Genomic DNA, 60,948 nt, shown 5'->3' with positions numbered 1-60,948 from the left:
ACCGGCGGGAAAATCCATCTTTGTCCTTTGCTGGCTCTCCTGGGCATGCGTAAATGGACTTCCCAATTACCTAGGCTAAACTACCTAACAGTACCACCAAATGTCAAAGGAATACAATTGGAAGCATGCAAAATTGTTTAGGGGCTCTAAAAATTGGCTGCCTGCCTGTCCCTTTGAGGATATTGCATGTCCTATCTTGGCTCAATAAAAACAAAATTTTTATTAAATTTTATAAATTTCTCAGGTATAGACAAGCACTGGAAACTACATCTGGTAAGTCAATATTTCTACAGAAATAATGACAAAGTCAGTTCTAATGTAGCAAATCAGCAATCTTTGTCAGGAACAACTGGACTGCACCTTGCTTGGTCCTGGGTGGGTCTATATTGTTTTCGGACTCATCTGGAATCCTGTCCACTAGAGTTAATGTACAAGCCTTAGAAATCCTTATTCTCATATTGCCATGATTGTATATAATAAAATTTTAACTTAAAAGAAAAAAGAGTAGAGCAATCATCACTACAATCAAATTTAAAACATTTTCTGTGTCTGTGCTCACTGTTATTGACCGTCCATTTCCCCTGACCTCTCCTGCCACCATGCCTGTAGGAAACTAATCCTGTTCCTGTCTCCATAGCTTCATCTGCCCCAGATCCCCTATAAAGGAAAACATATCCCCCCAAAAAGCAAACCATAAAAGTACTCAACAACAATGAACAAATAAAACACAGACAAATTCTATCAAAAAGAATTAGGAAATATTTAAAACGGAAACAACTTTAAATGAGTCACACGGGAGATCGCATGATCAGGTGCTGCATTTGAACTAAGTGCATCTGCCACAATCCACTGGGCACTGTGCGCTGTCCAGCAGTACGGCTAGTCACAGCCTGGAATGTGGTCAGAGACCCCGTCATATGTTGACGCTGCAAATGGATTAGGGGCTTCCGCCCTCACCCATGGCTTTCTGCAAACCTGGTGTTCACAATTCAAGCTCTAATACTGTTCCCCCATCAGGATTTTGCTTTATTACTTACAATCCTGGATCACACAGGCTGGTGGGCTTCTTCATGTGAACTTGGCTGATGCCTCATTTAGAGGGCTCCTCTTCAAGTTTTATAGGCTTCCTGGTAAACCCGCCTCCAGAAACCCATCCAGTTATCAGAACACACCCACGAGCTCTAGAGCACTGTGTGATCCAACCTAGCATGAAGCATGCTCCCTCGTCCTCCAGGTCGCTGATAACCAGACACCCTGCCGCTGAGTCCATGCCAACTCACAGGGACCCTAGGGTTATGAAATTCTGCATCTTTATGGAAGCAGATTCCTTCCCGTCCTCCACCTCCCATCCCCCCACAGAGAAACTGGTGGGTTTGAACCCCAGGCCTCTTGGCTCAGGCTGATGCTTAACCCACTGCACAACCAGCGATCCTTACCACCAGGTGTAACTCACCAGCATCCAGTGTCTCCTGGAGGGCTGTGTTGGGAAGAGTATCAGTTCTTCCTAATGATCTTTCCCAAAATGTACAGCCCGCATTTAATCAGGGAATATCACTCAAACCCAAACTGAGGAATTCTTTTCAAACACCAGACTCAAGTTCTCTTCAGAGACTCACGGTGAGCAGCCCTTCTGAGAGGAAATACGAAGACAGCCAGAGGACGCCAACTAATGAGCTGGCATCAACTCCTAGAGGAGGGAAGATGGGGATTGGACAATGGATGGCATGCAATCGAGGCCCAAGGATACTAGGATTGCACATGTTCATGTCATGATTTAGGCCATTGCATTGTGGTAACAGATATTCTTTGCATTTGGGAAATATCAGTGAAGAAACACGTTGGTTATTGGAGGAATCAGCAACCTTCTTTGTAAGTTAGAAATGATGGAAAAGTGTGAGGCGACTTCTTAGGAAATATAATTCTAAGGGAGTTTTTCCTTCCGCGCCATACAAAAGCCCCTCATGCATGGTTTCCACTGCCTCATGCTTTCATGTGGTGTCTGCGAGGGACCTTCCGGCTCATATTCGATCTGACAGGAGCATGTAGTTGGCCTTGTTTTCCATCACGTTGCTCCTGTTGGCAAACATGTCCAACTTCAGCACCTGAAAAACCTCACTGAGCGTATTCGTGAGATGCTGGGCAGACAGAAGCCTAGGGGAAGGGCCAGGTGGGAGAGCCAGGCCCAAGGTGTGCTGGTGTCCTGAGAGCTCACAGTGGTCAGTGCTCAGTAGACAGAGAGGTCTGTGGGTGCCCCACCCCAGAGCAGCCCCATGGGAGACCTCAGCTCTGGTGAGTGAGACCCCAAAACTTCTTATTGGGCTTTGCTTCCTGCTCTAGATAAGACCTGTTGCGCTCAACCCACTGAGAGTCATCAGGTTCATGCCAGCTTGGAGAGTCTCTCTGGATCAGGATTCAAGGGGGGTGAGTTGCCTGTGAGTGTGATTTGCAGCAGTGCCCTGTGTGTCAGCAGGAGAGTGCCAGGCCTGCCTTCTTAGATGCCTCTGGACAGACTCCAGCCCCTCGCCTTGCTCCTAGCCGTCCCCTCCTTCACCCTCTCTGTCCTAGTCGTGTCGTGCTGCCCCAACAGAAACACCACAGTGGATGGCAAACCACACAACGTGTCTGTCTCACAGCTTAGGAGGTAGTCGTCCAGGTCCAGGGCAGGATGTCCAAGGAGGCCTGATTGTGTCCTTTGTGATTATGTGTTGAGCTGTGAACTGTAAGGTCACCATTTGAAACCCCCAGCCTCTGTGCAGGGGTGTGATACGTAGGGTTATTGTGCCAACATGGCCAATAGCAACATGTGGGATTAATAAGGTCGCAGTTCGATTGGAGGGCAAAGAGATAAATGGCTCATTAAGCACCACCTCTGTTTCTGTCTTGCTCTATCGTGATCAGACCAGCTTGCTGCTGCTAGTTCTCTGGCTCAGCTTGTGAGCTACACTACCTGTGGGAACTTTCCTAAGTGAACTCTGACATTTGCCTACAATGGAGTCAATTGGGCCCTGTGGTGGTAGAGACAGAACTGAAACAACAAGACAGGGTGGACGTGGTTAACATAATGGACAGCAAGGTTTCCGTAGTAATCAAAACAACCTGTCTCATGTGGACTTATGGCATTGGCTACTTAACCACAGTGTTCTTAGGAGTGAAATACATGAAACCTACTACATATTTACATGATCTATACAGGCAGAAGAACATTAGATCAGGTGACCAACACAATAGAGAGTCACAACCACTCAATCAATTCCCAGACCTGAGCCAGTTTCCAGATTCACAACCCCTTGAATGAGGGGGAGGATGCATCCCTTTGAAGAAGGACCCTGCTATGTCACTGAAGGTTTATACTGTTAGTCTTTCTTCTAGCCTTCCCCAAAGGGACCTGCGGCCTTTCACAAGAGTGTTCAATGGGGGAAAGGAAATCATCAAACTTTTCCGGGATTACTGGATACTGGCTCGGAACTGACCCTAGTTCCAGGAGACCCAAAGTGCTTCGAAGGCCCACCAGTCAGGGTGGGAGCATTTGGAGGTCACGTTATCGATCCAGTTTTAGCTCACGTATGCCTCACCGTGAGTCCAGTGTGCCCCTGGACCCATCCCGTGGTTATTTCCTTAGTTCCAGAATGCATCTTTGCGGTACACATACTTAGTAACTGGAAGAACCCCCATACTGGATCCCTGAAATGTGGAATAAGAGCTATCATGGTAGGAAAGGCCAAGTGGACACCATTGGAACTGACAGTGTCTAGGAAAACGGTAAACCAAAAGCAATACCACAATCCTGGAGGGATTGCAGAGATCAGTACCACCATCAAAGACATGAAAGATGCAGGAGTTGCGATTCCTACCACATCCTTGTTTAATGCACCTATTTGGCCTGTAAAGAAGACAGATGGATCCTGGAGAATGGCAGTGGATTATCGTAAACTTAACCAGGTGGTGACCCCAACTGCTGCTGCTGCCATTCCAGATGTGATTTCATTACTTAAGCAAATTAATACTTCTCCTGGTACTTGGTATGCAGCTATTGATCTGGCTAATGCCTTCTTCTCAATACCAGTCTCCAAGGACCACAAGAGCTAGTTTGTCTTCAGCTGGCATGGGCCAACAATACCCTTTCACAACTCTCCCCCAGGGGTACATCAACTCTTCTGCCCTGTGCCATAATTTAGCCTGAAGGAACCTTGATCACCTGTCTATTCCAGAAAATGTCACACTGGTCCATTATATTGATGACATGCTGATTGGAACCACTAAGGAGGATGTATCAAAGACTCTAGATTCATTGGTACATCTGCGTGGAAGAGGTTGGAAAATTAATCCAACAAAGATTCAGGTACTCTCCAACTCAGTAAGATCTCTAGTGGTCCAGTGGAGTGGGGCATATCGAGATATTGCTACTAAAGTGAAGAATAAGCTATTGCATCTGCCCCCCCCCCCAACTAAACAGGAGGCACAATTACTAATGGGTCTCTTCGGATTTTGGAGGCAACATATCCCTCATTTGAGTGTTCTACTTTGACCTTTTTAACAAGTGACATGAAAGGTCTCCAATTTTGAGTGGGGCCCAGAACAAGAAAAGGCTCTGCAACAGGTTCAGGTTACCGTGCAAGCTGCTCTGCCACTGGGCCATATGATCCAGCTGCATAAAGATGCAGTGTGGAGTCTTTGGCAGACCCCTATTGGTGAATCACAGTGGATACACTTGGGATTTTGAAGTAAACTCCTGCCGTCCTCTGCAGAGAACTACTCCCCTTCTGAAAAACAGCTGTTGGCCTGTTACTGGGCCTTAGTGGAGACTGAAGGCCTCGTCATGGGCCACCAAGTCACCATGAAGTCTAAGCTGCCCTTCATGAACTGGGTATCATCTGACCAACAGAGTCATCAAGTTTGACGTGAACAGCAACACTCCATTGTTAAATGGAAGTGGTATATACAAGATTGGGCCAAAGCAGGACCTGAAGGGACAAGTAAGCTGCATGAAGAAGTGGCCCAAATGCCCACAGTCTCCACTTCTGTCACATTGCCTCCTTTCTCCCAGTCTGCACCTATGGCCTCCTGGGGAGTTCCTTAACATACTTTAAGTGAAGAACAGAAAAGTCATGCTTGGTTTACGGATGGCTCTGCACGATATGCAGGTGCCACTCGTAAGTGGACAGCAGCAGCACTACAGCCCCTTTCTGGGATCTCCCTAAAGGACAGTGGTGAAGGGAAATCCTCCCAATGGGCAAAACTTTCAACAGTGCACCTGGCCATTCAATTTGCCTGGAAGGAGAAATGGCCAGATGTAAGACTGTAGCTAATGGCTTGGCTGGATGGTCAGGGAATTGGAAGGAACATAATTGGAAAATTGGTGACAAAGAGGTGTGGGGAAGAGGTATGTGGATAGACCTCTCTGAATGGGTCAAGAAAATAAAGGTAATTGTATCTCATGTGAGCGCTCACCAAAGGATTACCTCTGAAGAGGAGGACTTTAACAATCAAGTGGATAAGATGACACGCACTGTGGAGACTGGTCCTCCTCTTTCCTCTGCCACTCCTGTCATCACCAAATAGGCACTTGAACAAAGTGGACATGGTGGCAGGGATGGAGGCTGTGCATGGGCACGGCAACGTGGACTTCCACTCACCTAGGCTGACTTGGCCACTGCCACTGCTGAGTGCCCCATCTGCCAGCAGCAGAAGCCAACATTGAGTCCAAGAGATGGGACCAGTCCTTGGGGAGATCAACTGGCAACCTGGTGGCAGGTTGATTACATAGGACCACTTCCATCATGGAGGGGACAGCGTGTTGTTCTTACTGGAATAGACACCTACTCTGGAAATGAATTTGCCTTCCCTGCATGTGATGCTTCTACCAAAACTACTATTCGTGGACTTACAGAATGCCTCATCCACCGGCAGGGCATCCCACATAGCATTGCTGCAGATCAAGGAACTCACTACACAGCACAAGAAGTGGGGCAATGGGCCCATGCCCATGGACTCCACTGGTCGTATCATGTTCCTCATCGTCCTAAAGCAGCTGACTTGATAGAATGATGGAATGACCTCCTAAGGACACAATTACGGCTCCCGCTATGTGGCAACAAGTGCGGGGTTGGGGCAATGTTCTCCAGGAGGCTGTATATGCAATAAGGCAGTGGCCAATATATGGTGCAGTGTCTCCAATAGCCAGGATTCATGGGTCCAGGAACCAAGGGGTGGAAGCTGGAGTGGCACCACTCACTATTACTCCTAGTGATCCACTTGCAGCATTTTTGCTTCCTGTCCCAGCAACCCTGTGTTCCTCAGGCCTGGAGGACCTGGTTCCGAAGGAAGGAACTCTCCCACCTGGAAACACAGCACGGATTCCACTGAACTGGCAGCTGAAAATGCCCCCTGGCCACTTTGGGCTCCTCGTGCCTTTGGATTAACAGATCAGAAAGGGTGTCACTGTACTGAGTGGTGTGATTGATCCTGATTACCAAGGAGAAATTGGACTGGTGCTACATACTGGAGGTAAAGAAGAATATGTCTGGAATCCAGGAGATCCCATAGGCCGACTCTTAGTGTTACCATGACCTGTGATTAAAGTAAATGGTAAGTTACAGCAACCCAATCCTGACAGGACTTATAATGACCCAGACCCCTCAGGAATGAAGGTCTGCATCACCCCATCAGGCAAAAAAACCACAAGCAGCTGAGGTGCTTGCTGAGGGCAAAGGTAATACAGAATGTTTAGTAGTAGAAGGTAGTTCTACCTATCAGTTATGACCAGTGATCAATTGCAAAAGTGAGGTTTGTGATTGTTAGTTGATACTTTTTATATCTACTTATTAAATATATTTTCTTTGTTCATGTATAATGTACCATATACACTTAGATTCAGTGTTTTCATTTATATGAATAATAGATGTTTGATATTACACATAAGTGTGATTTCATTAATGTCTGGAAAATATATATGGCTTAAGAATTGTGTACAGGTGCCAGGTTGGCAAGGTGTGGACTGTGACAGGTAGGTTTATTGTGACAACTTGGCCAATGGGAACATGTGCGATTGATAAGGTCGCAGTTTCATTGGAGGGCAAGCAGATAAATGACTTGACAAGCACCGCCTCTCTCGTTCTTGCTCTCTGGTGATAGGACCAGCATGTGGCTGCTAGTTCTCTCCGTCAACTCATGAGCTACACTACCTGTGGGACTGCCAACCGTGAATTATGTCGCTAGAGCTTGAGGTTCCTTTGAGACCTACTTCGCCATGCTGCTGGTGTATACATCACTTGAGCTTGGGACTATTGAATCCTGTCATCTTGCTGTGACCTGCTGCTGTGACCTGCCCTGCTGTTTGCTGCCTGTGTCCAGACTGCATGCATTGCCCTATGGAAGGCTAAGCTGTCTGCTTCCTTGACCTTGGACTCAACAGCCGCGCAAGTTGAAGGGCTTAGAATATATTAACTGTTCCACAGAAGTGAGTTGAACTGAGTCCTCTGTACTGCTGTGTGGACTAATTGGCTGTTATATTCCTTCATGGTGTATCTATCTGTCTATCTATCTATAATCATAAGTGTCCTGGTTTTGTTTCTCTAAAGAACCCCAAGGAGAAAGGTGGGGATTTCTATCCCTGGGAACGGTTACAGAAGTGGTTCTCAACCGGTGGGTTGAGACCCCTGTGAGGGCTGAACGACCCAATGGTCTTAGGAACCGAGACACTGTTCCTCTCTCCATCTCCAGGCGGGTCCACTCACATGCAGATATAACCACATATGATTTATCAGTGTGAAAACTGTTACCCATGTTACACCATGCTTTAAGACAAAATTTCATGTATTTGTAATTAGAAATAAATATCTCACAATATATAGTTCTATATTATTTTGTGATTAATCAGTATGCTTTAATTATGTTCAATTTGTAACCATGAAAATACATCCTGCATATCAGATATTTACATTATGATTCATAATAGTAGCAAAATTACAGTGATGAAGTAGCATTGAAAATAATTTTATGTTTGGGGATCACCACAACATGAGGAACTGTATTGAAGGGTCATGGCATTAGGATGGTTGAGAGCCACTGTGTGGGTTACAGTCAGGGAAACGCACAGGGGCAGATCCACCCTGCCCTGCTGAGTCACTGTGAGTCAGAACTGACTCCATAGCAGTGTGAGTTTTGAGCTCTAGGGAAAGCAATTTCTCTCTCTCTCTCTCTCTCTCTCTCTCTCTCTCTCTCTCTCTCTCTCTCTCTCTCTTTCTCTCTCTCATCAGCTGTAAGGGTAGGCCTTGTAATCTTCCAACATCTGTGAGGCCCTGGTTCCTAAGGATCTCTGAATGTATCAGGACTTGTTCTCTCTTCATTTATCCATCCATCGTACAGATGCACCATGCCTTTTTTTTTTTTAGTATTGTTCATCTGCTGCCATCAGCATTGGTGACTGAAAAAGGAACAGTTCAGCAGGCTGATAAGTGAGACCTAAGAGGGGTCCAGCTACAGTCCAGATGAATCCTCGAGACTCGTCTGTGATGTTTCGATGCAATAAAGTCTGTGTAACAAAACAAACAAATGCTCGCAGTGTTGAAGAGCAAGGATGCCACGCTGAGGACTAGGTTTCCCTGACCCAGGAAATGGTAATTTCAGTGGACTCATATGCCTGTGAAAGTTGGCCATTAATAAATAATGATAACTAAATCAAGGAGAATCAATGCATTTGAATGATCATGCTTGTGCCAGGGGAGGGGACCAGGTACACCTGCTTGGTATGTGATGGACAGCTAGGTGGCCAATTCAAAAGAACCAGCTGCTCTGCAGGCTGGTGATGAGTCTATCTGTAGCCCAGTCACTTGTGGTACTGGCTTAACCCAAACCCGTCTCTTAGTGTAAAAAATCTTAGTGCTATTCCTTTAGTCCAAGTAAGCTAACTCATTGTGGGTTTCTAACAAGGCCAGGCACCAAAGTGTCCTACTCAACAACTAGGACGGATTTCAATTTCACCAGCAAATGATTCATTATTCATCCTTATCTCACACATTAAAGCTAAAATTTGGAAGGAAACGTTTGACAATGAGGCCACTGCCTGAGGTCCCCTGCTCCACTGTCTTACTTAAAGATCATGCTCATTAAAACACACTAGGTAAAATGTTCCCTTGAGCCTCAATGGAAGAGACCGTTTAATCTTGCTGACTAATCCTTGAATCTGAACCAACCAGGCGGCATTAGGTGGCAGAGGAACCAATTACATGGGTTAATTATTCCAACCACCGGCACAGTACATTCTCCTGTGTGGCCAAAAGTCAGCAGCACAAACCCACAGAACAGCAATCCGAGTTGGAAAGTACTGTCTGCACTGTGCTGCCATCTCCTGTGGAAACAGGAGCGTGCACTTGCCTTGAGCTGAATGCTGTGGGCGTTTCTTACCCACCTGCTGCTCCTGGGGTGAAAAGACAAGTGATCTGCTCCCCAGAAGATTTACCGCCCTGAGGGGCTTCTCTTCCCTGTTGCCTTGGAGGCCTTGGGTGGGAAGTGATTCAATGTTGCACAATTGATTGCTCAGTGTATTTTGAAGTTACTTACACAGAGATTATTTTCAGTAATATTTGTTTTCATAATAAAGATGATTCTATATTCATGATAAAATTTGATAGAGAACTGACAAGTCACACATTGTCCCATTACTCCGACAGCCAAGGTGAACAAGTAGACATTTATCTTCCCTTCTTTACATGACAGTTGCTGGAAAACACAAGAATCAACGCACTGTGTGGCCATTACAAATTGCTCTCTAGTGATTGGAGCACGCTGGTGCGTGCTGCGGCTTTAGCTATTTCTCGGCTTCAACCTGTAAGCTACACTACCTGTTGGTCAAGCCAAAGTGTGGATCATGTCACTAGAGCTTGATGCTCCTTAAAGACCTGCTTCACCACACTACTGGCTTGTACATCGCTTGAGCTTGGGGTTGGTGAATTCTGGCACCTTGCAGTGCTCATGTTAGATATTCCATCGGGCCTGATTCGCAAAGTGCCCATGCTACTGATGGTTGATGACCCACCTTGCAGTTTGCTGCCTCTGGGCAGACGCCAGTTGCCTTGCCCCAGGGCAGGCTCTGCTGTCTGTATCCTTGATGTTGGACTTGGCAGCCCACATAAGTTGAAGGAATTCCAGTATATTGACTGTTCCATGGATGGCAGTGGAACTGAACCCTCCGTGCTGTTGTGCAGCCTAAGTAGCTGTTATATTCCTTCTCACAGCAACAACCACTCGATCTCGATCTCGATCTCTATCTCGATCTCGATATCCATATCTCTCTCTATCTATCTATCTATATTCATAAATTCCATGATTTTGTTGCTTTAGAGAACATTGGCTTACACAATTGGTCACCACTGGCTGTCATTGGTGAAAACCACAGGTTCTGGGATGTGCCACTGAGTGATCTGTAGTAATGGGGGATGGGAAACGTAAGCCCAGTAAGAGTGAGCTGCACTTACTTCACATGACAGAACAAGCACTGCCAACATAACCAAAAACATACGTTCAAAGTCGGGAAACACGTGGTAGAATGAGGTCGTACGCCAGGTAGAATGTGGCAAAGACCTCATGACTATGGAGACAGGTACAGGCTCCTTAGAGGCAAAACCAACTGGACCCTCAATGACACACACCTGAATGACCAGACTCCCCACCACGCGTGGATGTAAAATGTTGAATTTACAAATGTTGACACAGAAATATATAAAACTGCTATTATAAATGCACACAGTGTATTCTGTAGATGTCAGGTTTATTTTATTTATTTATAAGGAAGCTGTAAGTTGCACTGTGGTTAAGACATAAGTCTCTTAACCCTTGAAAGGCCCACATTCGATGACAGTGATGTATGGTCAGACTTAACAGCCCAGATTATGAAAAAGCTTGATAAAGTATTAGCCAGTTTGATAGCAAAAGGACCCTGTCGCATTCATTATGGATTCTAGTACCCTGAAGCTTCCCAACAAGTCCTCCCCATACAGAAACACGCCTCCTGAGAAGCAGCAAGTGGCGCCCATTCCTTCTGCTGGACAGCAAGGCCTCCCTCCTGAGCAGCAGGGCCCACCCCCATGCGGGCTCTGAGCTTCCTGCCTTCATCCTGAGGGAAAGAGGGAAAGACTGAAGCACACACACAACGTCTTACAAACTACGTGCTACCAAAAAGGCCACGCGTGAAATCAAAGCATCATACAGCATTTACTACTAAACACCCGAAAAGGGGGCTTCGGCTTAAGAAGGCCCGCCCCGTATGCGGCGAGCCAACTGCATGTCTTTGGCCATAATGGTGACTCTCTTGGCGTGGATGGCACACAGATTGGTGTCTTCAAACAAGCCCACAAGGTAGGCTTCGCTGGCCTCCTGCAGGGCGCCGATGGCCGCGCTCTGGAACCTCAAGCCCATCTTCAGGTCTTGAGCGATCTCCTTCACCAGCCTCTGGAAGGGCAGCTTTCTGATGAGCAGCTCGGTAGACTTCTGGTAGCGGCGGATCTCGCGCAGTGCCACCGTGCCTGGCCGGTACCGGCGAGGCTTCTTCACCCCACCGCGCTTGGAGGGGGCGCGCTTGCGGACTGCATTGCGGACCGACTTGCGGGGAGACTTCCTCCTAGGAGACCTGCGCAGGGTGGGCTTGGTTCGGGCCATGAGACACCAGACACTGACCTCAGGGACCCCCGCGTAGCTTCTGCTGCCCCCGAGAGAGGTCCAACGCGGACTGGGTTGAATTCTGCCAATGGAACAGCAGCAGAGATGTAAACACGGGGGCCTGGCAAGGAGTCAGATCATACCCAAATTTCTCTCCCTGCCCGCATCGTGCCCCTTTCGTGCATTAGTAAAAATGAACTGTCTCTGTGCAGCTAGAGATTCGATTACAATTAATACGAGGAAGAAAATAACGCCAGAACTGACTGTTTCGAATCCATCACCAATTTTAAAAGTATTAAGTCTGATTTCTGTCATCACCTGAGGATTATTTACGCAAATAAATGGTATGACAATCAAACAGCCCACCAAGCAAATTTACAAGACCTCTTGTTAATATTTTTTTCCTTACTCTGGGCGTAAGGCCAATTCTCTAGCAAGCGATGTAACTTCTGATAAGAGACCCTGCTTTGTCCCTGTGGCAAACAATCTGTAGCTTAGAAGCTTTAAAAAACCAATCTCTTTAAATTTTTCCACCAAAATATTGGTTTTAAAACCGCTATTCAAAAATAAATAAAACGGCTATTCATGAAAGGTCAATAAACTCTCAGGAGTATCCACCTTAGGGAAGATTTTTATATTGCATCTTAACTTTTCAAAAATATTTTATTAATTTATTACCGAAGCACGTGTAATTTCATCTTCCCATTTTCTTTGCTCCTGTGTAGAGCAGCCGTGAGACTGCTTCAAATAGTCCTTACAAAAACAAAACCTCACAGCATACGTGCCTTTTCCTACAAGCGTACAGTCTATTTTCAAGCTGCTCTCGGCATGGACGATTCAAGCAAACAATAAAAAGAACAGATCTACCACAGTGATTCAGACACGCGGCACCTGCTCCATAAGCTTCCTCTGCCACACACTGATCATAGCCAGGGACTACATCTACCATTTGCTACCCTGGGAACAACGAACCTCTCTTTAAAGTTTCTTCACTGTACCTGTCCCTTCTAACAAGGACTAATTATTTTATCACTTAACCCTGAAAGGAAAAAACAGCAAGGTTTTATCTGCGTATTACATGACCTTTTTCTAGTCCAGAGAGAGAGAAAGTGGCTTTACACCTTTAGGCACTACTGCCCCACCTCCAATACCCCTCAAAATGCCCTAAAATTTCCACAAACCCTTAAACCCTGAGCTCCTTCCGGTGGGTTGGCAGACCTGACAGGTGTATCTACTGCACGCGTTTCTTATTCGTTTCAGCTTAGCAATTATATTTTCCTGTAAACTTACCAGATCTACCTTCCACACCCCCTTCTCCCCCAGCGACCAGGAGCCAAGATAGAGACTCTTATCTCAGGAATGGATCTGGTTCCAGGGGTTTACTAACTGCAAGAGGAAACATATACAAATGAGCTGGACAAAAAATTAGGGCGCCGGGCAGGAAGCAACAGAGTCCAGAGCTTTCTTAGAGGAGAGCCTCTATACTCCTGGGATCCCGTAGCCAGCGTGCCCCTGCCAGCATTTCCACAAAGGCAGTGCCCTTCTCAGCCATACAAAGAAACATTGACACTTCAAGTTATTCATAGGCAGGAGGGAGGATGAGAGTGGGAACAAGAAGAAACTGATAAACTTGCTGTGGCTGCTTTCTGCACACTTTCCCAGGGAACGAGGGGCAAAATGTCCATTTTATCTCAGACAGAAAGACAGACCAACAGTGTTTCAATCAGCCCCTCTCTGGATGAGCTGTGGTCCTCCTTCCACGACCTTGGGCCATGACATGTGTTGGTCCTGTCCCCTTGCCTAAAGAGCAAACCCCTCTTCCTCACCCCTTCCCAGCCTCTCCTGTCTTGTCTTCCTCCAGGAATTTCCAATGGGGCTCCTGCAGGGCAGCAACCAGCACCCTGGGTTGTGCTTAGAGCCTGCTAGAAAACTCCAAGGGCTCGAAGTGCCGCCAGAGTATTAGGGTCCCCATCTGGCCCAACAAGGGGGGGACCATCTTTCTATTCTCCAAAACTCTTTCTGTTCTCTTCCCACCCGCCTGTTCCTCTGCGCTTCCGTGTACACCTCCCTAGCTTCCTCTTAGACAATTTACCTGCGCATCCATCAGGAAATCCTACTGCAACGTTCCACAGCATACAGCAGAAGGGTGTCTACGCTTGACTGGTATAATTCCCCATGGTCTTTGGCATTTTTCTGTTCTTTTTGTATCCTAAATATTTTCAATACCTCCATGTGTCCAAAGAATGTAATTGGAAAACTACAAAATCTGCTAGGGGAAATTAAAGGTGTCTGCCTGCCTGTGCCTTCAAGGATATTGGATATTGCATCATGGTATAATAAAAACAAAATTTTTATAAATTTCTGAGGTATAGGCAAGCGTTCAAATTCCATCGTGAAAGTCATTATTTCTACAGAAAAAAAAGACCAAGTCAGTATTGAATGCAGCAAATCAGAAATCTTCAGGAACAACTCCACTGCACCTTTCTTGCTCCTGGTGGGGCCATACAATATGCAACTGATCTGCAATCTTTTCACCTAAGGATAATGCACAAGCCTTATAAATCCTTTTTCTCATATTGCTATTTATGTATCTAATAAAACTCCAAGTTAAAATACAAGGAAAAAAGAGTATAGCAATCATCACCACAATCAAGTTTAAAACTTTTTTTCCATTTTTGTGCTCACTGTTATTGACCGTCCATTTCCCTTGACCTCTCCTGCCACCATGCCTTTAGAAAACTAAACCTGTTCCTGTTTCCATAGCTTCACCTGCCCCAGATCCCCTATAAACAAAGAAAAACAACAACAAAAAACTCAACAACAATGAACAAATAAAACACAGACAAATTTCTATCAAAAAGAATTAGAAAATATTAAAAACGGAAACAACTTTAAATGAGTCACATGGGAGATCGCATGATCAGGTGCTGCATTTGAACTAAGTGCATCTGCCACAATCCACTGGGCACTGTGCGCTGTCCAGCAGTACGGCTAGTCACAGCCTGGAATGTGGTCAGAGAGCTAATGCACATGTGGACACTGCAAATGGATTAGGGGCTTCCGCTATCGCCCATGGCTTTCTGAAAACCGGGTGTTCACAATTCAAGCCTGTTCCCCCATCAGGATTTGGCTTTATTACTTAAATCCTGGATCACACAGGCTGGTGGGCTTCTTCATGTGAACTTGGCTGACGTCTCATTTAGAGGGCTCCTCTTCAAGCTTTATAGGCATCCTGGTAAACCTGCCTCTAGAAACCCATCCAGTTATCAGAACATACCCACGAGCTCTAGAGCACCGTGTGCTCCAGTCTAGCACGAAGCATGCTCCCTCGTCCTCCAGGTCGCTGATAACCAGACACCCTGCCGCTGAGTCCATGCCGACTTACAGGGACCCTAGGATCCCTGAATCTGGGCATCTTTATGGAAGCAGATTGCTTCCATACCCCATCTTCCATCCCCCAATGAGAGGCTGGTGGGTTTGAATCCCAGGTCTCTTGGCTCAGTCTGATGTTTAACCCAAGCACAGCCAGGGATGCTTATAACCAGGTGTAACTCACCAGCATCCTGTGTCTCCTGGAGGGGTGTGCTGAGCACCGGTTCTTCCTGGTGATCTTTCCCAAAATGTGCAACCTGCATTTCATCATGAAACATTACTCAGGCCTAAACTGAGGAATAGTCTTCAATCAAGAAAAAGCAGTTCTCTTCAAAGAGCTCAGGGTGATCAATAACAAGGTGAGGCGCTGTGGGAACCTGTGGGTCCGTCTGCTATTCCCTGCGTCCTCATTGGCTTTGCTGACTTTGGTGGGCTCCCGAGAGCAATTCCCGCCTGTCCCTTGGGGGTCAGGCACACAGCAGTGCCCGGCTACCTGGACACTGTCACCGCATGGGTTTTGTCCCTGCTTCAGAGGTATTTGAGTGTGGAGCATTTCTGAGAGGAAATTAGAAGACAACCAGAGGACAGTTAATGAGCTGGGATCAAATTCTAGAGGAGGGAAGACGGGGATTGGACAATGGATGGCAGGCAGTCGAGGCCCAAGGACAACAGGATTTCACATGTTCATTTCAAGATTTGCACCATTGCATGTGGGTAACAGTAGTTCTCTGCATTTGGGAAATCTGTATGTGGTTATTGGTGGTATCAGCAACCTTCTTTCTGAGTTAGAAATGATGGAAAAGTGTGAGGCTACTTCTTAGGAAATGTTATTTTAAGGGAGTTTTTCCTTCAGCACCATACAAATGCCCTCATGCTTGGTTTCACCTGCCTCACACTTTCATGTGCTGTCTGTGAGGGGTCTTCAGGCTCATGTTCTATCACGGACAGGAGGAGCATGTAGTCGGCCTGGTTTTCCATCACGTGGCTCCTGTTGACACACATGTCCAACTACAGCACCTGGAATGCCTCACTGAGCTGTTAGTGACTTAAGAGTCTTGCCCATTAAACCCAAAGCCCCTGAAGGAGCAGGGGGCTTACTTTGTGTCTGTCTGACCCCAAACTGGTACAGAGCGGACAATTAATTGACTAATAAAAGTGATCACTAGGCTGAGTAAATAGATCTAGCAGCAAGGGAAAGAAGAAACAAAGACTCAAAGAAGAAGCTAGTCTGCAGCCCATCGTTCTCTGTGGACCCCAAGGACCCTGGTGCCGAGGGTCACGGCGTGGGCTGCTGACTGCAAGACCAGCAGTGGAAAACCAGCAGCCACTGCACGGGGGAAAGGGGACGCTTTCTATTCCTCAAAGAACTGCAGTCTCGGGGACCCATGGGGCGGCTGTTCCCTTTCCTATCAGGACTCAGTGAGTCCGAATCCACTCGATGGCAGTGGATTTTTTCGAATGATGCATAGGTGATGTGGGTAGACACCATGGCACGGGTCAAGAGGGGTCATTATTAGGAGACAGGGCTGGATCCTCAGGGTAATCAGTGAAATGCATAGGGATGGATCCCCTTGACTGCCGACTCATGTCAGCACCAACTCCAAACCCCATTTTCTGCCTCCCATGGACTCAGTGTGACTCACAGTGACCCCCTGTGGGTTCTGAGACTGTACCTGCCTAGACTTTATCCCGCAGGGCTACTCCTGGATCCAGGCACCATCAACGGAAAGGTTGTCTGATCCTGTGCTTGGGAAACACAGTTCCCTTGCTCATCAGCCCCTTCCCTCCCACCCCACTCCCTGCCAACAGGAAAACGCTGGCAGAGGCCAACAGGTCACCATGAGAAACCAGTGGTCGCTGTCATGGAGACCCAGACAGCCAAACAGAAATTTGGGATGAAATTCTGTGCAGACAGAAGCTGGGGGAAGGGCCAGGTGGGATCCAGGCCCACGGTGTGCTGTTGTCCTAAGCCAGTGCTCAGTAGCAGAGAGACCTGTGGGTACTCCACCCCAGAGCAGTCCCATGGGAGACCTCAGTTCTAGTAATTGTGATCCCCAAACATCTTACTGGGCTTGGCTTCCTGGTCTAGACAAGGCTTGTTGCGCTCACCCCACTGAGACCCATCAGGTTCATGCCAGCTTGGAGAGTCTCTGGATAGGGATTCAAGGGGGATGAGTTGCCTGTGAGTGTGATTTGCAGCAGTGCCCTGTGTGTCAGCAGGAGAGTGCCAGGCCTGCCTTCTTAGATGCCTCTGGACAGACTCCAGCCTCTCGCCTTGCTCCTAGCCGTCCCCTCCGTCACCCTCTCTGTCGTAGTCGTGTTGTGCTGCCCCAACAGAAACACCACAGTGGATGGCAAACCACACAACGTTTCTGTCTCAGGGCTTAGGAGGTAGTCCTCCAGGTCCAGGGCAGGAGGTCCAAGGAGGCCTGGTCGTGTCTTTGTGATTATGTGTTTAACTGGGAACTGCAAGGTACTCTCTCACCCCTGGCAGTGTTAGGTCAGTCCCCACTCCCCAGCCCCCCTATCCACCTCCTCTGCCTCCCCTCCCTATGGCCGCCCACCTGCTTGACAGCGACACCTGCTGAGATTCCCGAAGGGTCAGGACTGGGAATCCCCTTTGGCAGAGTCCCTGCGCAGGTTGCTTTTCTGGTGCCTGCCATCCGGCCTGGCCTTCGGGACTAAGGGAGGGCCTGTGGATCGGAGCCGCCTTCCTGAGGAGTCCTCAGTTCTCTCCTGTGACAATGCCGCTGGGTGGGGATGGTGTTCCTGACAGGCTCCTCTTGGTCGCCTCTCTCTTCCCATCCTGTCCTGACCTGTCCAGGGCGTCTCCCATGCACAACCTCTATTTCATTTCTCCAAGTCTAGTCAAAGTCCAAAATCAGATCAACAAAACCCAAACCTGTTGTCCTGACAAGGGGGCTCTAGCCAGAGATCAGGATATTAGCAGGCTTCCTATGTTAATCAAACCTAGGTCTTCCTCAGGTGCCTTTTCAGGTGCAAAGGACCCATGGAGTTGGGTGATGTGGTGGGTTGGTGGCTGGGTGGCTGGGTGAAGGGAGCTAGGCAGCCTGAGGGTCTTAGGTTTCCCCTCAGCGAATTCCCCCTGGATGTTAGCATTTAGAAGACTCAACTCCAATGAAGGCTCCCAAGTGAAGTACCGTATATACTCAAATATAAGCCAACCGGTGTATAAGCCGAGGTACCTAATTATTACCTGGGAAACCAGAAAAACTGATTGACTCCAGTATAAGCCTAGGGTGGGAAATGCAGGATGTGAATTAATACAGAGACCAGAGGGGAGAGACGGAGCGCAGCCACAGACACATCCTTACCAGTTCAGCTGCCCGCATAAGTGGATCACTGCGGGTGCTTCTGTGAATTGGAGCCGTCCACGTCATAGGATGGCTCTGATTGGTTAGATGTGAGTAAACAAATATTCAATGCCCTGCAGTGTCAGCGGGGCTTTGAATGAACAGCAGAGGAACGGCAATCACCCGCAAGATGCTATCTCGCTGGGGTACCACTTACCCGTGTATAAACTGAACCCCAGTTTTTCAGCACATTTTTTGTGCTGAAAAACTGGGCTTATACACGAGTATATATGGTAATTCCTTCCCAGATGTTGAATATTGTCAGCGAACATCCAACAGTGAACCCTGTGACCCCTGCAAAACGGTGGTGACTGTGGGGGGAGTGTTCGGGGTTTGGCTGGGGGTGGGATTGTGGGTCCATCTGTCAATAAATCCTGTCATGTCTTTGTGCTCAAGTTGGAGTGGTTGTTGATTGGGCCCACCTGTTGGAGGCAGCACTAGGGCAGAAAGACACCCCAAATGAAACAAATTCAAATCTAATTCATAGATAACCATTCATAAAGTGTTTGACAGGCTATGGCCTCGGGGAGAGGGGACGGGGATGCAGGCCGGCGAAGAAAGGAAACAACCCCTGACAAAGTGACATGGAGAATCAGAAGACAACCCCAAAGACCTCACTTGTCATTTCTGATTGCTGAAGTTAACCAGAACACCCAGAAGAGCTCGCAGACTCATGAGAATGGCAATTGCTGCCATTCCAATACTCGTGCTCACTTCCAACATTGCCGCCGGTACCAGAAAGACACTCGAACACAGTCATAGGTCAACATTTTCACGCATAAATGATGGGACTACTGCAACAGACTGTTAATTTACTAGACAATCAGAAGGTGGACTTTCAATATCATTTCATGTCAAAATGTACTAATGATGCAGATTTTTTGTAACCCCTTTTCTGTATAATGTAATCCTACAGGACTGGGCTTTAATAATAAACTATTGGCAAGGAATTTAAGGGATACATCTCATTAGATGTCAATCATCTAAAATAGGAATTTTTTTCCATCAAAGTTTTTCTTATAGCTTAGGTAAAGGGAAAATCCCTTTAGAAATCAGACAGCTAAAAATGGAGATTCTCAATGTATTTAGATTTTCAATCATCTCCTAGTGTTGGCACAATTAAACAATTGGTGGATGGCATAGAGAGGCTGGATCCCATGTGCTTAGGTTCAATGTATTTTACATGGCTTACGTTCTAGTCTAATTGGGGTTCCTTATCATAATTTTAATACTCAGCAATCACATGCTGCTTCTGAAGAAAGCTACTGTATATGAAAGAAAATCTTGTAGCCTCAATGGCTCTTTGAATTTTATACATAAAACAAAAGGGGGATTTTTTGTGAGGGGCAGAGGGTGTATCTGGATGAATCCTTTATTCTCATATATTAAGGAGCCTGACAGGCTGGGTTTCTGGGGGTGAAGGGAGTCCTTCACCCTTGTGAGTGGGAAGTGAGTCCCAATCACATTTTCCTAATGAATATTATTCCCCACTATGACCTCCCATAATAGTACTGCCTTAAAGTTATCTCATACAAGAACATGGCTGATTGTCATGTGGCCGGCAGCTTTAACTATTGAAGCTGACATTGGTTGCTCTATCTTCCTGTCATGTCACCCAACTCCCTTGATACCTTCCCCCAATAATGAATGGGCCCTGGTTGGGGGCGCTTTATCCCAGAGACTGGATTCAAATTATTTGCCAGAGTTCCAGTTTTTTGTTTGGCTGCATTACTTGTTGTCATTAAATGTGACTTGGCACCACTACTTTTGTCCCCACCTCCCCCTCTCCCATGTCCCCCAGAATTGTCGATCCCGATGTTTTCTCCTCCAGATTGTTCATCCAGCCTATCTTGATGTGTATATGGATTGTGATTAGAGTTGTATGAGCCCCTAATAAAACGTTTAAAAACAAAACAAAAAATTTTTGCCTTGGCAGCTCAATGTACAGAAAGTTACTATGTTGCTTTTGTAGCTCTTTTGAATTCAGTATATAAAACAAAAGGGGAGATTTGTGGGGAACAGAAAGGTTATTCCCCAGGTTGTCCTCCCATATTAGATGCCAAACCTAAGGGGCTGCTTTTTTTTTCCTTTTATTAGGGGCTCATGCAACTCTTATCACAATCCATACATATACATACATCAATTGTATAAAGCACATCCGTACATTCTTTGCCCTAATCATTTTCAAAGCATTTGCTCTTCACTTAAGCCCTTTTCGTCAGGTCCCCTTTTTTTCTCCCTCCCTCCCCGCTCCCCCCTCCCTCATGAGACCTTGATAATTTATAGATTGTTATTTTGTCATATCTTGCCCTATCCGGTGTTCCCCTTGCCCCCTTTCTCTGCCATCGGTCTCCCAGGGAGGAGGTCACGTGTGGATCCTTGTAATCAGTTCTAATACATGATCAATGACCATTCACTTGGAGGTCAACTGCTTAATGGTTACTTCCCTGAAGGATATAAGGCATCTAGAGCAATCAGACCCTATAGTTTCTCCCACCCTAGTAGAGCCCACTCCCTTCTGATAAGGGGAGTGGATGGTTCCCCTGGAGAGTCCAAAGACACTAAGGTCAAGTCAGCTCTGGCAGGACCAAGGGTAGACTGCTGTCTTGGCTCTAGTGTCCACCCATCTCCTTACCTGCATGGCTTCCTGTCACATGTGTGCCCCTAGTGCCTCCACTTCCATTTGCATTTGTATCCCTACCAAGACCCATCCTGTCGCATGCATGCCTACTGTACAAGCCCTTCCTGTGACACATTCGATTACCTGTAATTAGGGGGGGTGCACGCCCCCTGAGTGGATATAAGTCTTGGTTGGCAATGTGTTCTCGCTCTCTGTGTGGATCTGGCTGCTGAGATCATGGCTGTCCTAGAGGGGAGCGCTTGCATGCTTTATCGAGGCGATGTCTCATTAATTTTACCCCTCGATCACACAACCGTCCCTGGGACCTGTTCCATTGCGGAGGCTGGTCCCCACACTGGCTTAATTAAAGCACTTATGTTAATGTAAATAGTCGTAGGGCTATTCCTTTAGTTCAAATAAGCTAACATGTTGTGGGAGTATAACCAAACCACACATACTGTGTCCCACTCAACAACTAGTGCTGATGTGAACTTCACCAGCAAAATGATTCATCAATAATCCTTACCTCACAACATTAATGCTAACATTTTGAAGGAAACTTTTACACTAAGGGCACTGCCTGAGGTCCCCTGCTCCACTGTCTTACCTAAAGATCATGCTCCTTAAAACACACTAGGTAACAGGCCCCTTGAACCTCAATAGAAGATACCTATGTCATCTTTCTGAATATCGAATGAATCGGAAGCAACTTAGGCAGCATTCGATGGCAGAGGAACCAAGGTCATGGGTTAATTATTCTGAGCACCAGCACGATGCAATTCCGGTGTGTCCACAAGTCGGCAGCACAAGCACACAGAACAGCAAACACAGAAAGTACCTGAGGCACTGTGTTGTCATCTCCTGTGGAAACAGGAGCAAGCATTTGCCTTGAGCTGAATGCTGTGGGGTTCTTACCCACCTGCTGCTCCTGGGGTGAAACCACAAGTGATCTGCTCCCCAGAAGATTTACCGCCCTAAGCGCTTCTCCTCCCTGTTGCCTTGGAGGGCTAGGGCTGGAATTGATTCAATGTTGCACAATTGATTGCTCGGTGTATTTTGAAGTTACTTACAGACATTATTCTCTTGAATAGTGTCTTTCCTAATGAAGACGATTCTATATTCATGACAAAAGTTGATAGAGAAGAAAAGACAAGTCACATATTGTCACATTATTGGGACAGCGAAGGTCAGCAAATGGACACGTCTCTTCTTTACGTGACAGAAGATGGAAAGCGCAGGAATCCACACCAGGAACCCTGTGGCCATTACAAATTGCTCTCTGGTGATTGGAGTGTGTGCTAGTGTGCTGCTGCTGTAACTCTTTCTCCGTGACCTGCCCTACCTGTGGGACAAGCCAAGCCCTGGATCATGGCCCTAGAACCAGAGGCTGATGGATTCTCTCTTTCTAGTGCACGTGTTAGATTTCCCATCAGAGCCTGCTTCCCTGAGCTCCTGGGCTACTGACTGTTGGTGAGCCACCCTGCCTGTGGGCAGACTCCACTTGCCTTGGCCCAGGGAAGACTCTGCTGTCCGTTTCCTTGACCTTGGTCCCAGCAGCTTACTTGGGTTGAAGGACTTCCAGTTTATTAACTGATCCACAGAAGTGAGTTGATCTGAACTCTCTGTAATGATGTGAGGACCTATTAGCTGTTAAATGCCCTCTCACTGTATAAACCAATCCATAGATACATATAAAATCATAAATGCCCTGGGTTTGCTGGTCTAGAGAACACTGCCTAACACCATTGGTCACCACTGGCTGTCATTGGTGAAAACCACAGGTTCTGGGAAGTGCCACTGAGCGATCTGTAGTAATGGGGGATGGCGAACGTAAGCTCAATAAGAGTGAACTGCACTTACTTCACATGACAGAACAAGCATGATCAACATGGCCAGCAACATACGTTCAGGGTCAGGAAACACATGGTACAATGAGGTCGTACGCCAGTTAGAATGTGGCAGAGACCTCATGACTACGGAAACAGGTACAGGCTCCTTAGAGGCAAAACCAACTGGACCCTCAATGACACACACCTGAATGACCAGACTCCCCACCATGTGTGGGTGTAAAATTAATTTTAAAATGTTGAGAGTGAAATATGTAAAACCACGATTATTAATGCATATAGTGTATTCTATAGATGCCAGTTTTATTTTCTTTCTTTCTTTGTTTTATTCTTTCTTTCTGGAAACTGTAAGTTGCATGGTGCTTAAGATCTGTGTCTTGTCACCCTTGAAAAGACCCACATTCGATGAAAGTGATGTATGGTCAGACTTAGCAGCCCTGATTGTGAAAAAGCTTGATAAAATATTAAGTAGTTTGACTGCAAAAGGACCCTGTCGCATTCATTATGGATTCTAGTACCCTGAAGCTTCCCAACACGTCCTCCCCATACAAAAACACGCCTCCTGAGAAGCAGCAAGTAGCGCCCATCCCTTCTGCTGGACAGCAAGGCCTCCCTCCTGAGCAGCAGGACCCACCCCCCTGCGGGCTCTGAGCTTCCTGCCTTCATCCTGAGGGAAAGAGGGAAAGACTGAAGCCCACAAACAAGGTCTTATAAATGACGTCCTACCAAAAAGGCCACGTGTGAAATCAAAGCATCATACAGAATTTATTTTAAAACACCTCAAAAGTGGGCTTCGGCTTAGGATGGCCCGCCCCGTATGCGGCGAGCCAACTGCATGTCTTTGGGCATAATTGTGACTCTCTTGGCATGCATGGCGCACAGATTGGTGTCTTCAAACAAGCCCACCAGGTAGGCTTCGCTGGCCTCCTGCAGGGCGCCGATGGCCGCGCTCTGGAACCTCAAGCCCATCTTCAGATCTTGAGCGATCTCCTTCACCAGCCTCTGGAAGGGCAGCTTTCTGATGAGCAGCTCGGTGGACTTCTGGAAGCTGCGGATCTCACGCAGCGCCACCGTGCCGGGCCGGTACCGGTGAGGTTTCCTGATCCCACCCTTGTAGAAGGTGCTCATCCAGATCGTTTCAGTGAATGGCTGCTTGGGCGGAACCTGCCCAGCAGTGAACTTGCGAGCGGTAGGCTTGGTTCTGGCCATCTTACACCTGCCCCAGGGAGATCTCTGACCCAGGCTGGGTTTAATTCTGCCAACGGAACAGCATAAAGCAAATGAACACAAAAATGTAAGGAAGAAAAAAATTGAAAAGAATTGAACACAGGTGACTGGCAATTAGTCAAATCAGACCCGAGTTTCTCTCCCTGTCCGCACCATGGCCCCTCCTTTCCTGCTATTAGTAAAAATGAACTATCTCTCCTCAGCTAAAGATTCCATCACAAGTTACTCAAGGAAGAAAATAATATCATGACAGACTACTACCTGTTTCAAAACCACCACAGACTTAAAAGAAAAAGACTTAAGTCTGATTACTCTCACTACTTGTGCATGATTTACCGCAAATAAATGGTTTTCAACGTCAAACGACACACAAGGCATGTTTCCAAGTCCTCTTGATAATATTTTTTTTCTCTCTAGTCCGGGCGTCAGGCCAATTCTCTAGCATGCAATGGAACTACTGATAACAGGGACCCTGGTTTATCCCTGTGGCAAACACACCCTAGCTTGGAAGCTTTTTAAATCAATCTCTTTAATTCCCACCCTCACAAATTGGTTTGAAACAGCTATCAATGAAAGCATAAATGCTCAGGAGCATCTGGGATGATCTTTATATTTCATCTCAGCTTTTCAACGTATTTTTTAAAATTTTTTCACTGACTTATGCATAACTTTATCTTCAGACTTCTTTGCTCCTGTGTAGAGCAGCCGTGAACCTACTTTAACTAGCGCTTACAAAAACACCCAAACATCACAACCTACGTGCCTTTTCCTACAAGTACACAGTCTAGTTTGAATCTGCTCTCCGCATGGATAATTCAAACAAACTTAATAAAAAGGACAGATCTATCACTATGATTCACATGCGCGGCTCCTGCTCCATTAGCTTCATCTGTCACACACCCCTGTGTTGCTGCTCTCGGGCCGCTGAGCAAGTCTTACAACTTCTTACTGATCATAGCCAGGGACTGAATCTACAGTTCCCTATGCTGGCCAGTAAAAAATGCTTCTCAACGATTCTTCACTGTACCACTTCCTTCTAACTAAGACTGATTGATTATTATACCCCTTACCCATGAAAGGAAAAAAAGAGGAAGGTTTTAAACTTGGCACTGCCTAGCCCTTTTCCTCTTCAAGAGAGGGAGAGAGAAGGTGGCTTTATACTTCTAGTCTGCTCTGCTCCGCCCCCATCATCTAGCAGGGTGCCCCAAATCCTTGCCCTCTGAACTCCTTTCTGGGGGCTTGCAAGCCATGAATATTTATGTACGTTTCTCCTACGTGTGTCTTGTACTCGTTTCCCCAGAACCATTATATTTTCCCTTAAACTTATCAGATATACCTTTCGCCGGGGGACCAGGAGCTAAGATAAAGACTAGCTCTTATCTCAGGAATTGATCCGGTTCCACAGGGATCCTGACTGCAAGAGGAAACATATAGGGCCAAAATTTAGGTCACGGGGCAGAGATGCTCCAGAGTGAGCCTCTATACTCCTGGGATCCCGTAGCCAGCGTGCCCCTGCCAGCATTTCCACAAAGGCAGTGCCCTTCTCAGGCATACAAAGAAACATTGACACTTCAAGTTATTCATAGGCAGGAGGGAGGAAGACAGTGGGAACACGAAGAAACTGATAAACTTGCTGTGGCTGCTTTCTGCACACTTTGCCTGGGAACAAGGGGCAAAATGTCCATTTTATCTCAGACCGAAAGACAGACCAACAGTGTTTCAATCAGCCCCCCTCTAGAGGAGCTGTGGTCCTCCTTCCAAGACCTTGGCCCATGACATGTGTTGGTCCTGTCCCCTTGCCTAAGAACAAACCCCTCTTCCCCACCCTTTCCCAGCCTCTCCTGTCTTGTCTTCCTTCAGGAATTTCCAATGGGACTCCTGCAGGGCAGCAGCCAGCACCCTGGTTTGTGCTTAGAGCCTGCTAGAAAACTCCAAGGGCTCGAAGTGCCGCCAGAGTATTAGGGTCCCCATCTGGCCCAACAAGGGGGGATCATGTTTCTATTCTCCAAAACTCTTTCTGTTCTCTTCCCACCCGCCTGTTCCTCTCTACTTCCATGTACACCTCGCTAGCTTCCTCTTAGACAATTTCCCTGCACATTCATCAGAAATTCTACTGCAACGTTTCACAGCCTACAGCAGAAGGGTGTATGCGCTTGACTGGTAGAATTTCTCATGGTCTTTGGCATTTTTCTGTTCTTGCTTTTGTATCCTAAATATTTACAATACCATGAAATATCAAAAGAACATAATTGGAAAACTGAAAAATCTGCTAGGGGCAATCAAAGTTGTGTGCCTGTCTGTGCCTTCAAGGATATTGGATTTCGCATCATGGTTTAATAAAAACAAAATTTTATAAATTGTTATAATTTATATAATTTATAATTTAAATTCATAATTTTATAAATTTCTGAGGTATAGGCAAGCATTCAAATTCCATCGTGAAAGTCAGTATTTCTACAGGAAAAAAAGTGACCAAGTCAGTATTGAATGCAGCAAATCAGAAATCTTCAGGAACAACTCCACTGCACCTTTCTTGCTCCTGTTGGGGCCGTACAATATGCAACTGACCTACAATCTTTTCACCTAAGGATAATGTACAAGCCTTAGAAATCCCTTTTCTCATATTGCTATTTATGTATCTAATAAAACTCCAAGTTAAAAGGCAAGGCAAAAGGTGTAAAGCAATCCTCACCACAGTCAAATTTAAAATATTTTCTCACTTTTTGTACTCAGTTATTGACCGTCCATTTCCCTTGACCTCCCTGCCACCATGCCTGTAGGAAACTAATCCTGTTCCTGTCTCCAAGGATTCACCTTCCCCAGATTACCTATAAACAAAGAAAAACAACAACAAAACAATAAAAAACTCAACAACAATGAATAAAACAAAAACTTCTATCAAAAAGAATTAGAAAATATTAAAAATGGAAACAAATTTAAATGAGTCGCACGGTAGATCACATGATAAGGTGCTACAATTAAACTAAGACGCTTTCTATTCCTCAAAGAACTGAAGTCTCGGGGACCCATGGGGCGGCTGTTCCCTTTCCTATTGGGACTCAGTGAGGCCGAATCCACTCGATGGCAGTGGATTTTTTTGAGTGACGCATAGGTGTTGTAGGTAGATACCATGGCACGGGTCAAGAGCGGTCTTTATTAGGAGACAGGGCTGGATCTTCAGGGAAATCAGGGAAAGGGATAGGGATGGATCCCCTTGACTGCCGACTCATGTCAGCACCAACTCCAAACCCCATTAGCTGCCTCCCATAGACTCAGTGTGACCCACAGTGACCCCCTGTGGGTTCTGAGACTGTACCTGCTCAGCCGTTCTCACGTGGGGTTGCTCCTCGATCCAGACACCATCAACGGAATGGCCTCTGCTTGGGAAACACAGTTCCCTTGCTCTTCAGCCCCTGCTTCACACCCCACTCTCCGCCAACAGGAAAAATGCTGGCAGAGGCCAACCGGGCACCTGAGCAACCAGTGGTCGCTGTCATGGAGACCCAGCAGCCAAATAGAATGTTGGGGTGAAATTCTGTGCAGACAGAAGACCGGGGGAAGGGCCAGGTGGGAGCCAGGCCCATGGTGTGCTGATGTCCTGAGCACTCACAATGGCCAGTGCTTAGGAGACAGGGAAGCTCATGGGTGCCTCACCCCAGACCAGCCCCATGGGAGACCTCAGCTCTACTAAGTGGGACCCGAACACTTTTTACTGGGTTTGGCTTCCTGGTCTAGACAAGGCCTGTTGCGCTCACCCACTGCAACCCAACAAGCTCCTGCCAGCATCCTGCATCTCTCTGGGTCAGGAATCAAGGGGGGTGAGTTGCCTGTGAGTGTGATTTGCAGCAGTGCCCTGTGTGTCAGCAGGAGAGTGCCAGGCCTGCCTTCTTAGATGCCTCTGGACAGGCTCCAGCCTCTCGCCTTGCTCCTAGTCGTCCCCTCCGTCACCCTCTCTGTCCTAGTCGTGTTGTGCTGCCCCAACAGAAACACCACAGTGGATGGCAAACCACACAACGTGTCTGTCTCAGGGCTTAGGATGTAGTCGTCCAGGTCCAGGGCAGGAGTTCCAAGGAGGCCTGCTTGTGTCCTTTGTGATTATGTGTTGGGCTGCGAACTGCAAGGTCGCCATTTGAAACCCCCAGCCTCTGTGCAGGAGAAAGGCGGGGCTTTCTACCCCAGTGAAGAGTTACAGTCCGGGAAACGCACAGGGGCAGCTCCACCCTGCCCTGCTGAGTCCCACTGATCCAGGTGAAAGGGGAGGAGCAACAAGCTCCGGGTAAAAAGGCTCAACAAGGGGAAGAAGATGCCACCTACTAGGTTCCTCATTGGACACTTTTAGCCTAATTTCTATGCAGCCCTTGGTGACCCAGGTTGTGTGCTATGGACTCCTGGGATTGTACATTCCCACCCTCCTCCACCCTTCCAGTATCGCCACTCTCAACACTTGTCCTCAAGGGATCATTGCTCCTGGATTCCCTGTGCTTCCAGTTCCTATCTGTACCAGTGTCCATCCTCTGATCAATCCAGCTTTGTAAGGGAGAATAGGGATCATGATAGTGGGTGGGGAGGAAGCATTGAGGAACTAGAGGAAAGTTGTATGTTTTATTGTTGCTACACTGCACCCTGACTGGCTCGTCTCCTCCCTGCAACCCTTCCGTAAGGGGATGCCCAGTTGCCTTCAGATGGGCTTGGGTCCCCAACCCGCACCCCCCTAGTGCACAATGATATGATTTTTTTGTTCTTTGGTGCTTGATAACTTATCCCTTCAACACCTTGTGATCACACAGGCTGGTGTGCTTCTTCCTGGTGGGCTTTGTTGCTTCTGAGCTAGATGGCCACTTGTTTACCTTCAAGCCTTTAAAACACTAGACCATATATCTTTTGATAGCCAGGATCCATCAGCTTTCTTCTCCAAGATTGCTTTTGCACCCGCTTTGTGTTCAGAAATCATGTTGGGAAGGTGAGCACCAGGGAATGCCAGTTTAATAGAACAAAATGTTCTTGCATTGAGGGAGTACTTGAGCAGACACCAAATGCCCATCTGCTACCTTAATACTAAACCTATAAATACATGCACATATATCGATTTCCCCATCTTCATATAAAATATATTTACATATGTACATGCCTTTATTTAAACCTCTATAAATGTCTCTTGCCTCCTAGCACTTTCCACTATTTCCTTTTCCTTTCCTCTTGTCCCACTACAATGCTCAGCCTTCATTTGGGTTATAGTAATTCCTCTCAGTTACATTACCCTTGATCATGCCCTACCAGGCTGCCTACACCCTCCTCACCAATGATTTGGATCTTGTTTCCTTATCCCAGTGTTTGTTAACACCACTTCCTTTCCCCCCACCTCCCCCTCCCATGTCCCCCTGGAACAGTCAGTCCCATGGTTTTCTCCTCCAGATTGTTCATCCAGCCTATCTTATTTAGACAGACTTGCAGAGATAGTAACATGCACAAAAACAAGACAGAGCAAAACCAAGCAACAAAAGAACAACAAAAAGCCAATGACAAAACAAAAACAACGGAAAAAACACAACACAACAACAACAAAAAGAAAGGTTGTAGTCAGTTCAAAGACTGTTTGTTGGCCTTTAGGAGGGTTTTCTGGTAGAGTCTGATGGGGTGCCAAGACCTGGCCCCAAAGTCTATGTTTGTTATTCCCCCGGGGACTTTGGTGTTCGGTTCCCCTTGCTGTCCATTTGCATGCCCTTCGTTTTTTGCCTCAGTATGGCGGGATCAGATCAGGGGCAATTCCCACACTGTGTCTCCAGTGTTGTTCCCTGTGGGGCTATGGATCAGTGAGGGATGTAGCGTCTCATAGTGGGGCCAGCCATGTGGTCTTCACTATGGATTGGCTGCTCTGAGCGGGAATATTGTCGTCAAGGCTTGGTGGGCCAGGAAGTGATCCACTCTCTCTTCCTTTCCCTTCATTTGCTCCTGTGTGCTCTGATCAAACATGTTCCTCTCCCTGAGCTGCAGCTTCAGTGCTGTCCTCTGGAATAAATTCTTTTGGGGGAAGGGGCAGCTGTCCACATATTTGGGATTGGGGTCGGCCCCTCAGACCTCTCCACTGGTTCCCTACTCCATACCGGCATGTTGCATTCACTTCTTGGAGCACCGGGTTGAAGTCTGGTCTCTCTTTCCCTGAGGAGATATAAACAGTATCCTCCCCTTGGGTGGGTTAGTGCCCTGTGCCCCCGCTACCCATTTCTTTTTCATCCCCCCCTCCTTTTTAATAGGCTACCATAAGTATCCCTGGATTTGGTCTGGCCCCTACGATACTACCTGGGTCTTGCCCCAGGAATGTTTGTATACAGTAGCTTTCCCGCTATGTCCCTTTTGTATATTTTAAGCCTACCTCAGTGGACCCATATTGTACTTGTCCTTTTGTGCTTGGCTTATTTCGCTTAGCTTGATTTCTTCCAGTTCTTCCCATGCGGCAATGTGCTTCACATGTTCATCCCTGCTTTGTAGCAATGCGTAGTACAACATTGTATGTATGCACCAGTTTTTTAATCCACTCATCAGTTGCTGGAAATTTGGGTTGTGTACAACTCCTTGCAATTGTGAACTGTGCTGGGATGAACATAGGTGCACAGACGTCTGGCCATTGTTTGTTTCTTGCCTCTTCTGGGTATATGCCCAGTGGGGGGGTGGGGGCGGTTGCTGGGTCGTAAGGTAGCTCAATTTTCATCTGTTTTAGATATCACCAGATCGATTTCCATAGTGGCTGCACATACCTACGGGTCCACAAGCAGGGCGTGAGAGATCCTGTCTCCCCACAGCCCCTCCAACACTTGTTGCTTTCTGATATTTTGAATCAGGCTACCTTTGAAGGTGGTAGGTAGTATCTCATTGTTGTTTTAATTTGCATTTCTCTTATGGCAAAAGATAGGGAACATTTTCTCAAATGTTTATTGGACATTTGGATTTCTGCCACTGTGAAACTTCTGTTCAGGTCCTTTGCCCAACTCCTCAGTTGGAAAATAGATATTTTCTCTGTGGAAGCTAGAAGAGTATTTTAGCTATTAGTAATAAGGCCTTTGTCTGATGTGTCATTGCTAAAGATGTTTTCCTAGTCCGTGGACTCTCTTATACTCTCTTGGTTAATTCTTTCGATGTACACAGGTGTTTTATCTTCAGTATATCCCATTTGTCAATTTGTGCCCCCTCTGTGTTTGTGTCCTTCCCTGTTTCTGATAGCCTATGTATTCCCTGTGCCAACGTTCTCTAGTTGGTCCCAATTCCCTCATTGACGCCCTCATAGTTTGGGGTTGGAATTTCCATTCTTATAAAGGTTATTCATAATTTGTTATGATCCACACAATCGAAAACTTTTGCATAGTCAACAAAACCCTAGGAAACCTCTTTCTGGTAATCTCTGCTTAGAGTCCAGTTCCTTCTGACATCAGCAATGATATCCCTTGTTCCACATCATCTTCTGAATCCAGCATGAACCTCTGGCTGCTCCCTGTCAATGTACTGCTGCCACCATTGTTGGATGATCTTCAACAAACTTTGACTTACCTGTGATGTCCCTATTGTTGCTCTGTAAGTAGAGTGTTGTGATGGGTCCCATTTATTTGGACTGGACACAAAAATGGATGTCTTCCAGCCAGCATGCCTTGTCACTCTCTTCCAAACTTCCTGGCATAGACTAGGTGCCTCCAATGTTTCCTCAGTTATTGAAGCTTTCCATTGCTTTCCCATCGTTCCTGGAGCCTTGTTATTGGCGCATGCAAGTTATCGGCAACAACAGTGCAGTGTGAACTTCTGCCTTCAGCACCATTGGTGCTTGTTCACATGCTGCCTCTCGTGTTGACGCGATGCTTTAGGTACCTTGAGAGTTTTTGTGTCGACATGGCACCTGTAAGAAGAAATGGGTGTTGTTTCGCCTCTTGATGACCTGCTCTGGGGGTCCGACCAAGAGAAATAGGCTCTCTGGAGGCCAGCCCATCTCTCTCTGAGTTCACCATCATGCCAGAGGGGCACTGTGGGACCTGAGAGAGACCTTTGATGTTTCCACTGCAATTGCATGTGCACTCTGCACCCACCGGCCTGGGATCAGCCTCCTGCATCCTTGCATGAGCATGTGTGCATCTGAAGAGGGACTGACAGATTAGTATTTGACATATGGACTTGATCCGGACTGTGCTGGGGTGTCTTACTGATGCATACTGACTTCTGGATGTAAAGCTCCTTGTACACATGTAGGAGTGTCACTGAATTTGCTTCTCTAGTTACCGGCCAAACCCAGGCACAGAGACTATGTATTCTTTCCACCTTTTTTTCCTTGTCCCTGCATCTTTGGATATTTTGCCCACAGAGACTTTCAACATCATAACTCAAGGCTTGCATTCTTTTCATGATTCCTTTCAGTTTAAGGTGTGCTGTGAGTGCTCCTCCTGTTTGGTTTTCAAACATTAGGCCTTTGCACATCTCGTTATACTATTTCACCTTGTGTTCCTCGGCGACCCCACTGAAGTTTTCCTCACCAGTTCTTCCATTCGCTTTAGCTACTGTCCAATGAAGGCTAAGTTTCCGAGTCTCTTCTCACAACCCGGATGTGTTAGACAGGGTTCTCTAGGGAGACAAAACCAGATTGCTAGTAATTATATATAACTATATTTATAAAGATAGATATAAAACCCAAGAAATGAACCGTTAAATTATATACAGATAGATAGTACAAGAAAGTAACAGTTAAATTATAAAGCAGTGAGACACTAGCAGTCCTTTAAGTCTTGAGAGCCGCCAGTTCCTTTATCTGTAGAAAGAGCTGGGCTATATATACCCAGGCAGCAAACACCAATGCTGGTCACCCACTGTCACCAACTGTCAGTCCCCAGCTCCAGAGATGAACATTCCACTCGTGTGGGCTTAAAGGGACCTTAACTTACAGCGATATAGTCCACAGACTAGGTGTCCCACAGGTTGTGTACCCTGTAAATTGAGGCACAGAACTAGCAAGGCGAGACTCACCGAGCCATTTATTTCTCCGCCCTTCAATTAATCCTACTTATGTTTATCGGCCAGGCTGGCACAATAAACTATCGCACTGGAGGACTTGAATGCCTTGCAGATGAAAGTTGAGGTCTATGGCCTCCGGTATGGTTCACAACGCACTGTTAACCGACCAGAAACAAACCCAAAGCCATCGAGTCGATTGCAACTCAAAGCGACCCTATAGGACAGGGGAGAACTGCCGTGAACGTGGCTGAGACGGTCACTCTTCACAGGAGTCCTAAAGGGCAAGCCCCTCATGGCTGCATCAATAGAGAACATCCAGAAAAACACAGACAGTAGGGAGGGCGCGCGGGGGAGGAGGCGATAGAAATGGGGAGCTGATATCATGGGCTCAAGTGGGTAGAGAATGCTTTGAAAATGGTGATGATGGCAGCATATGTGCAAATGTGCTTGACACTTTGGAGGAACGTATGAATTGTGATAAGAGATGTAAAAGCCCCCAATATAAGTATTTTTAAAACTTTAATTTATTCAAATATTAATTAGTTTATATATAAATGACATGGATTAAATGTGGGTAATGATATTAGAGAAATTATTAACATGAAGCAAAATATATTAAATGATGAGTCACCAAACTATAAATCACGTGAAGGATAAGGAGAGACATTTACATTGAAATCAAGAAATAAAAGAAAAGGAATTGTGGGTATTGTAGGGGGAAGTTAGAAACAGGAACAAGGTGTGACTGCTACTTAAATATAATTAATTTCTGATTATTTGGTTAAGTGATTACTTAAATATTAGGGAAAATATATTTACAAATTCTCCCAGATTTCTGGAAAACAAGGGAATGTGGGTGTTGTAGTCAGTTAATCAGGAAATGGGATAATTAAAAATAAAATGTTAATGGGAAAAATTGTTGGTAGAAAGGTGCACAGATAGCAACGGCAACAAAAGCATGGGTCCGCATCTCATAACTGCAAGTCGTTTTTTAAGGAAATTGTAAGCATTGCTATGGCAACAAACCTAGAATAAAAATAATGTCACACACACACAAAGAAAAACACAGACAGGTGTGAAGTTGTCAAGGATTTCATCTTCCTTGGAAACACAGTCAGTGATCAGGGGAGCAGGATCTGAGATCAAATGACCCTGCACTGGGCAAATCTGTTGCAGGAGGGCTCTTCAGTGGGGAAGAGCAAGGATGCCACTAGAGGGCTGAGGTCCCCAGGACTCAGCTCCTGGTTGTCTCAGTGTGTTCCTGTGCATGTGAGAGGTCGACATTGATGGAGGAAGACCAAGGGAGAATCCATGCAAAGGCACGGTGGTGCTTGTGAAGCCTGTGGGCAGTAGCCCAGGACAGCTGCTCTGCAGGAGGAAGATGAGGCTGTCTGCATTTCTTAGGAGACTGACTGAACTACAAGTCCTTATGCAAACACGCATCATCTTAATGCCTCTCCTTTAGTCAGAGTAAGTTAACTGCTTATGGGATGAAAGTACACCACCCCTAAATATGCCCTACTCCACAACCATGACAGATACAGACTAAACACAAGCAAGAACTGCTTATTGATCCTCATCTCGCTACATCACTGCGAACATTTGGAAGGAAACTTGTAAAGCTATGGACACTCACTGGGTGCCCCTGCTCCATTCTCTTCCTTAAAGAGCACGTTCATTAAAACACGGCAGACAAAAGGCTCCACTGACCCTCAGTGGAAGAGAGCTAGCTAATGTACTGAGTAATTCATGCATGTGAACTCACTGGATGCGATTAGAAGGCATCCTAGCCAATTGAATGGTTCAGTATCTGAGACAACCACCATGATGCATTCCCCGTGTGTTCCCAAGACAGCGGCACAAGCACATAGTACAGCAACGTGGTTGGTATTTCCTCTGTCTGTGCTCTGCTGCCATTCGTGGGAACCCAGGAGCATGCACATGCCTTGAGCTGCATGCTGCTACTTTGTTCACCAGTTTGGTCATTGGCATTGGTTTGTTTGTTTGTTTGTTTGTTGAGTGTGCGGGTCATTGATTGCAGGGGAGAAACTGCTCAGAGCAGCAGTCATGGTGGAGAGTCAACAGGTCAGGCAGGTATCATACTAAGGGCTTCAGCTTGGTCTTCAGGTTCCCCAGCAACTGGATGGGATGGGGTGACAAGTGTCCCTCTCTGTTGAGGAGTCGGGCTCCCAAGACACTGGGGCAGGGCCTGATGAGGCAGACCAGCAGGGCTCACCCTACGGATCACATCTCTGTCTTCTGGGTCATGTCCAGGACGAACTGGTTGTTCCCGGGCAGGGCCTGGAGGATCTCCATGCCTTTCTGCTCAGTCTCCATGGGGACCATCTTGTTCTTGGGTAGCCACGGGCAGACCGTGTTCTCCTGGGGGTGTTGCTGTTCTCATTGCAGAGGACGAGGGCGTTTCAGGTCAGTGTCCTTCACAAACATCTTGTTCTGATACAGGCAGCTGATTTGCAACTCAGCGGGGTTCTGGGTTTTCTGGGCAGGGACCTTCCACACCCACTTGTATTTCTCCCTCTTGGTCAGGATGAGATCCAGGGGCACCTTGGGGGTGGGCTGCACCTCATTGATGAGCACTCTCAGGGGGCGTCTTCTTCCCCAGGAAGACTGGTTGTTGGTGGCCATTATCACGGTCTCCCAGGTCCCTGCCAGCTCCTGCAGCTCCAGGGCATTTTCAGTGTGGGAAGTAAAGATGTTCTGGGCACTGCTGATGAGGGCCAGGCTTAGGGTGATCAGGAGGCGCTTCCTGGTGGAGGCAGAGGTGCACTTGAGCTGCAGAGCAGGTGAAGGCTGAGGCAGTGCTCCCCGCACCCAACAATTTTATTGACGTGGCACTTATGTATCACGTAATTGAGGAGTTCAATAATCTCAAGGGGAATTGTACAATCACCACCAAATGTGTCCCACGCCATTCCTTACCCCGATTGCCGAATCTCCTTTAAATGCATTCTAGTGCAGCCAAGACCCGTCCTAGTGCTCCCTACCCGCTCTGCTTCTTTCTTCACTCCCCAAGGCCCCTTTCCCTCTTTGTCACCCCTACCTCCCCCCTGCATTCCCTGTAACACTTTGTGCCCATTATTATCATTAGATACCCCCGCCTCATCTGTTTCACAGAGGGGGAAATCCCACAGAAAACAATGAAAAACAACTGCTGTTTCGTGTTCAAGGAGTTTGGTGCCTCAAGGCTTAGGTGGGAATTTCTTACCCACCAGCAGCTCCTGAGGGGAAAACACCTGAGATCTCCCTGGAAAACTCCAGCCTGCAGGGGCATCTCTGCCCTATTACCTTGAGTGCTCTGAGTTGGAATTAAATTGAAGTCACACAATATCAATGATCTGTTTCGTTTCTTTTGAAGTTACATGTATAACCAAAATGCTCTTTGGAATATGTATCTTTACCATAAAGATTATTCTATGTTTATGATAAAGATGGGTGTAGAGGGGACACCAGACAAATCGCATATTGTGGCGTTACTGGGACAGTGGAGGTGATGGAGAAGGCATTTCATCCCCTTCGCTCCCTGACAGATGGTGGAAAGAAGGGGAACCGACACAAGAAGAAGCTGAGTCTCCATTTTGAATCGTTGACTAATCTGACTTTTACAGCAATGTTATCCTGAGCATTGTCCGGTGCCTCTAGATACTCCTTGATATGGGGAGGTTTAAAGGCTTTGCGCCGTCTCACCTGTGAACACAGAACAGCTTATTCAACAGACAGGAACGGGCCCTTCTGGCTGCTTTTCCCATCTTTACATGATAAAAGTGGAGGGAGAGCTCCCTCATGGAGAAACACCCCCCAAACAAAGTAAACAATGGTATGAACGCATATCTAGTTGCTGGAGCAAAGTAAACTTTTGTAATGAGGGCATAACGCAGGGGAAAGTGGCTTACGCGGAGAGCAAATGACTTGAGAATGATGAGGACAACGAATGTACAAATGTGCTTTACACATTTGATGTATGTATGGAATGTTAAAAGAATTGTATGCGCCCCCAATAAAATGATTTTAAAAAGAACGAGATTCTAAACAAAAAGCATTGTATAGTTTTACTTGACACAAATGCTCTATGGGAAGAAAGTTTCAGGTTTTACATTCTCCAAGAGTTTCACAACGGGGCACCAGCAATCTCCTGGAAAAAAAGGACCCACACATGCTGAACTTGGCAGACGGGGACAGACGCTGGGGGGCCAGAAGCCCAAGAACCCAAGAGGCTAAGAGGCTAAGAGGATGTGGGCACTAAGTATGTCCCAAGGTGGGCTCGTGTCGGCCCACATAGGGGACAGAGACCCTCATCCTCCCCTGCCACTAGAAGCCAAGTAAAAGAGAGAGGCCTTCCACAGCCAGGCTATTTCAAGCCTCTGTCTTGGAGTATTGGTTGATGCTATTGGTTGACCACATTGCATGGGTTGGGTCTCCTTGTGTGATATCATAAGCCTGGGTCTAATTTGGACCGCCTGGCTAAGGGGCTTGAGTTAGAGCATGCTCAGGGTGGGGGTTTCACAGGTGTCTAATCACTGCCTGATTTCTTCCCAACCAACTCCTCAGGGGCCTTTGCAGGACTGGGAGGGACAAACCTCTGTCCCTAAATCTAGTCTCCTCTCACTTTTCCCCACTGAAGGAGTATGGACCCAAATCTTTGGTGTCGTGGGCGATGACATCTCTGGCTGCTTCCTGCTGACCAAGAAACACGACTTGGTCCTTTTTACTGAGGTGGGATGGGTTGTTGCCCACTTAGAGGCCCGCAGTGGATGATGTTGGGGGATCCAAGCATTTCATCATGAATGGCCGGAAGGTTTACAGAGAAGATCATCTGTGTTACATTCCACAAGACAGGTCATTGTAGGAAACATCACGACAAGTGGAGAGAAGAGTGAAGTTGGCAAAGACCGTGTCCTGCTGGGAGCCACAACCAATGCTCTTGGAGGCCGCAGAGATCAAGGGACACATCCTCGCCGCTGTCCACTCGATGCCGACTCATAGCAACCCTATAGGACAGCGGTCACTGTGAGCTTCTGAGACTGTAAGTGATTAGGACAAAGGGACGTCCAGTCTTCTCACTCAGAGCCGCTGGTGGGTTTAAACCGCTGAATTTTTGGATTGCAGTCCAATTCATAAGCACTCTGCCACCAAAGCACTGGGTCAGCCTGTGAACAGTTTTGCCCTTAGGCGTAGTGCATTAGAAAAGTCCGTTATCCTCACCTCTGAGCCAGCTCAAGGAGGGGTAGTCTCCCTTTGAGAAGTACCTGGGTGGGACTTTGAGGGACACTGGGGTCCTGGGGTGGCTCAGGCATGAGGCATGCCCTCGATGCTTTGGTTGGAAGTCTCTGGGCCAGTCCTGTAAGCTCTTCTGCCCAGCACCATGTGTGTGTCCCAATCCCAGCCCAATCCCATGTCTATGAGGCAGACTAGCAAGAGAATCTCCATTTCTGTTGGCTGCTAGTTGACCGGCCCACTACCCCTCCCCTTATCAGAAAGTGCGTGCTACTGATTAGGTTTAGAATGTGTGCCCATGTTCCCAGATTCGGGACATTATAATTACTTTCCATTAGTCTTCAATATATTGTTCCTTTTTATTCTTTTTCCTTTTCTTAAAATCATTTTATTTTGATTAATTTTCAATATTGTTTCCTTTGATGTAATGTGAATGGTGTAATTAAGCTCTTCGGCTAACCACGATATAACAAACAGTTTTAGAATTGTTTCTTTTTCATCAGAGGTGTAGCTTGCGATGCTCACTTGCTCCTTTTGAAGTTACAATTCACCCATTAATGTTGCTTTCTGCTTCTGGTGACACTTGCTTGAGTCCTAGACAGGTGAGACGTGGGTTTTGGGCCTTTGAGGATGGACTGAGAAGTCCACTCAGGGCTGCTCTGCGGGTTTGGCTTGTGGTGGGGTTCGGATGTGACCCTAACTCTCCTTAGCACCCTCTTGGGAGGACTCCACTGGAGAAGTCTGCTCCCTTGTCAAGGGGCTGCGTGTATTTAGATACCGCTAATTAACCACTCTGCTAAATCTGGGCATCTGGTTAGCCATGGCCATCTGTCTGTTTCTGTAAATTGTCTGTCTGTCTTTTTGTGTTGTCTGTCTGGTTGTCTGTGTTTTTGTGTATGTGCATCTTCATGTGTCCCCAGCTCTCTGTCATTTGCTCCTTGTCTTCCTCTTCTCCCTCCCAGGGACTGGGCTGCTGGCGAGTAGCCTCACTGTCAGACCTGACTCACGGGACGTCTGGACCAAAAGGATTCTTTGGCCATTGTTGTCTCTCTGTGTGCTGTTAGCATGTTTACATTGTTTGCTAAACGTTAATCAGGAACATTTAGTCAGGAAGAAAAAAACTGAGCTCCGTTTTCAAATTTTATTTGCTACATGTTATATAGAAAAATGGTAATGTAAACTAACTTTAATTCTGACAAGGTAATTGGAAAATGTATTCAGACGTACCCTAAAAATATAAGAAAGATCTAACCCGAAAAACAAAACAAAACAGGTTAATCAGGATAAGGCAGTTTTGTTTCTACACATATAAAATCTTCGTGTGGTATTTTTAAAAAGAACATTGAGTGGTTTTACCCGAAAAGCTGAGATTTGGAAGGACTGTGTGAATAAATCATTAATCTAAGCTGCCTGGGCACTTGGCAGAGTTTTAATCCTTGAGAGGTAGATTTCTTAGTGTTTGTGATTTTGTGTGTGTGTGTGTGATTTTGTTTTTATTGTGAAAGTGAGTAACAATTTAAATAGCACATACAGAAAAAGTTTGGTTTGGTTTTCTATTCTCCTGGTTTAATTTTTCATACTTTGCTTTTTCATGTTACCTCTGAAGATCTTTTGCCTTTTAAATGCTTCCCTGTATCTGTTTGCAGCGTTGTTTCAAATGGATGACACATGGAGCTCTGTCTTTTTTTATGCTGTGTCTTTGTTGCAGGACCCTGAGTAGTCTCACCCAGAGGTTTGGGAACCAAAATGTGTTTTTAAATCGGAAATTTATCTTTGCCTGCATGAAGCACTATGTACGTTCAATTTCAAAAAGGAATTTTCTTTACCAATTTCTTCTTATTTTTCTGTTGTGTTTATATTTACTTTTCTTTTTTCCTTTGGAAGGAAATTAGTGATTCTTAACTCAGAAAGAATATGTAGGTGTTTGTTTGCATCCAATGGCAGGTCTAACCTGCAGGTCAGGGAGCACCTGACTGGTGTCCCTGTAAGCGGAACTCCCCTCCTATTGTTCTGCAGGTACTGAGAGGGTTAAAAAATCAGCTCTAGTATCCACCCTGTGAATTGTTGGTCTCCTTCTTCCCCTTGGAATGCAATCTCATTCAACTGTGGTTATTTCACTGGGTAGATTTGGGGTCACACTTTAGGCTTCTCCGTGTCTGATTTTATGTACAGGAGCAGTCTGCCCCTGCCAAGGGCTCTCTCCAAGTCAGCAGCTCAGGGTGATCTCTGTAACACACCTGGTTCCACCTTTACTGCAGGATCGTTTTGTAAAATAAAATATTCTCTTTGCTGGCTCCAAGCCCAGCCCATCTACTGAAGCTTCTTGGGCAAAGCCCTCCTGCCTTGTGTCCCTCTGTCTGCTGTGGTCTCTGTCTCTGAAGTCCTGCAGATAGGAGCTTCTACCCACCACCTCCACCCCCATCCGTGGAGAGCAAAGAGGGGTCCCAGATGCTGACTGCCTGCTCTCACCTATAGCGAGCAGAAAGGGTCAGCAGACGCTGGCTCCCTGCTCTGCAGAGCTGTGGTCAAATCCCTGCCTTTTCTTTTTTGTTGTTTTTCTTAAACTCATGGCCCCACATGAAAAGACTGCCAGCAAATAATGCTTGTGCTTTTCACGTCCAAGGAGTTGTGTTGTGTTTCAGCAGGGAGGGGTCGTGAACGGAAATTGAAATGAAAATAAATAAATAACGTTTATTATCCCCCCCCCAGAATTAATAGAAATTGTTAAAGGACTTTATTTTCCCTGGGGAAACTAGCGACAGGGCTGTCGTGTGAACTGTAGTGGAGGCCTTAAAAGAAGCAGGTGAGACCCCTCAGAAGTCTATGAACCCCAAGACAATTGGGTTCAGATTCTGAACAGGCCACCCTTAGGAAGGAACCAATGGGCATGGAGTAATAAGGAGAAAACCAGTGAAGAATCATCATGGTCAGATATTAAAACCTTTGCTCAATCAAGGGCAACGTTTTGTCCAACTTTCAACACACAATGGAAAGCATGTGTGACTTTCTCTTTGGTGTGTCTACCTTAAGCGGGTTTTCTCCAGAGGTTCCTGCAGGGCCCTCTCAGTCAGAGGCCTAAGATTTCTCCTCAGGCTCCTGAAAGTCTGCTTCCAGCTGTGCTGGCACTGCTTGTTAATCCATCTAAGCTGAGAGCACCTCCCTCTTGTGAGGCCTACATTCCTTACCCACTGGTACCACAAATGGCAAATAGCATTTGCCAGGGCCTGTGGTTTTCACCAATGACACTCAATGAACCCCAGGACCATGGAAGATGGGGGGAAATCGCGTTCTCAACAAGAAGGGACGTGCCTTGAACTTTACTTGGGTTACAAGTCTTAACCATTCTGTGTGATATCTGCAAAACGTTGTCTTAAATGTCGTGATTATCTGTTAATGTCTTGGTTATCTGATAATCAAACTAATCATTGATTATTCTCCTTAGCAGGATACAGGTCCTCACAAGATGGTCTTCTGATCTCTTGCATATCAAGCATCTCCTGATAATTTGTTAATTATCCCCCGATATTCTCTGATAGGAGGATTGTTAAAAGAAACACAGTGTTTCCCCATGTACATCCATTAGCACTTATTTCATGGCTACAGTCTGGTCCAGGCAGGCTGTGTTACCTGGCTTTAAATTATAAATGATCTCACATATAGAAACTCTACAGTAAAAAAACGTTCAAACTGAAAGCAAAACAAAACCAAAATCGTCAGTGCCATCAAGGTGATTGGAATGCCTCTGGACCGCCTTGGATTGGGAGACCTGGCCCTGTGGGTTGCCCTGTCGGTAACTCTTCCCTGGAGTAGAAAGTCTCATTTTCCTCTGACACTCACAGCCGGGCTTTGATGGATGTCAGCTGTTGGCCGTCTTTGCTCCACTTGCGGTGCACTCACTCTCCAAGCCTGGGCTTCCTCGTCAGTTCAGTTCAGCTGCTATCTAGTGAGAACCCAGGACCTGCCAGGAAATGGGGACAGGACACAGAGTCAGAGTGAGGAGTCCAGGGCTCTTGGAGCTGGGGTCTTGAAGATGGAGTAGGAGTTCACCATGAGGAAAGGGAGGAGGCTGAAAGATCAGCCTGGGGAAATGCCTGCAGAAGGGCTGCTATTCCTGTGTTGCAGGCCCTCAGCAAGTTCCCTTGGCAGGAGACCAGGTAGGGGGTGGGAGAGAGGCAGAGGCGCCTGGGAAGAGGAGGCAGATCTGATTCTCCAGAGCCCGCACTGCCAGGCTGGGACTTTGTGTATCACTTTGAGAGAAGAAAAAAGAGCAAACGCAATTGTTTGATAGGAATATGACACATTTGTTCACTTGATATTCTCAGAAACAAGCTCGCTGCCACCAGTCAGTTCTGACTCATAGAAACCCTCTAGGCCAGGCTAGAGCTGCCTCTGTGCGTTTCTGAGCCTGCAACCCTTTCCAGGAGCAGAAGCCCTGTCCTTCTCCGGGGGAGCTAGCTGGCTGGTGCTTTTGAACCGCTGACCTTGTGGGGAGCAGCCAATAAGTAACGCTTATCAAATTCAGACTGGCTCCCTGTGCTCTAGTCTCCATGCTGCCCTAATTGTTTCCCGTTCCCCCTCCCCAGCCCCACTTTCTCACGGTGATGGAAAGAGCAGGAACTTTCTCATGAAGAAACTGCTTCTCCAGTATAAATTATTTCCCAATCCCACCTTTCTTTGCAAATGTGTACTGAGCGTTTTTATGTTATCTCTAATTCTTCCCTGATATGATGAGTTTGAAAGGTTGTGTGGTGTTTTATCCGCAGAACACATAATTTGTTGAACAGTAGAAACTGGCCAGACGGTTTTTCCCTCTTTAAGGTATAAACGATCAAGGAGAGATTCACCGTGCAGAAATGCAGCTCAAAGAAATAAACAGGGCTGTTGACACATGACTGATGGCTGGAGAAAAATGCACTTTTACAATGAAAGAGGAAAAAGCGGTCACAATCACTAAAAGTGGAATGTGATACAAATATGAATAAAACAGTCATGTGTTGTTTCAGAATTTATGGTCTTACTAAATGAAGCTATGACTACAAAGAATACTTCATAAAATGTGAAACAGGGAATCAATGACAAGTTATGTACAAACTTAAGAAAGGGAGTCATTATTGGCTACAGTTTCATAGAGGTTCTAAGAAGTGTGAGTCTCCCTTCAGGGTCGTAGTTCTACAGAGGATTCTGGGTTCGGAGGGAGAGAGCAGTGTAGTAAAAGGAGAGACAACAGTGCATTTGAATTGTGATGCTGCAGAGGAGTATGGAAAGTACCGTGCACTGCCCAAAAGAACAAGAAACCTGTCCCGGAAGAAGCACGGCCAGAGTGCTCCTTAGAGGCAAGGGTGGCAAGACTTCTTGCAAACTTTGGACATGTTGTCGGGAGAGACCAGCCTCTGGGGAAGGACATCGTGCTTGGTAGCATGGAGGGGCAGTGACAAAGAGGCAGGCTGTCAAGGAGATGGAAGGAATCCATGGCTGTCACCGTGGGCTCAGGCACAGGGACCACAGAGCATGGTGCAGCACCAGGCAGTGTATGGTGTGGTTATGCGTCAGGCGGTTTTGAACTGCGGACCTTGCGGGTCACAGCTCAACTCGTGACTTCTACGCTACCCGAGCTCCTTCTTTCACGACAAGCCATTTGCAAAAACGGAGGTTGTGTTTCAGATCATGTTTGCAACCTGCTTTTCTCTTATTATTTCACCCATTTCTTTCTCTGCCCCAAACCCACCCTTGGTGTAAACGCAGGAGGCCTGGTACCTTCCTGGGTGACGTACCTGGAAGCTAACCAGCTGCTGGAACCCCCCAGGTGCAGCTCTGCGGGAGAGGGATGTGGCTTCCTGCTCCCTCTCACAGTGACAGTCAGACACCCCAGGGGCAGTGCCTTTCTCACTTGAGGGTCTGCTAGGAGTCGGAACCCATGGGGAGGCAGTGAGTTTGGATTTGAGTTTTGCGTGTGGAAGTACATAATTGAGTAAAACTCGCCTTGCTTTTGAGACTAACTTAGCTACTGGGCTTCTGTAAATGTGTATAATCTCAGTGGCGTTGCTTTATTCCAAAGAAACTGTCATTGTGGGAATGTACAATGACCACACGTGAATGTGCCCGCCTCAATAACTATTAGTGGTGCAGCTTTAACACAGGTAAAAAATATACATCACATATATATATATATATATATGTAATATTGTATAATCAATTTTCAAGACTCCTAGCCATCGAGGATGAGAGAAAAGTTGGGTTGTGGAACACTTCCATTCTTTCACACACGGAAAGAGAGAGAGGACCACAGGGATTAGCAAATATCAACTTAGGTTTCCTTCCATTTCCCAGAGAGCCACTGTCACAATAAAAACACTTCAAGAAATAGATGGCAGTAGACCTGGCACGTCAAATTCCAATGTCAAATTGTCACGTACAGGAAGAGCTGTACCAAATGGTCTGTCCATGAAACAGGTCCCCTGAAAAGCCCATTTGTTTATCCGGGTCTTTAAGTGTTTCAGGAACAGAGAAGCAAGGTCAAGAAGGGTCAGATGTTGGCGAGAGCTGTCTCCAGAGCCATCCCACTCTGTAGTTTCCTGTCCAAGGACAAGGTCTCTGGCCACAGTCTCCTGCTCTCACTTTCCTGAAACAAAGAAGAGGGGCTTTGCCTCCTCCTCCTCCCCCTCCCCCTCCTTCTTCTTAGACACCTCTCCTGCCTCCTCTTCTTCCTCCATTTTCATCTGCTCTGAGCAGCAGGGGAGGAGCATGCCAAGTGTCATATTGGGTATTCAGTAATCCGAAATGGCACCCCTTTCCACCCCAGCACTCTGCCTGAAAGGACAATCATACACTCAAATTCTCATTTTATTCTCCTGGCACATTGTGCACGATCCATTAAAAAACCCACTGGGAACACAAAGGTCAAGGTTTGATCAAGTTTATGGAAGGAGCCAAAGCATGAAAATAAACTATGTGACAACATTTTGGGGAAACTCATGATTTGATTGATTTTTGTACGTGACGGGTTGCTAGGACATGATGTAGAAACTTAGAAATCATCAGCACTTTGTGCTACGAATATTGAAACATTCTGCAGGGAAACTGGGCAAATTCGCTTTCTCGCTCAGTAGCTGATCTTAAGGGAAAGAAAATATCTCGACATACTCGTACTACTCAGTCAGAAGACACTTCCATGGACAAGCAGACCCGCCCCCCCCCCCCCCCATTTATGAACAAGCAACAGTTACAGTGACGTCGAATCACAAGAAAAAGAAAATGCAAATAAAGAGCCACCTTGCTGTGAAGACAGTGCTTTGAACATGTCATGACCTGAGTGTATATTTTCTCCAGATCCATTTCCCAACCTTTCTGACCGATTTTACTGGTCTTATTTTCCTATACAATCAAAATGCTCCATATAGTTTCATCTGTGTTCTCTCTGTGAAAGTAGTATCGTACTGATGACTGTGTGTTCTTATCTAATAAAGAAAAACCTTTACAGAGGCCAGAAACCTAGTTTTACACATTTGCCTCCATATTTCGCCCGATCAGCATTTTGTGGGTTTACAAAAGGCAGAAACTGGACATCCGGCTGGCTGATAAACACATTTCTTTGGAAGAAGAAGGAAGGGAGACAGACAGTGTACACTGCGTGTTTCCATTGGCCCTGGAAGTGCTCACTTCTCAAAGGAATACTTCAAAAACACCCATATTTTCAGTGATTGCTTCATGAGGGTGAATATAGAGTAGGCCCATGTCATAAGAACCAATTGGTGTTACATTGGGACTAGAATTAAGTGCAAGCTCCATATCCTATTATGGTGTATATAAGTCTCTGGTTCACGTTAGGGGTATCCTTTTCATTTTATGAAAGAGAACATTATCACACATCCCCCTGGTGCTTAAGATAATTCTATTAATAATGTCATTAATTTAGCCAAGGATCTAGAATATCAAAAACTGTTGAGAAAAGGAAATTTTACAAGTATAGGCCTCTTTCAGGCTGAAATATATGAATTGTTGACTTGTACAGATTGAACTCTTAAGCGATTGCACACTATTTACACTGAAAATGGGGGAGATGATAGGGCAAAACTTTCAAAAACACTCATTCACAAATGCAAACTCCTGCCTACAAGATTAATACATATCATAATAAAGCATGGTGGGCATTATAATAGTAAATATATGGTTGTCCTACACCACCAATTCACTGGGCACCCTCAAACTGAGTGATTTGAACCTAGGTCTAACGACCGGCAATTCCATCTCTCAGGACTAGCCATCCTCTGCTGCCTCTCACAGTAGGTGTTTCAGTCTTACATCTAGTGGAGTACATGTCAGTCAGGCCCTTAAATCTGCTACAGGTGAGTTTGAGGAGACAGAGCCCAGTTCACTTAGTGGGGTTTCTACATCGAGTCCTTCTGGTGTGGCCGATGCAGGATGCTGTGTGCCTCCAAGTGGCAACGTCTAAAGTCCTAGTACTGCATAGCACACGTCACGGCCTGAGTCACCAAAGGCTGAATAGAAACGAAGCCAGAAGTGTGAGACTGTTTTGTGAGGGATAAAAAGAAGCCTCAGAGACTAATGGGAAATAATACATATGGAGTGTTTCTTTTCAGGTAAAAAGTACATACACATTCTGGCATTAGAGAACGATGGTTGTTGTGTGTTGTGTGGATATTCTAAAACCACCGGGTTGTTCCTCCTCCCAGAGGTGACAATCCTGTGATGGGGGTGAGTCATGTGGCGTGTCATTCATGACCGGCCCTATCGGGCAGAGTAGACCATTCCTTAGGGTTTCTGAAACAGCAAACCTTTCCGGGCACAGACGCAAAACTCACTGCCAGCGAGTCCGTTTTGGCTCATCGGGACCTCGAGGACAGGGTGGCAGTGCCGTGTGGGTTTCTGAGCCCGTGACTCTCGATGAGTGCAGCATAGCGCCCTCTTTCTACCTAGGAGTGGCTGGTGGGCTTGAACCACCCGCCCAGCAGTTAGCAGCCCAGCGCTCAACATGCCATGCCACCAGCACTCCTGGAGTCTAAACCAGCTCCATGGCTGTGGGGTGGTTGTTGTTCACTGAAACCAAAGTTGGTGGGGCCCTCACTGCTGCCATGCAGACCATAGGCGCTAGCTGTGATAGACATCGGAAGCCACTTGTACCATAGAGACGGTGCCGGGGAGGCTGAGGACACTGAGTGAGCTAGGGAAGCACTTCATGAGATGTTGCCATTCTGAATCCCAGGAGGAGGAGTATCCCTGGTCCCAGGGTATGTACAGCACCCTGCAATAGGGCGGTTGGAGGCACAGCGTTCTAGGGAGGAATGGGTCATATTCTTCCCAGTGTTCACCAGTGTTCCCTGGTGGGAACCGAGAAGTAACTGTAACTTTCTGGGAAACCATGATCGTCAAGGGGCTTGCTGACAGCAGAGATGGGTCAGAGCCCGCTGACCCACAGCAGCGGAGGGGCGGGGCATATGACTGCATAACCAGCACAGGTCTGAGAGCAAACCAGACCCTGGGCCCTGTGTTCCTGCAGGTCGGAGCGCAAAGGACCTGGGCCCTGTGTTCCTGCAGGTCTGAGCACAAAGGGCCTGGGCCCTGTGTTCCTGCAGGTCTGAGCACAAAGGGCCTGGGCCCTGTGTTCCTTTTCCTTCTGTTGCTTCAGAAGATGTGCACAAGGCCCTGGAGGGACTCATACTTACCTACGACTATGATCAACATGTTTGGTTCCAAGAAAGCTCTAGCTGACAGTTACACAAGTGATAAGGATGTTTCAAGGAGGCTGACCCGGGGTGGGGCAGTATGTGTACGCAGTTTGCTTGTGCAGAAAAATAAAGGAACTTGTGTCTTATGTGTGACCCACAGTCTTCTTGTCATAAATCTCTCTCCGAGCTTTTTTTTTTTTTATGATTCAACTTAGATTCCACATTTAAATCTTTTTTCCCTGGCATTTTTATTGGCACGTAGATGACAGATCATACATTTCAATAGTTCAATCGTTCAATCATATGAAGTAGAATTGAAGAATCATTACCACATCAATTGTAGAGCACCCCCCGCTATGATTCAATCGCCTTTCAAATGGCTTATGCAATCACGATCCTTTCCAGTGCTCCCTGCCCCCTCTCCCCGCTCTTTGGAACTTTGCAGTACTTGGTATTTTACCATGTGTTGGCCCAGCTCTGGCTGTTGTGAAGCCAGCGATACAGTTATCTTGGAGATAACTGGCCCTGAAGTCTGCTGCTGAGTCACCTGTTACAGGTCACAAGGGGACCGTTTCTTTCAGTGGTGACTAAAGAGCCCAGCAGGAACACCAGGGTTCTCAGCCACAGCCAGAGATTCTGACCCCTTCTCCATCCCCCCACCTAGCACAAAGTGACACCTCACCTTCTCAAGACTTCTCACAGACACCTCCCCCTCTAGTCACCAGTCTGCTGGTGCCACAGCCAACCATTGCGGGGGGGCGAGGGGGAGGTGGGCTCCTTTTAGACATAATAATGTATTTCTGTCCCAAAAGTTTATGAACACACGATCCCTCTGTTCGCTCTCTCTGACTTTCTTAACCTTCTCATGTGGCCGCAGGTCTGTCCCTCCCTCTGTCTCTTCCTGTCTCTAGCTCTCCCTTTCTTACTTTCCGCTGTTCTCTCTGTACGCTGTCTTCCAACCTCCCCTCCCCCTGCCCCCTTCACTCTCATTCCATTCTCTCTGGCAGGTCATTAGCTCTAATAAAACCTGTTCATTCAAACCCACACTCTGGGTCTGCTTTGCTTTTGTTCCCGTTCTAACAGTGGCCATTTTGCCTCTGAGCACTGGGGAGCCGCCTCTAGAGGAGGAATCAAGTTATAACACAGCAGAACCCGTGCACGCTTCACTCCCACTCTAAGGAGAGAGCGTTTGCTTCCGCACCATAAACTAGGAGCCCTCCCTGGTAGGGGGAAGGGTACAAACTGGGCTGCTCACCACAAGGCCAGCAGTTCGAAACTCCTCGGGAGAAAGATGGGACTTTCTACTCCCGTAAAGAGTTTCAGTCACAGGAACACATGGAAGGAGTTTTACCCTGTCCGACAAGGTCCCTGGGAGTCGGCATCGACACCGTGGCAGGGAGGGAGACCACAGAAAATAAATTCAGTCAGTGGCTTTTAGTAGGTAAGTAGAGAAACAGGTGAAGCGTTACTGTACACAGGGACTCTTGTTTCTGTGCAGGAGACTTGTAAACCCACAGCCCTTGAGTCTCATTGGCTCCTAGCGAGCCAGCCCCTAGCACAGAGCAGTGTTTCTGCACACGGTTTTCTGAGGCTGCTAGAGTCCAGAGGAGCAGGCCGCCGTCAGCTGTGTCCTTCAGAGCAGCTGGTGGTTTCAGACCACTGACCTTTGCTTTGCAACCCAGTGCTTAGCCCACTGCTCCACCAGTGTCCTCAGACCAAACTGATAGCACTGTTTATTTATGTTAGCGAACCCATAATTACATTCCAGGTCTACTTAGACCGATTGGTGTTATAAAAGGAAAGGCTAATTAAGTTATTTAATTCAATCAACCAATGAATGCACTAAGTCCAGACACAGAAAATAACCAGAGGGTTTATTTGGCACTTTCTTCCTAAAGCGATTTTGCCCTAGATCACTTAGCCCAGGAAGGCCCTGGTTGCCATGGACTACAAAGCCACACAGGCACTTCCTGCTGTGGCTTAAGCGTGCACCTGGCTGTCCCAGGACACGTTGGAAGAGAGGAAAATGAGGCCACTGGCCGCATCAGCAGAGAGCCCAGAGCCGCCATCCGAGAGGCCGTTCCCACCTCCTGAGTGTCGGGCAGGAAGGGCAGGGAGACAGAGCATGGGAAGCCAGACCTTTGCTCGCTGAGCATGGAGAAGAAATTCCAGGCCACCAAGACTGCGGTGCAGGAGCTGGCAGTCAGGTACAGAACCCTGAGACCACGAATGGACTTCAGGTGGCCGCCCTATGAAGACGCCCCAAGTACACACTCTTAATCGCCAAGGTGATGGAAGCTTTCCCACACGGTCCCAGGATGGTGGCCACCAGCAGGAGGTTTGGGGAGACTTGGATATCAAGAGGGAGAAAGGTTCTGCTCTAGCAGAAACGGGGGCAACAGATGTCCCTGTTGCTGTTCCGATAGTACAAAGAGACTCCCCACATTCCCACACAGGCCAGGTTTGGAGTGATGCAGGGTGCCCGGCAGTCCATGTGGCACAGTTGCCATTCGGTGGGACGCTTGGCTTTCTTGGAGAGGAACCATCCAATAGTGACAGCAATGAAGACTGCTACATGGCAGTTGGCACGTTTGATCAGCAATGTCATGGTGGCAGCATTCAGAGTGGCCCTGCAAAAAAAACCCACAGGGCATCAAGAGTGCGTTTGGGAACAGGCTCAATGTGGGACCTTCTGGTGGGAAGTAGCCAGGAGTGACTTGTTTTACTGCAGAGACGATGTGGTCGCCCTACCCACGGTCCTGCTGGGAGTGTGCACTGAGCAGGGGTTGGCCACAGCCCTTGGGTGATACTTCCTGAAAGCCTTCTCATGTGCAGAAGTTTGGAACAAGCAGTGTCACTTCTGAGCATTGTTTCCAAGAGGCGATTCTAGGTGGCCACATAGTCAGCCACAAAGACATGCATGGAAGCTCTGTTTCTCTGAGGAGGAGCGGAAAGCTACTTTGAGACAACTGGGGCATCATTTAGACACAGCAACCACCAAACTCTCTGGCTTGGAGTTGTTGGCAACCCATAGCTACCCTCTAGGCAAGAGTAGTACTGCCCCTGTGAGTTTCCAAGACTATCACTTTATATAGGAGTAGAAAGCCTCATCTATCTCCCCAGGAGCAGCTGGTGGTTTCAAACTTCAGACCTTGTTGATCAGTCATGGCTACAAACTCAGAGAAACTTTATTAAACAAAAATCTAAAGATGTGAAGCTATTTCTTGTTGCCAAATCCTCTCTGCAGAGTTTCCATCTCTCCTAACCTCCCCCAAAGAATGCGGATCTCCTTGGCACCTTACCCCGTCTAAGTGGAAGGGCTGGCACCCCGAGGGCGCCCCTCAGGCTCCTCTCCATGCTCTCTGAGGTTGGGAGACATAAAGAAGCCTGCAGGGATAAGGCCATGGCTGTAGGGTGGATGGGTAGGCCATCCCAAGGAGCTTCTCTCCTCCTCAGACAGGTCTTGCTGCCTTCACTACAGGAACACGTTCATCTTTTCAATGGAAAACCAGGGCTCGGCTCAGCTTTCCGGACCGTTTTCTCACAAGTGCAGTTTCCAATGTTTAATATTCCATCCTGCTCAGCCCCATGATTTCTCCAGGTCTTTTGAGAAAAATCTATCAAGATGACACTTCAGGATGCACCCCAAAGTGGCACCATAACCTTTTGAGCTGGCTCTTTGCCTTGAATGGAACTGGTTCGGCAGGTCTGCTCTGAAGGCAAGCAGGGTTTGGCTTGGGTCCTTATCGGAAAGCATTCTAAAGAGACTGAAAGCCTGTGTGGTGCCGAGTGAACTTGTCTGCAGCCATCCACCGACCCAGTCCCATGTTTCAATACCTTCTGTTTGGCGCAAACCCATGCGCGCATGAACTAAAGCCCCGGGAGCAATAGTTCTTGACATAAACTCCCTCACTGTCAGGCTTACCAGATCCTCACGAACCTCCTTCTCTCGGGAAACTCACTGGAACCTCGTTGGCAGGAGGGAGGGAACGAACACTCACAGCAGTTCATAAGACAGGCTAGAACTGACCCCCGTGAGTTTCCCAGACTGTAGCTGTATAAGAGCGTACAAATCCCATCTTTCTCCCAAGGAGCGGGCTGGGGGTTTGAACTGCTGGCTCACTGTGATACTTACCAGATATCGCAGTAGAAGTGTCTTTAGTGACATGGGTTGAATTTGAGAAGCAGAAAACAAAATTGTAAGTTGATAGTATGACATTCACCAGGCATGCAATGTACTAGAGAGATACAAAGCAAGGCTCAGAGGAGCACTGGGGCACTCGTGCTGTCTTTGTACGTCTGCTTGATGTCTCCAGGTAAAAGCAGGTCAGTGGTCTCCATGTAGTACGCAACAACTGGCCACTCCTCGTTCCGAGCAAATATGACTGACGAAAATCAAAGACTCAAGGAAACAAATCTATCACTAGACCTTTCTTCCAATGTGCCTCCGGCTAGATTACTAGTCAAATGCTTAACCAGGTTACTAGTCAAGTGCTTAACCAATTGTAGTAGTTACGTAATCTGGTGTCAATTTGAAGATTAAGAGTGTAGGGGTGGAGTCTAGCCTGTCCATCAGGAAATAGCTAACGAGGCCTCTGTGTGGGCGTGGCCTTTTCGTGAGAATTCTGGGAACTCCTTGGAGTTGGGAGACACTCTCTCTACTCACTCCCCAAGAGACGCTCTACTGACAAGACAAATGGAGCTTTGCTGAATATAGCCTGTGCCCTCAAGGCTGGAGAAGCCAGGTGGAGACTTCTGCCAGCACTAAGCTGCTTACTCCACTGGATCCACAAGAATTTGCACCCACTAGCCTGTAATCATCCTTGCATTCGGCATTATTGCATGTGTTTTGTGAGTCTGGAGAGGACTTAATAGATTGGTATCAGACATGGGCTAATACCAGACTTAAAGACTTGATTTGGACTGGACTGGGATGTCTTCTCAATATACAATTGCTCTTGTATAGAAAGCTCTTTCTGAGACATATATGAGTGCCTATGACCTTGTTTTAGTCAACCCGGATGAACACAGCGTCCATGCCGCCCACAGACTCCTCTATATGGCCACACATTTACTTAGATCCCTATCTCTCCTGGCCTTTCCATCTATCTCTCTAAAAGTTTAGAGGGCAGAACTTCAGAATATCACCTTCAGGTGGCAAAATGCTTATTTTCTTCATTTCTCTGAGGGTTTCCAATCATTCAGCCGTGAGATGGTTAAAAGCCTTTATCTTCTAGAAGAGTGGTTCTCAACCTTCCTAATGCCGCGATGCTTTAACACAGTTCCTCATGTTGTGATGACTCCCTAACCCTAAAATTATTTTCGTTGCTACTTCACTGTAATTTTGCTACTGTTATGAATCGGGCGGCCCCTGTAAAAGGGTCATTTGACCCCCAAAGATGTTGAGATCCACAGGTTGAGATCCACTGTTCTAGAGAAAGGAAAGAGTGGGAGGATTATGGGGTCTATCTCAGGGGACCTTTCATATTCTTCTTTCTGGGTGCCCCCTGGTGGAAGGAGAGCGGCTGGTGGCAGAGCCTGGGGCTGTGACCACTAGTGAAAGCGGGGATTCCTCTTGGGCTCCAAATTGCTCTTTCTGAGGGATCCCAGGAGGAGGCTTTTTTTCCCCAAAACTGACTCTCTGTAAAAGAGAGCGCAGCTCACAGAAGCGAAGTTCTAGAGGGCTGGAGACACTCCGTGCAAACCCCACTTTCCCATACACTCTGAGGGACTCCACCAATGCCTGCCTGTCATGTGCAGGCTCACAAAGGTGGTCCTTTTGGCAGATGTTCCCTTGGGTTTTAAATGAAGGGACTCTTGGCAGCAAAGGAAGAATTGAGCAAGGTCATGAACATGCACACTGACATTTTTCTTCTGAGAGTGAATAGTCCAGCAGGGCTCTGGCAAAGCACTGAGAGCAGCTCCTCAACATGTTGCCACAGTTCTAGCCAGCAGCCCCAGTCCTAGGTCGGTCAAGGTAACCCACAAGGCCTGAAAGCAAAAGCTCACGCAGATGACAGCACTTCAAAAGTTCATGGGAACATTTCACTGGCTGTTAGTTCCATTGGTCCACGATCTTTTAAAAACCAGTTTTACTGTCATATTGTCAAATCATCATCTCACACTCAGTCTTAGAACTAGTTTTCTTTCTTGGACTGATGATTGTCAGCATCCCCTTTCCTCTGTGTTTCCCTGCAGTGACCTGGAGACACCATGAACACAGTGACTGTTTCTAGAGTGGATTTACCCATCCTGGATTTCCCCTAGAGAACGCCATGCAAAAGAAGACAGCAACCCCAACAAACAGACCAACAGCAACAACGGAGGACAGCAACCCCAACAAACAGACCAACAGCAACAACGGAGGACAGCAACCCCAACAAACAGACCAACAGCAACAACGAAGGACAGCAACCCCAACAAACAGACCAACAGCAGCAACGAAGGACAACAGAGTAAAACCTGAACCGAAAATAAAGCAGAAAATATTTCAAAATTAGAACAAATTTAAGAGGGACTGAAAGGGAAAATCAAAGGAGAAGGTGTTCCACTGCAACCTGACTGCGTCTGTGCTCATCCACTCTCCAGCTCCGCGTGAGAGCCAGCCTGCGCCCAGGGTGGGAGGGTATTCACAGGAGGCTTGATCCACTCGGATTTCACCTTCCCGTTCGTGTTTCCCACTGCAAAACTTTAAAGTGGGCCAAAGGGGTGCTCAAATAATGATGTTACATTTTAATGTAACTGTATCTGCCTACTGGACATTACAATGGTCCCTGTCTGACAACAAGGCTTTCATATCCCTCAGCTGTGTTCAGAGAGGATTCACCAGAGGCAAAATCCATGTGGGGAACCTGCAAATGCATTTGAGCTTCCAAGCAAGGTGTTCACAATTTAAGCTCTGTTACCATTCCCTCCTTCTGATTTGGATTTCATTATTTACAATCCTTGGACCACGCTGGCTAGTGTACTTTTTGCATTGCGGTTTTAGTTGATGTCTGAGATGGCTACTTATTTGGAGACAAACCTTTAAGAACCCACATGCCATTCATTCTGATAGCTGGGAACCATCTGCTTTCTTCAGCACACTTTGATCATACCTTCAGTGACCTCTTCATGAGGGTAAGCATGGGACAGGGCCATGCCAAAACAACTCATTGTCCTTAGATTCAGGCTAGAAATACACGTTACCCCAAATCCATTCCTGTGTCTCTCTGTGGTTTGTATGTGTCTCTGATTCACCTCAGAGACACCAATGTCATCTAATGTTAGAGACCATTGCCCATCATTCCCTTGGGGGATAAAGTAAATTCTATCTTGAGTGTCATTAATTTAGTCAATGGCTTAGCATTTAAAACAGTGATGAAAAGTTAACTATATGTCGTAGGCCAGCTATGAACAGCAGCACATCAATGGCTGACTTCTACATAGTAAACTCTTAAAAGACTGGACATTATTTATACAAACAAGGGGTTTGTAGGAGGGCAATACTTTCAATAATATTATTCCACAATGGCAGAGGCACACCTACCAGATTAATACATGTCCTAGGAAAGCAAGGGGGCAATAAAGTAGTAAGTATATGGTATTCCTGGCTCACCATTCACTGGGTCCCCTCAAGGCAAGAGATGCAAACCATCCAAGTCCAAGATCTGCCAGTTCTATACGTTTGGGATAGATAGCAGTCCTCTGCTTCTTCTCACACGAGGCGGTTTCCGCCAGAGTCCAAGGGCTACAGGTGAGCTGGAGGTCAGGCCCAGTTCACTTAGATGGGGCTTCTATGGAATCCTTCTGGTTTGGCCAAGAAGGATGGTGTGCACCTTGAGAAGACAAACCCTAAAATCCCAGGAGTCCATAGCACACAACCTGGGTCACCAAGGGCTGCATAGAAATTAGGCCATAATTGTCCTATGAGGAACCTAGTAGCTGGCATATTCTCCCCTTGTTGAGCCTTTTTACCCGACGGGAGGATGCTCCTTCAAGTTCACCTGCCAACAGAACATTTTCAGGTTCTCTTGCATTGTCACCAGTATTGGCAGCAGCTGATGAATGGAAAAATAAGCCATGGCCATATGTAAAATGGGTGGATGGATAGGTGGATGGATGGATGGATGTTTGGATGGATGGGTGGGTGGATGGATGGAACCACAGGACTTCCCTTAGAGCTGAGAGAGAGAGAGAGAGAGAGATATTCCCCAGGAGCTCAAAACTCTCACTGCTATTGAGTCAGTGGGACTCAGCAGGGCAGGGTGGAGCTGCCCCTGTGCGTTTGCCTGCCTGTAACTCTTCACTGGGGTAGAAAGCCACGACTTTCTCCGGCACAGCCGCTGGGGGTTTCAAATGGCGACCTTGCAGTTCACAGCCCAACACATAATCACAAAGGACACCACCAAGCCTCCTTGGAACTCCTGCCATGGACCTGGACGACTACCTCCTAAGCCCTGAGACAGACAAGTTGCGTGTTTTGCCATCCACTGTGGTGTTTCTGTTGGGGCAGCACGACAAGACTACGACAGAGAGGGTGATGGAGGGGACGGCTAGGAGCAAGGCGAGAGGCTGGAGTCTGTCCAGAGACATCTAAGAAGGCAGGCCTAGCACTCTCCTGCTGACACACAGGGCACTGCTGCAAATCACACTCACAGGCAACTCACCCCCCTTGAATCCTGATCCAGAGAGATGCAGGAAGGAGCTATGAGCTTGATGGCTCTCAGTGGGGTGAGCACAACAGGCCTTGTCTAGACCAGGAAGCCAAACCCAGTAAAAAGTGTTGGGGTCCCACTTAGTAGAGCTGAGGTCTCCCATGGGGCTGGTCTGGGGTGGAGCACACACAGGCCTCTCTTTCTCTTGAGCACTGGCCACGGTGAGTGTTCTGCACACCTTGGGCCTCCCACCTGGCCTTTCCCCCAGGCATCTGTCTGCCCAGCATCTCACTAATAAGCTCAGTGAGATGTTTCAGGTGCTGCAGTTGGACATGTATGTCAACAACAGCCACGTGATGGAAAACAAGGCCGACTACATGCTCCTCCTGTCTGTGATAGAACATGAGCCTAAAGGCCCCTCACAGACACCACATGAAAGTGCGAGGCAGGTGAAACCAAGCAGGGGGAAGTTTGTCCCACGGAAGGAAAATTTCTCTTAAAATCACATTTTCTAAGAATTAGCCTCACACTTTTCAATCATTTTTAACTTACAAAGATGGTTGCTGATATCACCAATAACCAACATATTTCTTCACCCAGAATTCCCAAATGCAAAGAATGTCTGTTACCCACAATGAAATGGTCTAAAATAGTAAGTGAACATGGATGCAATCCTGTTGTCCTTGGACCTTGATTGCAAGCCATCCATTGTCCAATCCATGTCTTCCCTCCTCTAAGATTTGATCCCTGCTCATTAGTTAACGTCCTCTGGTTGTCTCCCTATTTCTTCTCAGAATGGCTCCTGGCTTTGTCTCTTATCACCCGGACCCCTTTGAAGAGAATTTAACAATGGTGTTTGAAAAGTATTCCTCAATTTCGGCTTGAGTGATGTTCGCTGATTAAATCCAGGCTGTACATTTTGGGAAAGATCACCAGGAAGAACTGGTGCTCAGCACACTCTTCCAGGATGCCCAGGATAATAGCTGAATAACTCCTGGTGTTAAGGATCACTGGTTGTGCATCATACTGCGCCAAGAGGCCTGGGGTTCAAACCCGCCAGCTTCTCAGTGGAGGGTGTGGGATGGGAAGCAATCAGCTTCCATAAAGGTACAGAGTTTCAGGACCCTAGGGTCCCTGTGAGTCGGCATGGACTCAGCGGCAGGGTGTCTGGTTATCAGCGACCTGGAGGACGAAGGAGCATGCTTCCTGCTAGGTTGGATCACACAGTGCTCTAGAGCTCGTGGGTGTGTTCTGATAACTGGATGGGTTTCTAGAGGCAGGTTTACCAGGAAGCCTATAAAGCTTGAAGAGGAGCCCTCTAATTGAGGCGTCAGTCAAGTTCACATGAAGAAGCCCACCAGCCTGTGTGATCCAGGATTGTAAGCAATAAAGCAAAATCCTGATGGGGGAACAGTATTAGAGCTTGAATTGTGAACACCAGGTTTGCAGAAAGCCATGGGCGATAGCAGAAGCCCCTAATCCATTTGCCGTGTCAACATATGGACGGGGTCTCTGGCCACATTCCAGGCTGTGACTAGCCATACTGCTGGACAGCGCACAGTGACCAGTGGATTGTGGCAGATGCACAGCACCTTACCATGTGATCCCCCGTGTGACTCATTTAAAGTTGTTTCCGTTTTTAATATTTTCTAATTCTTTTTGATAGAAGTTTGTGTTTTATTTGTTCATTGTTGTTGAGTTTTTATTGTTGTTTTCTTTGTTTATAGGGGATCTGGGGCAGGTGAAGCTATGGAGACAGGACCAGGATTAGTTTCCTACAGGCATGGTGGCAGGAGAGGTCAGGGGAAATGGACGGTCAATAACAGTGAGCACAGAAACAGAAAATGTTTTAAATTTGATTGTAATGATGATTGCTCTACTCTTTTTTTCTTTTAACTTAAAATATTATTCTGTACATAAATAGCAATATGAGAATAAGAATTTCTAAGGCTTGTACATTAACTCTAGTGGACAGGATTCCAGATGAGTCCGAAAACAATATAGACCCACCCAGGACCAAGCAAAGTGCAGTCCAGTTGTTCCTGAAAAAGATTGCTGATTTGCCACATTCAATACTGACTTGGTCCTTTATTCTGCAGAAAGACTGATTTACCTGATGCAGTTTCCAATGCTTTCCTATGCCTGAGAAACTTATAAAATTTTATTAAAATGTTTTTATTAAGCCATGAAGCAAAATCCAATATCCTTGAAGGGACTGGAAGGCAGCCAATTTTTAGAGCCCCTAACCAATTTTGCATTTTTCCAAATAGCTTCCTTTGACATTTTGTGGTATTGTAAATATTTAGGATACAAACACAAAGAGAGAAAAATGCCAAAGACCATGAGGAATTCTACCAGTCAAGCGCAGACACCCTTCTGCTGTAGGCTGTGGAACGTTGCAGTAGGATTTCCTGATGGATGTGCAGGAAAATTGTCTAAGAGGAAGCTAGCGAGGTGTACACGGAAGCGCAGAGGAGCAGGCGGGTGGGAAGAGAACAGAAAGCGTTTTGGAGAATAGAAAGATGGTCCCCCCCCTTGTTGGGCCAGATGGGGACGCTAATACTCTGGTGGCACTTCAAGTCCTTGGAGCTTTCCACCAGGCTCTAAGCACAACCCAGGGTGCTGGCTGCTGCCCTGCAGGAGCCCATTGGAAATTCCTGAAGGAAGACAAGACAGGCTGGGAAAGGGTGGGGAAGAGGGGTTTGTTCTTAGGCAAGGGGACAGGACCAACGGATGTCATAGCCCAAGGTGGTGGAAGGAGGACCACAGCTCCTCTAGAGGGGGGCTGATTGAAACACTGTTGGTCTGTCTTTCGGTCTGAGATAAAATGGACATTTTGCCCCTTGTTCCCAGGCAAAAGTTGCAGAAAGCAGCCAGCAGCAAGTTTATCAGTTTCTTCTTGTTCCCAGTTTCATCCTCCCTTCCTGCCTATGAATATCTTGAAGTGTCAATGTTTCTTTGTATGCCTGAGAAGTGCACTGCCTTTGTGCAAATGCTGGCAGGGAGGGGCACGCTGGCTACGGGATCCAAAGTGTATATAAGCTCACCTCTAAGAAGGCTCTGGACTTGGAGCGTCTCTGCTGCAGAGACCACGGCACCTAACTTTGGTCTGTCTCTTTTGTATATAAGTTTCCTCTTCCTCTGGAATCCGATTGATTCCTGAGATAGAGCTAGTCTCTATCTTGGCTCCTGGTCCCGCGGTGAAAGGTAGATCTGGTAAGTTTAAGGGAAAATATTAATGCTCAGGGTAAGTAACGCATGTAGGAGAAATGTGCTTGCATGTGGGCGGCCTGCAGGCCCCAGGAAGGAGCTCTGAGGGTAAGGCCTTGGGGAAGTTTGGGGGCATCTTGCTGGGTGATGGGCCCGAGCAGAGCAGATTAGAGGTGTAAAGCCCCCTTCTCTCTCTCCCTTAACAAGAAAGGATGGCAAGACATGTCTAGATGAAAAACTGCCTTTTTCCCTTTCACTGTTAAGGGGTATAATAATTAGTCCTCATTAGAAGGGACGGGTACAGTGAAGAAACTATTAGAAGCACTTTTTTACTGGCCAGCATAGGGAACTGTAGATTCAGTCCCTGCCTATGATCAGTAAAATGTTGTAAGAGTTGCCCCTGCCGCTGAGAGCTGCAGCACAGGGGTGCGTGACAGATAAAGCTAATGGAGCAGGTGCCGTGCATCTGGATCATTGTGATAGATCTGTCCTTTTTTATTAAGTTTACTCGAATTGTCCATGCTGAGAGCAGCTTGAAAATATTTTTGAAATATAAAGAGCTTCCCTAATTTGGACATTCCTGAGCATTTATTTACCTTTCATTTAATAGACGTTTTAAACTCAATATTGGGGGTGGGTGGAATTAAAGAGATTGATTTGTAAAACTTCTAAGCTAGAATGTGTTTGCCACAGGGAAAAACCAGGGTCCCTGTTATCAGTAGTTCCATTGCATGTTAGAGAATTGGCCTTACGCCCGGACTAGAGAGAAAAAATATTAACAAGGGGCCTTGGAAACTTGCCTTGTGTGTCGTTTGGCAGTGAAAACAATTTATTTGCGGTAAATAACCCCCCCACGTAATGGCAGAAACCAGGCTTAATACTTTCGCTTTTAAATAGGTGAGGGATTTGAAACAGGTAGTAAGTAGCCTGTAGCCTGTCCTGGCGTTATTGTCTTCCTTGTATTCATTGTAATCGAATCTCTAGCTGAGAGAGACAGTTCATTTTCACTAATTGCACGAAAGGAGGGTCACCATGCGGGCAGGGAGAGAAACTTGCGTTCGATTTGATTCATTGCCAGTCACCTGTGTACATTTCTCTGCTGCTGTTCGCTTG

General features: G+C 46.9%; 2 protein-coding genes across 2 annotated transcripts; both read right to left on the bottom strand.

The window, feature by feature from the left end:
* Positions 1-11,241: 11,241 nt before the first annotated feature.
* LOC142434521 (histone H3.3 type 2-like) lies at positions 11,242-11,652 on the bottom strand. The gene has a single exon (XM_075539223.1). It carries the CDS (start codon positions 11,650-11,652, stop codon positions 11,242-11,244), a length of 411 nt encoding a protein of 136 aa, XP_075395338.1.
* Positions 11,653-23,663: 12,011 nt separating this feature from the next.
* LOC142434537 (histone H3.3 type 2-like) lies at positions 23,664-24,074 on the bottom strand. The gene has a single exon (XM_075539234.1). The coding sequence runs from the start codon at positions 24,072-24,074 to the stop codon at positions 23,664-23,666; it is 411 nt and encodes a 136-aa protein (XP_075395349.1).
* Between the last annotated feature and the right edge of the window lie 36,874 nt (positions 24,075-60,948).

The sequence above is a fragment of the Tenrec ecaudatus genome, chromosome X, assembly GCF_050624435.1.
Source record: "Tenrec ecaudatus isolate mTenEca1 chromosome X, mTenEca1.hap1, whole genome shotgun sequence".
Taxonomy (NCBI): domain Eukaryota; kingdom Metazoa; phylum Chordata; class Mammalia; order Afrosoricida; family Tenrecidae; genus Tenrec; species Tenrec ecaudatus.
The sequence above is the reverse complement of the archived record's forward strand: the minus strand, read 5'-3'. Positions and strand labels throughout refer to the sequence as shown.

Bases quoted from the DNA above. Each gene is read 5' to 3' on its own strand.
- LOC142434521 (XM_075539223.1), bottom strand. From the start codon at position 11,652: ATGGCCCGAACCAAGCCCACCCTGCGCAGGTCTCCTAGGAGGAAGTCT.
- LOC142434537 (XM_075539234.1), bottom strand. From the start codon at position 24,074: ATGGCCAGAACCAAGCCTACCGCTCGCAAGTTCACTGCTGGGCAGGTT.